Genomic DNA, 72,089 nt, shown 5'->3' on the forward strand with positions numbered 1-72,089 from the left:
GGTGTTTAAGTGCCCAGTGGTCAAGTGGTTAAAGGAGTATAATATATATAAACACACACACACAATTTTTTTTTATTTTTGAAGTGGGGAATCTTGGGTGAGTGCCAGGCCAGCACCCTGAGACCAGCTAGGCCAGTACCCAGTACCCTGAGGTCAGTCAGCCAGCACCCTGAGACAAGCCAGCCAGCACCCTGAGACCAGGCAGGCCAGCACCCTGAGACCAGCTATGCCAGTACTGAGTACCCTGAGGCCAGCCAGCCAGCACCTTGAGACCAGCCATCCCTAAGACCAGTCAGCACCCTGAGACCAGCCAGCCCTAAGACCAGCCAGCCAGCACCCTGAGACCAGCCAGGCCAGCACAGAGACCAGCCAGGCCAGCACCCTGAGACCAGTCAGGTTGCTTATTTTACACCATTATTTATTGTTTTTATTATTACAGAAAATTAGCAAATGAAAAAGCAACATTACAGATTTCTTCATGAAGGTACCCAGTAAGAAATCTCATGCTGATTCTGCAAGTTGCTCAACTCAGGCTGAGTTTTTGCTCCAGTGTCTGCTACAGAAACTACACCAGTCAGTGAATCGGTTGTTGACTTTATTACCAATGTGTCTGAAGATACCGCTGTCAATGTCAGTGATATCATTATTCTTTTGGAATGTTAGGACCAAAATCAGTGGATAGAATTTAATAAAAACTACCCTTGGCTGTTTGTAGAAAATGGTCTTTTAGGGTGCAAATTGTGTCGTGGGGTTAAACACCTTGGAGTGTCTGTTTCACAGGGTGTATCCATTTCCAAAGAATGGAGCACTGGTACAATTACTCCATATGGCAAAACAAAAAAAGATATGTTGACCTCACTGCGTAAAAAAATACATTTACATAGGATTTCAGAAGCACATGTAAAGGCAGGAAATATCCAAGCAGTATCCAGAAAGGAGATACTGCAATCCAATATTGCAGGACAGCAGAAGCATAAGTTTGTGTCCACCACTAAAGTCTTTCGCACTGCCTACTTTTGTGCGAAGAAAAATCTCCCTTTCACAGACTTCCCAGATCTTATCAGCTTGCAAGTTGTAAATGGAATTGACTTAGGAAGTATGCTCCATAGTGAGTACAAAGCAGCACAAATAATAGATTGCATTGTTAGTGAAATGAGGAAAAAGCTTTGCAAAGCAGTTGTTGAGCAGACTTTAAAAATTCATGTTTATATTGATGAGTCTACAACAGTTTCTACCCATTCAATGTTAATAGTTTATATTTGTGCCTCTGTTAACGGAAAAGACCCAGTTACTTTCTTTCTCAATTTGCTTGATTTGCCTAAAGCAGATGCACAGTCTATTGAAGCCACTCCTCTAGCTTGCATTTCTAAATTTGGATTCAGTAATGACTTTCTTGCCAAAAACTGGATTGGGGCTTGCAGTGATGGTGCAAGTGTAATGCTTGGAAGAAAGTCAGGTGATCTGGAACGACTCAGTCATAAATATCCACAGCTTGTGAAATGGCACTGCTTGTGTCATAGGCTTGAATTGTGCATTTCAGATACAATTCATTGTATTCCTGGTCTTCATCATCTCACATAATTTTTTGAGAAGTTGTATGCTGTGTATCATCAGTCACCAAAAAAAAAAAAAAAAACTGTCAGAGCTCTCTGAATGTGCTAAAAAATTAGAAGTACAAATTCTTGAAATTGGAAAAGTTTTTTTCAGTTAGATGGGTTGCTTCAAGCCAGAGAGCTATACGAGCAGTTTGGGAGTCATATCCTGCACTACACAGTTATTTCTTGAAAACAAGCTTAAGCTCAGCTCATAACAGTCAACAGAAATCTCTATTTAGTGGCCTTAACAAGGTCTTGACATCAGAAGATTATTTGTTAAACCTTGCAGGGGTTGCGGATGCTGTTCAGGAAATGGGACTGCTATCTGAAGCTCTACAAAGAGATGACATACTTCCACGAGCCTATCAGCTGACTAATCGTTCAATTCGTGCAGTTGAAAAAATGAAAGACATGCCTGGCAAACATCTGGAAGAAGTCATGAAATTGCTGGAGAAAGGGTATTTCAAAGGTGGGACTATAAATTCTAACTATAAAGAGTTCAAAAGCCCAAATTGAAGATAAATCTCCCTCAATTTTACCAATGTTTGGTGGATAATTTGCGCTCCAGACTCTTTGCTTTAACTGCGAGCAACAGACCTGCAGCTTCATCACAGTCAGGTGAATTTAAAAGTCTTGTTTCTGAAATTGACATCCTGAATTCACAAGGCTGGGCAATCAATGTGGACAGTCGTGGTTTGAAAGGTGAAGTGAAGCTGGGGCAGCTGTGCAAAAGATTCCGTCTCAGCTATAATCCATCCATCTGTGAAGGTTTCAGAGACTACATTGATAATGGTGGTGAAGAGATTCCTGAAAAGCTGAAACCAGTGGTGACAGCAGTTAACAGTCTTCCAGTGACATCCGGTGATTGCGAAAGGGGCTTCAGTACAATGAATTTGGTGATGTCACCCATTAGGAGTGGGCTTGGCATTGAACGCCTGTCTTCTCTTTTGTTTATTAGTCTCATTGGCCGTTAAAGCTCGCATTCCTGTGCATTTATGGGATCCTTTACCATATGTCACAAAATGGCTGACCACATATCGCAGCGCAGATGATACTAAATCTCGTAAAGTTGATAATCTTGCACGGCAAGGGTAACGTTATTCCAGTTTGTGGGATATTTTCTAATGGGCTGTGTAACATAGAATTTTCATAATAATTTGAAACAGGGTGTATTTGTGTTAGAAATTCCCTGCAAGGGAAAGATCATCACCCATTGTGGTGATTATTCTGTTAGTTTGACAAGTTAACTTATTTTGATTTTGTAAACTGCCACTTTACAATAAATGTTGCATTGTATTTTCTGTGAAATATATATGCATATGAGCGTATCATTTTTTATTTCTTTTTTGGTGGGGGAGTGGATCTTGGGTGGAAGTTTCCACACTTTTTTCCCCAGGACTTGACCCCTGCCTCCATCCATCACACGATAAGTACCGTTCCACTTTATTTTTGTTTTGGGTCTTAATTTCTGGATTGCATATGGTCCACCAGGGACTGGCTTTTTGCAAGTAAGTCTGTGCCATTGACTTGAGCCATGCAACAGTGAGAGGGAGGTTTCAGGACATGAGTCAATCTCAACCCTCAACACTTTCTATGGCTTTCATGTCATACATATGTTATGAATGTACTCTTTTGCTACATTTAACTCCTCTGGACCACTGTTGACCCACTGTGCTCTCTTTATTACCTCTACATTCCCTAGTTGTTGGATACACCAAGGGACTAATATCCATTTATGATTACCAGTCTGCCTCCCTTTCTTTCCCAAGATGCTGGTCTAACAACCTCAGGGCCATGCTGGGAGCCGGCTGAGCATTCACTAACCAATCCATTCACATGTTGTTTCACTTATCACATTGTTGTTGCCTACCGCTAAGCTTGCCAATGTGCATTTATATTGTTTTGCTTCAGCTATTACAGTCACTGGATGAGGGCATGAGTGGTGGACATTGAGTTTTCAACACTGAATGATTGTCACGTTTGCATGATTAAGGTTTTATGGCTATTGGATATTCCCTACATATATATATATATATATATTTAGCAGCAAGTAAAAGTTTGCTTTCCCTTTCCTTTTACTTTACAGTAAATATGAGCAAAATGTTTGATGTACAATAAGCATTTCATTTTGGAAGTCTGTGTTCTCCAAGTACTCATCTGCTCAGCTGAACTCTAATTTAAGTTCCTTAACCATTTCTGCTTTGTAGGACGCTATCAGTTCCCTGAAATTTATTAAGATAAATTGCTCCAGGATATTAGTTTGCAAGAAGCTCTGAAACAGATTTAGGGTAGCAACATCAGCAGTGTGATGAATGATTCGCTTCTTGGCCATTAACCCATGTATCGCTGAACTATGGCTGCAAATATATATTTTTGACTTGTCTTCAACCAACTGTTTTTTTTTTCCAGACATCTTATGCCTTGTGATAAGTATTTCTAATAAAGAATGACGCTGGAGGCAATTCATTGTTATAGCCTAGAAATGTAGTAAGGATGTTTTCTTAATAGTGAAAATACATGGTGTCTGTACAGATTTGGCTTGTGTCAAGGTTTAATTGAGCTCAACATGTTCCACAAAGATTCTAGGGAAGCAAGCCAATTTAGGGGAATTTTCTTGAGAGTAACTGTAAAAAAAAATGGGGCCCCTTAGTGGTATCATTATGCCCCGGGTCTTGTCTCTGCAAATTACATTTTCTTTGGTAGAAATATTTTATAATTTCTCTTGTATAAGTACGCACAAAAGAGCAAATGTTTTTATGAGCCACACAAAACCTATGGCTAGATACTGAGCACATGCGGGCAAAAAAGATTAAAGCCCAACTCAAGTCCATCTCCATACTATTTTCTCAACTCTTCCCACCCATTTAAAACATTTTATTAAAAATATAAACCTTTCCCTTTTTTGTTTTGTTGCTTCTTTTTTGGACTTTTCTCTGCCCTTACGTCCGCTGCAGAACTATCTAAGGTGTGCTGTTTGGGCTCTCTGCCGATTATGGAGGGACTCCCCTATGGCCTGTGATCCCCTCTATCCTGGATGTGGGCATCAGAGGGGATCCATTGCCTTGATTACTCATCACTTCCCCTTGAGTCTGAACTCGAATCGCCGGCTGATCCTTGTGGACACTTGACACTTGATCAGTATTGAGAAAGGAGCGCGTATGCTCTGTACGAGCTTCACGCATGCCCTGAAACGTGGTGTGGTTCCTCTACACCCCGCTGACATCACACGCCCAGAAGCGTCGCTCCCTGAGCTGATCATCTCCACTCCTCCAGCCATCCAAAAGGATTAGCTGACTCCACTCTCCAGTTCATTGCGGCTCCCACAGCTTGATTTACTGCTCACCCAGGACACGCTATAGACACTGTAGATGATCCAAGGAGACTTGATTTCCCATGAGCACACCATTTCTTACCTTGTAAGTGTTGGATATTTTATACTACTGCATATTAAACATTGCACTCAGAGGCACTTTTCTGTTTCTTTCTAGTTATGTTGGGGGGTTGGCCATGTAGTAGGGAGTTTAATATCAATGTTTATACTGCTTGTGTTCTCATATATATTATTATGCATTTCTGTGCATCGTGGGAATTTTATATATGGTTACCCCTGAGGGACATGACATTGGTCTTCACTTACTGTTTGTTCTTATGCCAATATGGCTGTGTCTGACATTAGATTGGTCTCCTGGAACATACAAGGTCTCAATGACAAATTCAAAAGCTCCCTATTATTCAAATTTCTAGAATCACACAAACCCCACATTCTCTTCCTGGAGGAGATCCATCTCACGGGAAGTCGTATACTGGCATCACCTACTAGCTAACCTTGTTGTGGAATGGCGCTTTCAGGATGTGGTGCCTGGGCTGTTATCCAGAGTGGGAGTTTGTTTAACTGATCCTGACACAATCCTCAGAGAGTTTTTTTGTATTTTTTAGTGAAATTTATCATCGGCCTTAGTGCCTCATGCCTGAATCTATTAGCTCTGCATTGCAACCACTGTCATTACCCACCATGTCCCCTGAGGAGATAGAGACTCTGGATGCTCCAATATCAATCCCGGAAATAGAACTGGCCATAGCCTTGATCCAGCCTTCGAAAACTCCTGGTACAGACGCTCTCCCAGGAGACTGGTAGAAACGGTATGCTGGAAGATTAGCTCCTTACCTTCAGCAACTTTTTTCTCAGTGATTTGAAGATAACTCCTTACCCCCTCTATATATGGTGCCCTACAATGTACTTATTCCCAAACCCGGCAAGGACCAGAAAAATTGCACCTCCTATAGGCCAATTTCCCTATTAAATTATGACTTCATAAATTTGACCAAGGTCCTTGCAACTAGTTTGATCAAAATCCTGCCCGAGTTGGTGGACATCAATTAAATCTGTTTTATGCCAGGAAAATCCACTGACATCAATCTCCGAAGCTCCCCAACCCACATTCGAAATATCACGTAATGGTAGCCTTAGATATAGAAAAAGCATTCGTTATGGTGACTTGGAGCTAGATGGTAACAGTCCTTCACGCTTTTGGATTTGGCCCCTCCTTCCGTAAATGGATAGGTGTACTATATAAATCCCCAGTAGCCCAAATCAAATTAGGTGGTCTGCTTTCTTAACCCTTCCCAGAAAGTGGGGCACTAGACAGGGTTGTCCCCTCTCCCCGTTTCTATCCACTCTAATTATGGAGCCTCTGGCCACAGCTCTCAGGAGATCAGACTCTGTGAAGGGCATAGTGAAGGTAGGCAGTATAGTTGAAAAACTTTCCTCTATATGCTGATGATCTAATGCTATATCTCAGTGATCCGGGACCTTCACTCCGAGCAGCTTTGAACATTATTTCTATATTCTCCAGTCTGTCTGGGCTAAGGGTGAACTGGGATAAATCCCAAGCTCTGCCTGTTGACTCCCAAACCAAAGTACAGGCAGACCCCTCATTACCCTTGACATGGGCCACCTCTATCCGCTATCTGGGTATTGATATTACCCCTAGGGTCTCCGATTTTGCCAAATTGAACCTCTACGCTCTACTCTCCCAGCTCAAACTAAAACTACGAGCCTAGGATAATTTGCCATTATCCCTCAGAGGCAGGATAAACCTAATCAGAATGAAATTTCTACCAGTATTCTTATATGCACTAAGACACTCCCCAATTTGGATCCCTAAAGTTTTTTTCCAACAATTTCTTACTATCCCTGATCCAGAGTTTTGGGCAGCCAGGGGAGTCAAGAAACTAGAACATATTTGTATCAATGGGTCCCTTTTATCCTTTCATTCTCAAGGAAAAATTTGAGTTTACCAATCACCAATTCTTCAGATACCTTCAACTCCACCATGCCTACACCACAAAATGTGGTTCTCTCCCAGTACTTCTCATACAGTTCAACCTTGAATCTATGTTTTGGAATAAGCAACTGGTTAAACCCATATCTAACATCCATAAAACACTTTTACCTTCAGTCCATTTTGATATGGAGTTATTGTTCGTCAAATGGCAAAGTGTAATTCCAGACCTGGATTCAGAGGATTGGGAAGCCGTTTGGGAATACCATTTCTACAACTGATGTCCGCAAGGAATCGTTTAATCCAATTTAAACTGATTTATCGGGTTTATATGCCACCTAAAAAATTCTCCAAAATCTACTCAAATTCCTCCTCAAACTGCTGGAAATGTGGAAGTGGAGATGCTGATTTTAACAATATAATTTGGTCTTGCTCTGAGGTTCAGGCCCTTTGGGTGGAGGTCACAGGCTTCATCACTACTTTAACTTCGATTCACATCCCCTTAAGTGTATTGGTTTGCTTGCTGGGCTCCCTAGCCCTCCATCGAGCAACCAGAACCTTATTTGGACTTCTGCTGTTTTATGTTAGAAAGGCGCTGCTTCTAAAATGGAAACAACCAGAGCTCTCTAAATATGTGGAAATCGTTAGTCAACTCTGCAGTCCCGCTCTACAAAGCCGCTTATCTAGCTAGGTGCTGCCCAGTCAAATTTGATAAAATCTACCACATTTGGTTAGAGTCGGATACAACTAATGCCACACAATAATGTCCAGATTCCCTTGTTAAACAACATTATCAGGCCAATATATAGACAGTGAGGCTATGCCACTGTTGCCCTTCTGAATCCGTTTTGTAAAACTCATCTTCTCCCACGGTGGAACTTCTGAAGATGGTTGTTTAAGTTTAATTTAACCCATATCCTTGCCCTATCCTACCTGTTGTGGTCACAAGCAGTCTAGGTTTGTTGTTTTTATTTAGCCAAATGTATTTACTAGGGATGGGCCGAAGGGACCCCTGTTCGGTTTGCACCAGAACTTTCGAACACCATGAAAGTTTGGACCCAAATAATAAACCCCATTAAATTCAATGGGACCCGAACATCAAAGAATCAAAAGTGCCCATTTTAAAGGCTTATATGCAAGTAATTGGGCATACAATGGTTATAGGGGTCCGGGTCCTGACCTGGGGGATATGTATCAATAAAAACATCATTTTTAAATGAGCAGTGATTTTTTTATTTTTAAAGAAAAAGCATAAAAATTTAAAATTCTTTCCAAAATAGTTCCAATATAGTGCCTGGGGATCCCCTTAGTCTACCTAGTGGCAGATCTGTACCATGTCTAGAATCTGCTGCAGCAATTAATGCATTTATAAAGCCCAAAAAAATGAAATTTTTGCCTGTGAGCTGCCCTTATTTTGCTCAGCAACAGCTAGGGAACCAGTGTGTATGATGAGGCCACAATGTAGTACACTGGGAACAAGATTAGAGACTTTTTGGATACATTCTGGTATCACTTTGACTTTGGATAGAAGTAACGGCTGCGTAAAAATTGGTCTTTGGGTGTCGGTGGCACCTTCCCACCGTAACCCGTAAATGGTTTCAAAATTGCAGAAATGCACTCAGAAGTAAATGGCATTACATTTGCAGTAACGCACACAGAAGTCAATGGCGTTAAACTTGCAGTAATGCACACAGAAGTATATGGTGTTAAACTTGCAGTAACACACAAAATGATATGGCGTTAAACTGGCAGTAACGCATGCAACCTATATGGCGTTAAACTGGCAGTAACACACATAGAACTATATGGCATTAAACTGCCAGTAATGCACAAAACTATATGGTGCTAAATTTGCAGTAACACACACACAAGTAAAGTGTGTTAAATTAGCAGTAACGCACACAGAAGTAAATGGCGTTAAACTGGCAGTAATGCAATCAAATAGACGGTGTTCAACCGTCACTACTATGACTCTATCTGAACTGTCCCTACTCTAGCTATACTCTAAAGTCAACATTACTGACACGGTATCACTACACTACACTTAAACTATATGAGCGTTTCCTACTCTAGCTGCACACTATGCAAAGCTGAATGATGGTCCTCCTCACTCAAAATAGCACACTATAGCACACTAATTAACTAATAGCACAGAGCCCTGTTCTATCTCTCTCCACGCGGAAATCCCACTGAAAATGGCTGTAATTGAAAGAATACCGTATTTATCGGCGTATAACACACCATTTTTCCCCTTAAAATCAGGGGTAAATCGTGGGAGCGTGTTATACGCTGATCCCCGCCGATCCCCCACTGATTGTGAGCGGAGGAGCGAGCACCGCTGATATCTATACATAGCCGAGTGTACTCGGCTATTCTCATCTATTTCCGCTCAGTCACACACAGTCCCACCCTATGATGGACATAACACAGGGACTGGGCATGACTGTCTGAGCCTAGCCGAGTACACTCGGCTATGTATGTATATGGGCAGCGCTTGGCTCCGCTCATAGTCACACCCAGTCCCTGTGTTATGTCCATCATAGGGCGGGACTGGGCATGAATGAGCAGAACTAGCCAAGGATAGCCGAGAAGAGCCGAGGTACACAGGACCAGCTCTGTGTATCTCAGCCGCGCCATTTTCAAACAGCAGTGACACGAATATGTCACTGCAGTTTAACTGCAGCCTGGGCAAGGCTGCAAATGACACTGAGGAGGCTGCAGATGGATGCTGCAAGGCTGCAAATTACACTGAGAAGGCTACAAGGCTGCAAATGACACTGACAAGGATGCAAGGCTGAAAATTACACTGACAAGGATGCAAGGCTGCAAATGACACTGAGAAGGCTACAAATCTGCAAATGACACTGAGAAGGCTGCAAATTACACTGACAAGCATGCAGATGGACGCTATGCAAGGCTGCAGATGGACACTGATAAGGCTGCATTTATGGGCATTTAAATGTAAGTTTTTTTCCATAAAACGTTTTTTTTTTAATTTCCTCCTAAACTTGGGGTGCGTGTTATACGCCAATAAATACGGTACTTTTATACTGTGGGGTGGGAATGAGCCATGATTGATAGTATCCAATCATGACTCTGACAGCGCACTGTGCCCTGATTGGCTGAAGCTTTCACTGCTTCAGCCAATCAGGGCTTGCAATGCACTGTACAGTATTTACTGATAATGTATAAGTTCGAGCCGGCGTATGCCCAGAGGCTCTATAATGTAACTCTCTTTTTCATCAAAATTCAATAAAAAGTATTTAAAAAAAAAGAAAAACCTTGAGAAGACTGTTATTACTCATCTAAGTTTGTCGCCCGTATCCCTCATCGGCACCCCTTCTGGGTGTGCAGTAATGTAATCATGCTGTGCAGTTTGGGACCAATAGGAAGTGGAAGGTCACTCAGGCAGTGATGTAGAAAACTGAAGAAGGACTCTTCCAGTCTTTTGTGAGACAGCACCTGGGATCTGGTGTGTCATGTGACAGAAGTAAGGGGAAATTATTCACCAGCAGCTACAAGTACCTGTGATTTTAAAAAATAGGTACTTACCAGCCCATGGATTCCAGCGCTGTCTTCAACACAGCCAATTCTTTCCAGGGTCCCTGTTGCTCTGCACTTCAAAATTGGAAAGGAGCAGCTGGTGGACTTTAACGGTACCAGAAGAGGGGAATGAAAATCCAATTTATAAAATATTGTCTTTATTACAAAGGTTTAAATTGTTTAACATACTTTTTCTAAAAGAAAACCATTAACTCAATACATATAAAACATATCAATTATTACACTTATGTAGCTCTATTACTGCTGTGTCAAGAGGTTGACATGTTTCTCAATCATAGCTTCCTCAGGACCTCAATATCTTGACCACAGATAGAAATGGCCTATAAAAAAATAAAGGCATAACTGTTAAGCATATTGTATCAGAATATAAGCATAATGCATATATCAACCTACTTTTGGGGTTCCCATGGAAAAAACAAACAAACATATTGTTCATATGTATAAAGAGACCCACTTACATGTGCCCTGGTATGAGCTAGTAAAGCAACATTCAGATGTGCAGCTGCTGATATTTACCTAGATAATATTCCACATATTCACTGGGGATGTTATTGATATGCAAATTTGGAGACTTCCACATAGAAGTGCAATTAAAGAATAATACCTAAAGATGATTATGCAATAACATAGATATAACACAATATCCATTAGTTTATCCATCTATTATATGTATTCCCATATAGAGCCTTATATATGTAGCACTAACCCCCGAAGGAGCTGCTGGTTTGATTGGGCTTACCGTTACCTTTTTCTCCTCGATTTGTGCCTAGGGGTTTCCCGTGGTAGCCCAGTAACTCTAGAGACTGATGACAGATCTGCACAAAGGGATTTTTATTACAAATAAACTTAGACAATGAACAGTCTCTGAAAATAGGATCAGAGGGTTAGGAAGGAAGTTCAGGTACTCTTATGCCCCATACACACTATCAGTATTTCTGCTGAGTTTTTCCTTCAGATTTACCAAAACCATATAATACAAGGTCAAACCTTAGAAGTTTCAATGTGTATGCAATCAGGCAGGACCTTGCACTACATGGTTTTGGTAAACCTGAAAGAAAAACTCAGCAGAAAAACTGATAGTATGTATGGGGCTTTAGTGTCAAAGTCAATGATGAAGGACTTTGTTACTTTGACTAAATCCAGATTTAGAACAATTGTACCCGAACCAAACTGCAGTTCAGATGTTACCTTAACTTTCAAAAACACAGCGCGTGCTCTTCAGGAGCTGGCACTACATATAAAAAAGACATATAGGAATAAAACACTTACCAGCAAACATATGCCAGTGATCATACAACAGCCTCTATATCCAAACAGCCACACTTCCATAAAAGCTTGTTCCTTACCAGCCAGATATCTACAGCTAATATATCATGAAAACTGTCATATAACACAGAAAGGCAAGTCCAAACAGTTCAATATAGCAGTTCTCTCCTATAAGGACTGACCTATACAGGCACCAATCGGCACATATCAGTGTCCACCATTGCCCTTCTCCACATTCAAACTGCAATTTATTTATTTATTTAATTTTTTTTAGAAATATTTTTTATTGAAAGGCTTGCATGGTACAAAAAAGAAACTGACAGTCGGACAACAATCACAGATAATCCCGTAACAATTTATAGTCTCCAACAGAGCAGTAGGAATATATAAAGCAACCCTCTGAGAATCAGAGGGCTAACAAGCCCCACCTTTTACATTTATATATGCAGTTGTAAAAATGAAAATCAAAAAACAAGTAAGTAACGGTGATGTCTTTACACCGTATATGGACAAAAACAGAGAGATTATACAACAACTTAAACAATTTTCCTGATGTCAGTCCATGGAGACCACTGTGTACAGAAGCGCAAGTATTTTCCTTCCATATAGGCCAGTATCTGCTCGTATTTAAATATCTCATCAACTCTTCTGACTAATTCTCCCAGATTGGGGGGACAAGGGGATTTCCAGTATTTAGCTACCAAGAGCTTAGCCATGGATAATATCTGGACAACTATCATTCTAAAGGGTAGCGGGTATTGGTCTATGTCCAAACTCAGTATTGCCAGTGCAGGTGAACCTGACCTAAGAATGCCAGTAACCTTCGAGATCAAGGAGAATACCCCCCGCCAAAAACTCCTGAGGTGGGGGCATTCCCAAAGCATATGAAGTAGTGTACCAACTCTTCCACAACCTCTCCAACAAGTATTAGAACTACCCTGGACAAATTTTGCTGTGATGAAGGGGGTGTAGTACCATCTAAGTAATATTTTTTGGGAAACTTCCCAATGCGTTACTGATCCGATGTATCTGCCGTTGCTTCTGATGGCCTTTCCCCATTGGTCATCTGTAAACTGCACAGAGAGTTCATTTTCCCACCTATGCAAGGGGGAAGTTTTCTTAAATAGGTTCTTGCTTTGTAGTAAGTTATAAAATAGCGAGATTCCCCCTTTGACTTTCGATACATCGGACCAGAACGCCCAAGCTTGGTGAGGGATTGCTACGGAGGTACCCTGGTGTTGAGATAAGAAAGATCCAATTCTTAGATATGTAAAGTATTCCGACCTGGAAATGCCAAATTTATACACTATTGACTCAAAGGGAATAATCCTTCCATTCTCCAATATTCCTGAGACCGTTAAAATACCTTTTTCTACCCAAGGCCCCAAATCCAGGTCTTGGACACAAGTGCCTATGGATGCAAGTGGAGTAGATATGTCAATAAAGTGGTGCGACAACCCTACATTGTTTAGAAAATATCTCCAGGTATCTACTACGAGTTGTATTATAGGAAAATCTGATTTAAAGGTCCACTTGGCAAAAGACGATGCTAATAAAGTGGAATATGGCGTACCAGGCAGAAGCCAAGAGCCCTCGATCAAAGCCCACTGCTTCTCCACTGGAGGACATATCCAGTATTTCATTTGGTCTAACAAACTCGCCACATAGTAGTCTTTTAGAATAGGAAGAGCCATACCACCTATGTCTTTCTTTCTAAATAAATAAGAATGGGACCATCTGGGCTTTTTATCCCCCCACACAAATTTATATAACTGCGCTTGGGCTGATTTAAAGAATGACATAGGGATAAAAATTGGTAAGGCCCTAAAGTGATATAACAACTTTGGAAGGATTAGCATTTTGTAGGCTGCCAGTCTTCCCATCCAAGACAAGTAAAACTTCGACATCCTATTAAGTTCCTGTTGTATTGAGGAGAGAAGGGGCAAAAAGTTGATTTTGAAAATATTAGAGCTCGGTGATACTAAATAAATTCCTAGATATTGGATGGGGTTGTCAGACCATGGATATGGGAATCAGGAGGCTAAGAGCGACCTGATGTTAACCTTAATATTAATTGCTAATATATTAGATTTGGAGGAATTCACCTTGTAGTATGAAATTTTATTAAATTCTCTAAGGGTATCATGTACTGCTTGTAAAGAGGAGGCAGGGTGTTAAAAAGTTAAAATTACGTTGTCTGCAAATAATGTAATAGAATGGGTATGTTTTTGGGTGTCGAGATGCCAGAAATATGAGGATGGGTGCGGATCGTTTCTGCTAGAGGCTCCATAAGAAGGGCAAAAATCAGGGGTGACAACGGACACCCCTGACGAGTGCCTTTAGTGATGCGAAAGGAATCAGAAAACATACCGTCAGTATAAACCATAGCCGAGGGGTTAGAATATAAAGCTGAAATGGCTGAATTAATAGTCCCCAGAATACCAAATTTGGCAAGCACCTGACTCAAGTATCCCCAATGGACCCTATCGAAAGCCTTCTCTGCATCTAATGTGAGAAGCAGAGAAGGCTCACCAGAGGCCTCTGCCGCATGAATTAGATTTAGAATCCTCCTGGTTGCGTCTGGCGCCTGGCGCCCCGGTATAAAGCCCACCTGATCATTTCTGATCAGTGAAGACATAACTTTTGACAGTCTGTTAGCCAGAATTTTTGCAAAGACCTTCAGGTCTACGTTCAATAAAGAAATAGGCCTGAAGTTCTGTGGTTTGTCTAGCGGTTTGCCAGGTTTTGGTAGCGTCACAATTGTGGCGGATAGCATTTCTAATGGGAAGGAGGAGTCCGCTGTGGCCTTGTTAAAGGTTGCAAGAAGGTACTGACCTAGAATTGGGTAAAATGCCCGGTAGTATTCAACCGAGAAACCGTCAGGACCAGGGGATTTGTTTAACGGCATGGCCAATATTGTTTTAGACAGTTTTCATAAGGAAATAGGGTAATTTAAGGTGTCTAGTTGGACTTGGGAGATCCTGGGGAGGGAAATCCTTTCCAAGAATTCACGAATCGCATCTGGGGATGGTTGTGGGATGGCCGAGTCCTCTTTTAAATTGTAAAGGGCACTATAGTAAACCCTGAAGGCATTGGCGATATCCCTTGGGTTGGATAATTTAGAGCCAGTAATTGGATGGTAAATAAAGGGGATTTTTTGTTGGATCGATCTATCCTTTATTTGTCTAGCTAAAAGTTTCCCTGCACGATTCCCTTGTTGATAGAATCCAGCTTTCCACTTTTTAAGTGATCGATCTTGTTGTGAGATCAGTAGTAATCGAAGTTCGTGACGTAGGCTGTCAAGCTTGGAACTCGTGCTGGGATTGGGTGTTGTTTTATTCACTGAGTCTAACTGTTCTATTTGGGAAATAAGGGTTTGTACCTTCAAATTAGACTGTTTTCTGGCAGTACTACTCATTTTTATAAGGATACTCCGCACAAAAGCTTTGTGAGAGTTCCAAAGGGTGAAGGGGTCCGACACAGACTGGGCATTAATCTCAAAAAAGCTTTTCAATTCAGTTGCGATTTCCTTATTAAATTTCGGATTTGAGAAAAGAAAGGTGTCGTTTTTCCATCTGTTGGCCCTGGTTTCTGTGCGCCACCCCTCCACCACGATGGAAATTGGCGCATGGTCTGACCATGTGATGTTGTGGATAGATGATAGACTGATTTTTTGAAGCAGGAATTTATCAATTAAAAAAACATTGATTCTCGAGTAAGATTTGTGTACGCTCGAGTAGTAAGAATAGTCGCGTTCTGTGGAGTGTTGACACCTCCATACGTCAAACAGATTTTCGGAGGTCATGAAGCGCGCAAGGGTGATCCTGTCTCTGGCTGTAGAAGGACTCAGAGATACATCTAAGGATTGATTGGGTATAGCGTTAAAATCACCGCACAATACCAGGTACCCCTTGCGCATTGCACTGACCCTCTTCCCAACCTTATGTAAAAAATAAAGTTGCTTGGTATTAGGCAAGTAAACATTGACAAACGTGTAGACTGTGTTATTGATTTTCCCTACCAGAATAATATACCTTCCTGCCTGGTCATTTTCAATATGAATACATTTAAAGGAAATCGAATTTCTGAACAAGATAGCCACTCCTCTATGCTTCTTCTGTGCGTTTGAATAGTAAACTGTAGGGAAATGGCTATTTTGTAGTTGAGGATGTTTAGAATCGCGAAAATGCGTTTCTTGTAGGCACAAGATATCACTTTGCAATTTCTGCGTTTCCTTCCAAAGTAGACCGCGTTTATGCGGACTGTTCAGCCCTCTAACATTAAATGAAGTAACTTTAAAACCCATCGTACCAGTCACCAGGATAGAGTTCTGTCCAGTAGATCGGAGTTGAATCCAATATTACAGAAACCAGTCTACTTTAAACCGCTGCAGATATGGACAGGAAAATACAGATGAAGCAACAAACAAAAACAAAACAAAAAATCTAAAATATAACTAACAGGCTAGTCTGGTCTCCAATTGTTATGATGGATATACCTGTATGAGTAGTCTGACCGCCCACTATCAAGACTCTTCGTAGCAGTGGTCAACACTCTGTGCACGTGGGATTGTGCAAAAAAAAAGAGAGCAAAAAACAGGAAACAATACAAAAAAAAAATAGTAAAAACAGACGATTCAAAAGAATCTGTAGGGAAAGTAACCCTTAAACAATGGAGGGCTTAAAGAGAGCAGTGTAAGTTCCACCGTGTCCCGGAGCTCTATGTTCGAGCAATGTAATGATTACCTGGGCAGTCATTCTGAAATGGGCCTCGGCCAGGCGGGGGATCGCGGACGCGGAGATGAATCCGAAGAATGAGCAGTTTCTTCCCCGGCTAAAATTCTCCAATCACGCAGAAGTCGGATGCCTTCCTCCACTGTTTTGATGGCAATTGTTCTCCCCTCCTTGGAGATCAGAAGTTTGGCCGGGTACGCCCATTTGTAGGGAATACGATGGTTCCGCAAGGGTTTCGTGATAGTTGCCATGCTCCGTCTCCTTTGCATCGTGAATGCTGATAAATCTGGGAAAAAGGACAAGCCATGTGCCGACTCAGGTAAGTTTTCAGAATTTCTCATCTGTAAAAGGAACTTTTCTTTGGTTTGAAAAAAGTGAATTTGTACTATAGTGTCTCTCGGCAGATGGTCTGGGATGTGCCTGGGCTTAGGAAGTCTATGGATCCGATCGATAGGAAGATCGTTGATAGAAGCATCAGGCAAAGCATCTTGCAGGATTTTTTGAAAGTGAGCTTGTAGATCTGGTGGCTTGACCGACTCCGGTATCCCTCGGATCTTTATATTATTTCTCCTTGAGCGGTCCTCGAGGTCAGCCAATTTTTCCTTCATTAAAGATACCTCATCATCTCTTTCATTATGCGCATCAATGACCTCATTAATGGTTCCTGCAAACTCACTCATCTTGTGTTCTATATGAGAAACTCTGTCCCTCACCGCTTTGACCTCTTCTTTAAAGTTGTTTGCAAGAGACATTATATCAGCATTCAGCGTGCTGCGGAGAGACACGAGCATGTCTTTTAAAGTAGTGTCTATTACTGGCTGATTGCTAGTGGGGAATTCCAGTATGGAGTCCTGGAGCTCTCTGGTATCATTCAGAGAAGCGGTGCTGAGATCCGCCTCCTCTCTCCCTTGCAAATGTGGCTGCTTAGCTTTCACTGGGCTGGAGGTGGAGGACGCTGAGGGGGAAATAAGCTTGTTCCCTGGAGAGGATCCTGACCGAGGAAGCGTGTGGTCAGTGCTAGGGGAATGTTCCTCTGCATGCCTGCTAAGTTCCCTGTCATGTCTCTTACCAGCGCCATCTTGGGCCTGTGTGTTGCGAGGATGGTGGTAGAAATCCGTCATCCTACTCAGCCGTTTAGCTTCCTTTCTGCAGCGGGACATGTTCCCCACTTCTGCCCGGCCTCGTTGAGGGAAAAACCGCTGTGTTCTGCCGCCCAGGTATGCGGTAATAAGCTCCGGTAGCGTGCGGTGGATGGAGCTCCCTTACAACGCGGCCATACTCCTCGGCTGCCGGCCACGCCCCCCCAAACTGCAATTGAAAGTCAGCTTGGCACCGAACCAGCGTCATTATCACTAATTAGATATCATGTGTGTCCATTCCAGTCCTTTCTGAGTCACAAACACAGTGCCAATAATCATGTGGGAATAAAGGGGTGTGACTCTTCCTATTATGGAGGTCCCACCTCTCTCCTAATCCTTTTCTCTCATGGCCCAATGGCTCCAGCCACAACACCCAGCTGGTATCATGCTGGTATCATGCTTTTTCCATCCATTACGTGTTGTAAACAACAAAATAAAAGTGCACACATGTGCAGTACACTTAGTTCCCTGCAGCCAACATCGTGGGCGTTCTTGTCCCAGCTGACCTTCTAACACAGTCACAATGGACAGTGACTGTGACAGTGACAGTGTGACAGTGACCCACGGGACTGGACAAACATATTCCACCCAGAAACATAGCTCCCATATTTAAACACACATCAAAACATAATAATGGACACCGAAAGGCATCTAGATACAGCTCAATATCACCAGTCATATCTAGACTCATCTATGGCAATGGCATAACACATGTCAGTGGGAATTCCCCCATTTCCTACCACCTCAACTCTGCCACCTTGGCAGGGCAGGGGGCCAATCAATAGCCGCCATGCCCCCCAGATATAGGGGGTCCCTTACTTGTAAAAATACACATCCACCAAGCTTATATCCAAAGGCTCTCTAATATGGCATGATTATCTAAAAAATCTTCATAATCCATGGGAGCAGGTCAGTGACAAAAGCATTATGCTACTATCCGACACCAGTATATATTTGGCTTTGTATATATAAACTCTTCAATATAATTATCATTACACAGTTAGTTGACTAAGGTTGAATAAGCTGACTTAAAAACATACAACATGACAACCAATCTTCTCAAACTGGGAAGATGGACGGACAGGGTTTTTTTTCAGCAGGAACGCGGGGGAATGCAGTTCCGGTACATTCAGCATTGAATGCATGTAATGGCAAGGATTTCTGGGGTATGCTGGAGGGTCTATTGATGCTGGCTGCTGGTAGATCTATTTTTGTGCGGAGGTCTATTGTTGCTATTGGGGGGGGGTCTTATGTTTCTGGGGGGGGGGGCAATTGTTTCTGGGTTGAATCTACTGTTATGGGACAGTTCTACTTGCTGGCTCCTAGAGGGTCTATTGATGCAGTCTGCTGGGACATCTATTGTTGCTGGGGCAGTATTTTTTGTGGGGGGTCATGTATTGTTGTGTGAGGGATCATGCATTGTTGTGTGAGGTCTATCATTGCTGGGGGGGGGGGGGGGGGTCTACTGTTGCTGGGATGGGTCTATTGTTGCTCACTGCAGGGGATCTATTTTACTGTCTTTCTTGGTATCATTAACAGATTCCCTGCAAATGACTTAGTAGCAAGAATGATACTGGGTTCTGTATTCTCTAAAAGGGGCCATACTGGGAGGTTGGTAGGAGGTGGAACCAAGGAATGGTGCTCAGAGGCAGGTAAGGAGCAGAAACAAAGGGTGAAGGTTGGAGTTCCTGCACCTATTCTCTGAGAAAAAAAGCCCTGTGGACGGATATGGGAAAATATAGATAAATGTGTAGAAAAACCACAGAGAGAAACAGGGAATGGAAATATCCCTAATAAAAGAGTTTATAATACGACCTAGAGCTCTCAGCCTAGAAAGGGCTTATAACTCAAAGCCTCATTCAAGTTTGGTGGGATGGTTAATTTTTTTTTTGAAAATCCAGCTTGCCTTGTGCTGAAGCAGCCTTTTATCAAAATTTTGTCTCATGTTCTTTTCCAAAAATTTCAAAATGTCTTGCCAACATAGAATGCCCCACATCTACAAAATGCAATGTATATGATGCCTTTAGTTTGGAAGACTACATAATTGTCAATGTTATGTGTGCTTCCATCCAGCAAGACAAACAATGCTCCTCCCAGAATCCATTTACAGTACTCACATGTACCACATTTGTACATTCCTTTTCTAGGTTCAGTTATTATTGGGTGCTCTTGGAAGTGGCTATGAACAAGTCAATCTCTTGATCCAGGGGCATTTTACCGATATCGGTGGATCGGTGTGTCAGACTGACACACCGCTCTACCGATCGCCGCGATGTACACCCCCACAGGCGTGCTGCTTCTGTTATCCTGAAGGACATCATATGACTCCCAGTCTGGATAACAGAACTACTTCCCAGACATCAATCTGCTATTGACCGGGTGGGAAGTGGTTAAAAAATGTGGTAAAAGTCACATTTTCCAAAAGCATTTATACCTGTTCATGGGTTTGGTGTCATTGTCTTCTATTGGCCAGAATATACATTTATTTTAGCCATTAGAATACATTACTGTATAAATGTGCCTAAACGGATCTAGCAGTATTGTGCGCTTAAGCTTAAGATTTACATTTGCACATTTTTTCTGCCCAGATGCTTCTCCTGAACATGCCGGTAAAGTTTTTTTTTTTTTCCCCAGCCTCTTCTATCTTCTAAAACGTATGTAAATGTCTATGTGTGCATGGGCACAAAGGGGTTGATTTACTAAAAGCAAATAGACTGTGCACTTTACAAGTGTAGTTGCACTCTGCTTAGTAAATGTGGTTTCACTTTGTAAAAAATACCTAATCAGGTGCAAGAAAATGAAAAAAAAAAAATTTTGCTTGCAAATGATTGAATGATGGAAGTCAGCAGAGTTTTGCCACATTTTCCAACCTCTGGGGAAAGTAAGTGCAACTGCATTTGCAAAGTGCACCGACTGTTTGCCTTTAGTAAATCAGCCCCATAGGTGCAACATGCAAATACAAGCTGAAAAAATAAAATCCAAAAGCCTGTGAAAGCAATATTTTTGCCTGCCCAGTGTGCACAAGGCCTTAAAGTTTGCACAATAAACTTGTGATTTTATTCATTTTAATGCTTGTATGCTTGTAATCAGGATGAGTCGAGCCTCTTACCTATGGGTATCGAGTACATTGTGCCCCTACTCATTCACCAAAAAAAGTGTCAAAATGTTAAAATTTAGATTAGATAATTTGGGACAAGTCCTTTACTAAAAAAAAAAATTGTCCTGCAATGTCCATTCATCTTCGATCACAGCGTCCGACAACCCGATAAAAAAAACACAAAAAAATGAAAAAAAAACTCTGCCTCCATGCAATCACAGCTGTTAAATAGCTGAGGGCGGGGCCACCCAGTGATATAAACCAGTTACCGCCAGGTACGGTTCAGGAGGGGGAGGGCGCTCTCTCACCCTCGCTTTTCCTGTGGCCTGCCAGGTTGCCTGCTCAGATAAGGGTCTGGCATTGATTTTGGGGGGACCCCTAAGCCATTTTTTTTTACATTTTGACATAGGGTTCCCCTTAATATATATATACTAGACCTGAAGGGCCTGGTAATGGACTGGGAGGGAACCCATGCTGCCATTTTTTCAATGATTTTTATCTATATTGCCGGGATCCGACAATTCATTACAGCCACAAGTAGTTTTAAATGACATTTTTTCCTTTAGATGAACCTCTGCCCCAGTCTCAAGTCTTTTGCAAACTCTAACAGGTTTTCTTCTAAGATTGCCCTGTATTTGGCTCCATCCATCTTCTCATCAACTCTGACCAGCTTACCTGTTCCTGCTGAAGAAAAGCATCCCCACAACATGCTGCTGCCTTTACCCTGTTTACAGTGGGGATGGTGTGTTCAGGGTGATGTGCAGTGTTAGTTTTCTGCCACACATAGCGTTTTGCTTTAGTCCAAAAAGTTCAATTTTGGTCTCATCTGACCAGAGCATCTTCTTCCACATGTTTGCTGTGTCCTCTACATGGCTTCTCGCAAACTGCAAAAGGGACTTCTTATGGCTTTCTTTCAACAATGGCTTTCTTCTTGCCACTCTTCCATAAAGGCCAGATTGGTGGCGTGCACGATTAATAGTTGTCCTGTGGACAGATTCTCCCACCTGAGCTGTGGATCTAAGCAGCTCCTCCAGAGTTTCCATGGGCCTCTTGGCTGCTTCTCTGATTGATGTTCTCCTTGCCCGGCCTGTCAGTTTAGGTGGACGTCCATGTCTTGGTAGGTTTGCAGTTGTGCCATACACTTTCCATTTTCGGATGATGGATTAAACAGTACTCCATGAGATGTTAAAAGCTTGGGATATACTTGTATAACCTAACTCTGCTTTAAACTTCTCCTCAACTTTATCCCCGAACTGTCTGTGTGTTCCTTGGCCTTCATGATGGTTTTTGTTCACAAAGGTTCTCTAACAAACCCCATAGGGCTCCACAGAACAGATGTATTTAAATTACACACAGGTGGACTTTTTTTACAAATTAGGTGATTTCTGAAGGCAATTGGTTCCACTAGATTTTAGTTAGAGGTATCAGAGTAAAGGGGGCTGAATACAAATGCACACCACTTGTAAGAAATGTATTTGTAAAAAAAAAATGTAAACCATTTATAATTTTCCTTCTACTTTACAATTATGTACCACTTTGTGTTGGTCTAGCACATAAAATCCCAATAAGATACATTTACGTAACATGACAGAATGTGGAAAATTTCAAGGGGTGTGAATACTTTTTCAAGGCACTGTAGACCCTGAACTGTGATCTACTCTTCATGGTTACTTCCAGGCTCACACATCTTCCAAAACAATAAAAAAGAAATCACAAGTTAACTAAGGCTGTTAGTTTAAAATAGTTTAGTTTAAGCAGCTCTGTGATAAATCTGATGCCGTTAAAAGGATGATGTTTTAACACTGCTGTATTTAGAATGACAAACTGCTCCTGCACTAAAGAACAATACAGCTGAATTCACTTCTTCTGAAACATCTGTGCCAGCGTGGAGCCATGCCAAGACACAGGAACGCCGTCACAATGTCTCCTTGTGGAGGGCACAGCGTTTGTTTTCCGTGCTCAATAGGAGCAGATCAGCCAAGGTGAATGCACAATTAAACATAGGAAGAAAGATTATCGGTAAAAAAATACTCTCTTTAAGCACCAAGACTTTGGTTGCTTTAAAAAAAATGGCCTTTCTACTGAGCGATAATACTTTTAGGTGCATCACAGTACAACGAAGAGTACATCAAAAGAGTTGGTGTGAAATTTCTGCTCTCTTTCATACACAGCTTCTGCCTCAGTGATTTAAGAAAGTAGCTTGTAAGTTTTGTAATTGACAAAATAAGTGAACTCTAATAGAAGAGGGGACAGGGATAACATGGAAGGAGGTAGAAACTATGGTTGAGAACACTTGGATAAAAGATGTAAAGCTTTTCTTTAGTCAAACAGCTTCTTTAAACAGTGGGTCTATTTCTACTACTTATGCCTCAATTTTGGAAGTGCAAGCACCTAACCCTCTTCTATATGCTGCAAAGTGAGAGAAAGACATGCTTAGTAAGGGGGCTTTTAAACTAGGCAACGGGGGGAAGGTCCAAAGGTAGAGATTGTCAGCGCGGAACATATTCCAGAGGGTAGTATTGGAGGTAGTATTGGAGAGCACATAAACCCAAGGTAAGTATAGTAACAAGTCCTATTTGCAATCTTGGAACACCCAATAAGAGGACAGTATGCGACCGGTCTAAACTATGTGGCATTTTCACAAATGCCAGGAGCCTAGCGGAAAAGATGGGGGAACTAGAGATACTGTTGTATGAGAAGGAATTTCAAGTTTGGGGGAATTTCTGAGACTAGGAACAACAGCTCTTATGATTGGCTGGCAACCATTCAAGGCTATTCCCTTTATCGCAGAGATGGGGGGAAGGGGTATGCCTGTTTATCAAGAATAATGCACAAGGGAATGTGAGAGATGACATCACTAAGGTAGCTAGGGAGGAGGTGGAATCCTTATGGGTAGTAGAGATTCAAAGGGATGAAACTAAGGGCAAAATAATATTGGGAGTATGCTATAGGCCCCCTAACCTGAGGGAGAAGGGGGAGACAGACATCCTATCACAATTTGGATTAGCAGCAAGGATGGGAAGTGTTCTCATAATGGGGGATATTAATTATCCAGACATAGACTAGACGGAAGGAACCACACATTCGTCTAAGGCTCGCCAGTTCTTAAATGTCTTGCAGAACAATTTAATGGGTCAGATGTTAAACAACGAGAAACAAAATGTAACTAGACCTACTGATTACCAACAATGCAGACCTGATCATGGATGTGACAATGAGGGGCAATTTAGGAAACAGGGATCATAGGTCAATTTGTTTTAGTATAAATCACACAAATTGGAAACATAAGGGAAATACAAAGACAATGAATTTCAAAAGAGCAAACCTACCCAAACTACAAACCTTGCTAGAAGATATACATTTTGATAAAATCTTAGGAACAAAGAACATGGAGGAGTGATGAGTTTGCTTTAAGAGCATATTAAATTAGGGTATTAGCTAATGCATCCCATTGGAAAATTAATTTAAAAGAGCGAAAAAAAGTCCAAATGTAAAATCCAATGTAAAAATGCATATAAAAGCAAAGGAGAAGGCCTTCAAAAATACAAGGCTCAGGGATCATCATCATCATCAGAATTCAGACTTTACAAAGAATGCAACAAGAAATGTAAGGGTGCAATTAGGGCGCCTAAGATAGAACACGAATGACACATAGGGGAGGGAAGCAAAAAAAATACCAAGAAATTATTTAAGTATATAAACAGTAAAAAAGGGAGGACAGACCATATTGGTCCCATAAAGAATGAGGAAGGAAATCTGGTTACAAAGAATGGGGAGATGGCAAAGGTATTCTTCTCCTTAGTCTTCACAAAGGAATCGGGGGCTTCAGTAACCAAAACTGCAGTGTTTATTCTCATGACACATCACAGGAAGCACCCTCATGGATAACAAGACAGAATTAGAAATAGACTTGGACTTAACATTAATAAGTCACCGGGACCAGATGGCTTGCATCCGAGGGTCCTTAGGGAACTCATTCAAGTAATTGCCAGACCATTGTTCCTAATTTTTACTGACAGTCTACTGACTAGAATGGTATCAGCTGATTGGAGAAAAACCAATGTAGCTCCAATATTTAAAAAAGGGCCAAACTACATCCCTTGAAATTACAGACCTGTTAGCCTAACATGAATATTATGCAAGCTCTTGGAGGGGATGATAAAGGACTATATACAAGATTTTAGTAATGGGAACGGTATCATTAGCAGTAATCGGAATGGATTCATGAAGAATCGTTCTTGCCAAACCAATCTATTAACCTTCTATGACAGTGATGGCGAACCTTGGCACCCCAGATGTTTTGGAACTACATTTCCCATGATGCTCAGCTACACTGCAGAGCGCATGAGCATCATGAGAAATGTAGTTCCAAAACATCTGGGGTGCCAAGATTTGCCATCACTGTTCTATGAGGAGGTGAGTTGGCTTCTAGATAAAGGAAGGTCCGTAGACGTGGTGTATCTGGATTTTGAAAAAGCAATTGACACAGTTCCCCATAAAGGTTTACTGTACAAAGTAAGGTCTGTTGGCATGGACCATAGGGTGAGTACATGGATTGAAAACTGGCTACAAGGGCGAGTTCAGAGGGTGGGGATAAATGGGGAGTGCTCGGACTGGGCAGGGTGAAAAGTGGGGTCCCCCAGGGCTCTGCGCTAGGACCAATCTTATTTAATTTGTTCATAAACCACCTGGAGGATGGGGTAAACAGTTCAATCTCTGTATTTGCGGAAGATACTAAGCTAAGCAGGTAAAAACTCCACAAACCTTGCAAGAAGATCTAAATAAATGAATGGGGTGGGCAACTACATGGCAAATGAGATTTAATGTGGAAAAATGTAAAATAATGCATTTGGGTGGCAAAAAATATGAATGCAATCTACTCACTGGGGGAGAAAACCTCTGGGGGGAATCAGGATGGAAAAGGACCTATGGGTCCTAGTAGATGATAGACTCAGAAATGGCATGCAATGCCAAGCTGCTGCTAACAAAGCAAACAGAATATTGGCATGCATTAAAAAGGGGATTAACTCAAGAGATAAAGCAATAATTCTCCCACTTTACAAGGCCCTGGGCCGGCCTCACATGGAGTATACTGTCCAGTTCTGGGTACCAGTCCTCAGGAAGGATGTACTGGAAATGAAGTGAGTACAGAGAAGGGCAACAAAGCTAATAAAGGGACTGGAGGATATTAGTTATGAGGAAAGGTTACAAGCACTGAACTTATTCTCTCTGGAGGAGAAACGCTTGAGAGGGGATATGATTTCATCATACAAATACCATACTGGTGGTGACCCCACAATAGGGATAAAAGTTTTTTGCAAAAGGGAGTTTAACAAGACTCGTGGCCACTCATTAAAATTAAAAGAAAAGAGGTTTATCCTTAAACTACATAGAGGGTTCTTTACTGTAAGAGTGGCAAGGATGTGGAATTCCATTCCACAGGCGGTGGTCTCAGCGGGGGCATTGATAGTTTCAAGAAACTATTAGATGACCACCTGAATGACCATAACATACAGGGATATAAAATGTAATACTGACATATAAGTACACACATAGGTTGGACTTGATGGACTTGTGTTTTTTTTCAACCTCACCTACTATATGTAACTATGTAATAGATGTGCAGCATGTGTATAAAGACCCAATGAGCAGATTTATAATTATCCAAGGATCCATGCAGGGTAAGGCAGTTACGATAACCAATGTATATGCTCTTAACAACTCACAAGTAATGTTTTTTTAAATCATTTTTTCAGATCCTGGATAAATACCTCTCTCCTCACCTTCTGATTGGAGGAGACTTTAACTTGGTGGCACATTCCGTTCTGGATAGAAGGCAAGTTGTGAGTATAGTGAATGCCTTTCCTAAGACCCTGAACAGCCTGCTCAGTTCACATCAGCTCCTAGATACATGGTGAGCTCACAATGTTGGAGCCCAAAAGTACACCTTCTACTCTCACAATAGCTACTCCAGTCTAGACTATACTGCACTCCAGTCCTTCTCGCAAACTCTACCATGGCGGGAATACATGCCTGCCCCTGGTCTGATAACCTCATAGTCTCTCTTAACATCATGATCTCACATATAGGCCTCTCGCCTGCTACAGCGGGAAGGAGACTTAACGACTCTCTTCTCACAGATCCAGAAATGGTAACTATATCTGACCACATAGACGAGTATTTTTGTATCAACAACACAGGTCATATCCTCCCTACCTCACTTTGGGCTGCCCATAAAGCAATGATTAGGGTCCACCTGATTCAGTTAGCTTTGCCCAAGAAAAGACGCAAATTAGCAGATATAACCAAACTTACACAGGTACCATCTACACAGCCAAAATCATTCCCCTGTTTGGTTAAGGCAGATAAACCAGAAGAGACTGGCTCTGGATAAGATTCTCTCTGAGCAGACTGAGAAGTCTTTGAGATGGTCCAGGTCTAGATTCCTATTGCATAGCAACTCAGCTCCTGCCACGTTCACGAAAAAGCTTAACCAGTCTATTCACCCCCCCCCCCCCCCCCATTCTTATAATCTTAGCTGCTGGGAATACTGTCTCCCATCCCACAGAAATACTCCAGATTTTTTCAAAATGTTATCAGGACCTTCTCCCCCGACCTCCCGGCCTTGTTCCTCTGCTAAATTCTGGCTGGATGCTCTACATCTCCCGACATTGTTGGAGGAGCAGATGCCGACCCTAAATGTCCCTTGCATGGAAACGGAAATTCGTTCCATAATGACCTCCCTGAAAACATCTAAAACCCCTGGCCCAGATGGATTTTCAACCTCTTATTATAAAAAATTCACAGCCAACTCATTCCTAGTCTAAAGACCCTTTTTAAATACATCCTCAAAGGTAACACCTTCCCTGATTATATGCTCATGGCAAACATGTTCCTTATACCCAAAGCGAATAAAGACCATTCCCTCCCACAAAATTAGTTATCAACAATGATTTAAAAATGTTTCGTCACCTTTTGGCTAGCCACAAATGTTATCCAAGATGCTGATCTTTTCTCCCGTAACGTTTTAGTGTTAGGTCTTGATATCCATAAAGCTTTTGATAGCATACTCTGGATATATCTTGAACTAATTCTCACAAAATCTGGTTTTCAGGGGGCTTTTGTGCAGATTTTTAAATGTATGGCTAGCATTCAACTCATGGACAGGGTTCATCAATCAGTCTAAGCCCTTGTACACACGGTCGGAGAATCCGTCGGAATGTGTCCTATTGGACCGTGTTGTCGGATAATCCGACTGTGTGTGGTATGCATCGGACTGATTCCGTCGAAATATCGGTTGGACCCAATTTTCCAACATGTTGGAAAAATTTCCCGACCAACTGGTTCGATCGGACATACTCCGATCATGTGTAGAGAATTTTGATCGGACCAAGTGCCACGCATGCTCATATCAAATTCCTACATCAAAGCTATTGGCTACTAGCCTGAATGTAGTCCCATCGTAACGAAATTACGTCATCACGTTCTGAATGATCAGATTTTTCGACAACTTAGTCCGACCGTGTGTATGCAACAGTTTCGGACAAGATCCGACGGACAAAATCCGACGGATTTGGTTGTCAAAATCTCCGACCGTGTGTACAGGTATCTCATAACTTGTGAGATACTAGCAATTCCGCAGGTATTGTTTTGGTACCCTTATATACATATTTTTTAATTTTCGTAGTATTTTATTTTCTTTGATGTATTTCTATTGTTTTCATTCTCTCTACTTTATTTTTGGTTAATGATAAGTACCTCTTGTACTTTACTTTTTGGCTAAGTCTCAACTAAGAACTATAGCCATGGTATTAGATATACACAGGTTGTTCTTGAGGAAAAACCCCCTAAAGAGCTGTTGGCCATATTTTGGAATGCTCCTTACTATTCTAGGGATGTTTGTACTGATACAACCCTTGTTTTGTACAAGCTTTTGTATGCAATGCCCTTGTTATTTGTTTTTATTCTACAATAAAATAAACTGTTATGCCCATACACGCGATCAGACATTCCGACTACAAAATCCGTCTGATTTTTTCAGATGGATTTTAGCCCAAACTTGTCTTGCATACACACGGTCGCACAAAGTTGTCGGAAAATATGATCGTTCAGAACAAGTACGACGGGACTATAAAGAGGGCAGTAGCCAATAGCTTTCAACTCGTAATTTATTCTGAGCATGCGTGGCACTCGGAATTGTCTACACACGATCGGAATTTAAACGATCGGATTTTGTTGTCGGAAAATTTTAGATCCAGCTCTCAAACTTTGTTTGTCAAAATTCCGACTGAAAAAGTCTGATGGAGCCCACACATGATCGGATTTCCCGACAATAAGATCCGATCGCACATTTTCCATCGGAAAGTCCGACCGTGTGTACAGGGCATTAGTATTAAAAAAAGTACTGAAGCCAAAGACAGCCAGGCAACTAGCTTTCTGAGAAGAGATTAGCAGTGCCTGCTTTGAAAAATAACTTCAAAGCCTCATTCTGAACAAATAAGAAATTATCCGTTGTAGCAGGACTGTGCTTGCAATGCAAGGTTTCATTGTTTGTTAATGTCTGGGGTACAATAAAAGGAGATGTATTTTTTTATTTTATTTTTCCTCTGCTTCTCCCTGCAGCTAGACTGGTCCCCACAGTGTCTGCATCTCCGTGCTCCATAGGTCTAGAGCCATCATCTAAAACCAAGGGGTCCAAAGCCCTGCTCTAAAAGTGAGGACACCAAGGGACAGTCCACATCCAGATCCTGAGGGAGCACCACCTTCTGGGGCAGCGGAGGATCAGGTAAGTAAAACAATTTCTCCTTTTCTCTAGACAAAACCAGTTATTAACCTACCCTTGCAGTGCTGGCACAACCCCACTGCAAGGGATATTTTTTTTATTCTCCTGGAGTTGGCCTTTAACTTATTTGCAAGCTGTCTTCCGTATCTCCATCACACACTGATCACCTCATTACATTTCTATCCATACAGTCAAGAACATCCTGCGGAGTAGGCTGGGGAAGTCCATTGAGATGATGCCTATCTCACATTTTAGGGCAATAAAAAAAAAAGCTCTATGAATTTCCCAAGAGAGTCGAAGAATAATATATTTAGAAGATCTTGGTTGATTTCTCAGCTTGAAGCCCTCAGGTCTTCAAAAGATTACCTTCTAAACATATCACAGCTCTTTGTGCTCATATCATGAATTGCTTTTCTGCTTTTTTGTCAACATAATAAACTGCTTGTCTTGTCTTTCCCTTGAATGAGCTTGTTGAATATTTGCATGTGGTAAGCGATAGGGATTTATTTACAGGTTGCAGTGAATTGATATGCTCATGAATGTACGATGCTCTTTTAATAAATGAAAAATCAACTTTATTCACATGATATCAACCCTTTTTTTCGTGGGCAAGAATAAAAAAGATGTGAATGCAAGATGTATTGAATGGAGACGAAGTGAGAGCAAAATAGCTTTCATCTACATTTATACAGCATGGCAGAATATCCTAATTAACTTACATTTCATGCTTGAACTGCAGAAAAAGTACAACTATACTCTATCAGTAAAAAAAAAAAAAAAAGTAAAAATCTACATCAAATCACTTTTCAAATGCAAGTAAACTGTGCCATGTAAAAAGTTATGAAGAATTCATCTGTATAGCACCGGATACCAAATTTTCATGACCAAGGGCCTGCTGGATCCATTTTCAAACTACGGACTGTTACTTGTCACTGATGGGAATACACCCTCCCAGTTCATCTACATGAATAACTAACGCAGACCAGGTCCCCCCACCTTCGCCATACCTTTAGCTGTTGATGACAGATCCCCTTCCCTACCTAAGAGGTCAGTTGGGGGGGGCCCACATTGAGGAGGCCCACTGAACAGATACATACCCTATATTGTCAAAAGTATTGGGGCGCCTGCCCTTACACGCACAAGAACTTTAGTGGCATCCCAATCTTAGTCCGTAGGGTTCATTATTGAGTTGGTCCATCCTTTGCAGCTATAACAACTTAAACTTTTCTGGGAAGGCTGTCTACAAGATTTAGGAGTGTGTCTATGGGAAGGTTTGACCATTCTTCCAGAAACACATTTGTGAGATCAGGCATTGATGTTGGACAAGAAGGCCTGGCTCGCAGTCTCCACTCTAATTCACCCCAAAGGTGTTCTATAGGGTTGAGTTGCAGGCCAGTCAAGTTCCGCCACCCCAAACTCACTTATCCATGTCTTTATGGACCTTGCTTTGTGTGCTGGTGCCCAGTCATGTTGAAACAGGAAGGGGACATCCCCAAACTATTCCCACAAAGTTGGGATAAGTCTGATAAGTTAAATGCCCCCCCCCAAACATTACTCAACCTGGAAGCCTTAAAAAGTTCACCTTCATCAAGATTTGGCCAGCATGCTTTATTTTCTTGATTGTGGTATTTCATGTATATGCAGCTTTGTGGTCACTAGAGGGAGGTGATGATCATAGAAAATAAATATATTAGTCACATTACAAAGATGATTTGTAAAGGTTAACTTGTTTTAAGCTGTAAACAAGCTGGCAAGGATCATGAATGGTGTTACTGACCAAAAATGGTAATTCATAGCAACCGGATTAGAGCATTATGTTTGGCTAGGGGCTTTGAAAACCAAAAAAGGTAAATTTTATTCTAAGCAACAAGGGTGCAAATACAGCCATAGCAGACTATGGGGGTTATTTACGAAAGGAAAATCCACTTTGCACTGCAAGTGCACTTGGAAGTAAAGTCACTGTAGATCCGAGGGAGACATGCAAGGAAAATAAAAAACAGCATTTTAGCTCGCACATGATTGGATGATAAAATCAGCAGAGCTTCCACTCATTTCAGATCTACCCCTTAGATTTAGAGCGACTGCGCTACCAAATGCACATTCAGTGCACTTTCAAGTGCACTTGCAGTGCAAAGTGGATTTGCCTTTCGTAAATAACCCCCTATGTGACTGCTGTGGGGTGAAAATAAAGAGGGTCCAGAGCTGTTTGACTGCACCGTGATTTACGCAGGTAGCATTACACAATGGTTAATACATATTGGATAAAATTAATGTATTTAGGCCCCTTTCACACTGGGGGCGGTGCGGGCGTTGGCGGTAAAGCGGCGCTATTTTTAGCGGCACTTTACCGTTGCTTTAGCGGCGTGGCCGCTAGCGGGCGGTTTTAAAAAGGGTTAAAACCCCCCACAAAGCGTCACAAAGCACCGCTGCAGCTGCGCTTTGCCGACGGTATAGCTGTGCTGCCCCATTGATTTCAATGGGTAGGAGCGGTTTAGGAGCGGTGAATACACCGCGCCTTTCACCGCTCCAAAGATGCGGCTAGCAGGACTTTTTTCACTGTCATGCTAGTGCACCGCTCCAGTGTGAAAGCCCCCAGGCTTTCACACTGGAGTGAAAGGAGATGTTTTTTTTAGGCGCTATTTTTAGCGCTGTAGCGCCTGAAAACCGCCCCAGTGTGAAAGGGGTCTTATAGATAAGGAAACCAAAAATGGTTATGAACAAAATTACAAGTAATTTGTATTTCGTTCTGCTATAAAAACTGCCTTGAAATGGAAATTAAAGAGAAGTGGATTTTTTTTTTTACAGGGTCTCATCACAGATAGCAAATACTCATGCTCCCCTTTCCTTAGCAGCACCTATCCTAAGCACTGACCCTCGTCCACAACTTTACCCTATCCCTTCTAATCTTAAATTCTATCTCAGCAATTTTATTTTTGAAATGTCCTCCTGGAGGTTTGCTCGAAATATTCACCATCCAATGCTGTCCTGTTCTCCGTAAAAATAAGTTTTCAGTCTGATAGGTCGAATGCCCCCAAACGTTACTCAACCTGGAAACCTTAAAAAGTTCACCTTCAGCAAGATTTTCTAAAAATCCCCTTATGCATTTCTATATTTTCTGCATATTACATTCCTCCTGTTTTAAATGGTGCATGTCCTCCTACCAGGTAAGAGGTGTTGGGGGGTTCTTTACAAAAACTGCTGGCTTCTCATCCCCCTCTGTCCTGCTGTTTGTAGGGTGGGTTGAACATTACAATAATGTTGCCCCCAACAGCCACTCTGGGCTGTTCAAACTGAATGCTTGAGCAGCCCCCTCCTCTAGCTGAGCTCAGCTAGAGAGGGAGAGGATGCACTGCACATGCACACCTGCTCAGATTATGATCTCCTTCTTTAGCCAATTAAAAAGCCCAGACCAGGCACTAGGTGGTGAATTATTGTAATGGTTAGCCCTTCCTTCAAACAGCAGACTTTAAGACTATGGGGGGGGGGGGGGGTTCTCTGTAATGGAGGAGCTCTGTGTTGCGGAGACTCTGTTGAGATAAGAGGACTATGTTATGGGGGGAATATATCATTAGGGAACTTTGTTGTGATGGGGGCTCTTAAGTATTGGGGGACCTCTGATGTGAACCAAGATATGGGGTGAGCCAATCAGGCTGTATGGGAATGAAGTCCTGTGCCCACCACTGTGAGTGCTGGCCAAGAAGGGAGCCTGTCTATGCTTCAAGCAATGGTAGAGAGTGAAATGTGTCCTGGGAACCACACACCAAGTCAAAGCCTGCTGTCTTATAGTGAATGGCAGTCTCAGCCTGGATCGCCGCTATGCCACGCCCCCAAAACATTTCACTCCACCCACTGGAGCTTACTCATGGGGATGGAGTCTCCAGGTGGAAGGGGGTGGTTAAATGCATCATCAGCCACCACTCAGAAAAAGAATGAATATCAGGCGTGTGAAGTAATTGTAAAGGGCTGGTCATTGAGGTTGTGCATTTAAGCACTTCAGCCCCAGAAGGATTTACCCCCTTCCCGACCAGAGCACTTTTTGCGATTCGGCACTGCGTCGCTTTAACTGACAATTGCGCGGTCGTGCAACGTTGTACCCAAACACAATTGACGTCTTTTTTTTCCCCACAAATACAGTAGAGCTTTATTTTGGTGCTATTTTATTTTTTGCGCTATCAACAAAAAAAGAGTGACAATTTTGAAAAAAACACATTATTTTTAACTTTTAGCTATAATAAATATCCCCAAAAATTATTAAAAAAAAACATATTTTTTCCTCAGTTTAGGCCGATACATATTCTTGGTAAAAAAAAAAATTTATTGATCAGTTTGCACAAAAGTTATAGTATCTACAAAATAGGGGATAGTCTAATGGCATTTTTATTAATATTTTTTTTTTTACTAGTAATGGCAGTGATCAGTGATTTTTATCATGACTGCGACATTATGGCGGACACATCGGACAATTTTGACACATTTTTGGGACCATTGGCATTAATACAGTGATCAATGCTATAAAATTGTATTGATTACTGTAAAAATGTCACTGGTAGTGAAGGGGTTAACCACTAGGGGCGGGGAGAGGTTAAGTGTGTCCTAGGAGAGTGTTTCTAACTGTCTGGGGGATGGGCTGTGTGTGACACTGATCCCTGATCCCGATGACAGCAGATGATCAGTGTCCTGTCATTAGGTGGATCGGGGAGATACTGTTTACATTGGCATCTCCCCGTTCTTGAGCGCCGTAACACGATCGTGGGTATCCCCTCGGCGATGAAGTTTGGGTCCCGCAGGCATGGTCACGGAGCTCGCGGCAGGCGCGTGTGCACGGCGAGAAAATTCAAAGTAACGTACGGGTACGTTACCTTGCCCAGCTGGGCCATTCTGCCGATGTATATTTGCCGACAGCGGTCTGCAAGTGGTTAAGGAAGTTTATACACAAAGCAACCATAGAAGATCTGGTTGCAAGGACGTTTTAAATGGCCAGCCTCTTGCAAGGTGTATGCAAGGAAACAAGTTTGCAGGAGTCTGACAATAAGGCTAAAATTCAAATATTCTACCCCACCCACCTCCCCTCCCCTCCCATTGAAAAATCAAAAATCTTGAATAATTTGTCTCTTGAAACAGCAATTGATGAAAAATACTAATGAGAAAGTCCTAATGAGAAAAGATATACACTTCAAAAAAAAGAAATTATGTGTAAATTCCATTGTATATTAAGAGATCTTACTCCCAGGTGGAAGAGTGCATGAACCTCATGCACACAAAAGGTTAAGGTAAATAAAATTAATTTAACATATACAGTCCATCAAGTGAACGTCTAACAGTCCTTGAAATGTGTAATATCAATCACAATTCCAAACTTGAGGTGACGTGAAAAAAGGTGAAATTCAACTTCTGATGTGTAGAATACCACCACCACCGTGATAAAGAAGGGGAGAGGAGGCTTACCAAATGACGTGGACTCAGAGGAAGGCTTACGCCTCTCGAGTCATATGGGCCTGTAGGTTAGCAAACCAGATAATCATACATCTAGTATGTAATCTCCCGCAAGTCTTCAGGTCATGAAATCATCCGTAGCGAAACTAGCATAGCGTGATACCGTTTTAACATCCAATTTATTAAAAAATAATAATAAAATTACACTCACATTTGGTTCAATCGTAATAACATAGTCAGAAAGTAGCGATGTCTGTAAGGGTGGACCCCCTTACAGACATCGCTACTTTCTGACTATGTTATTACGATTGAACCAAATGTGAGTGTAATTTTATTATTATTTTTTAATAAATTGGATGTTAAAATGGTATCACGCTATGCTAGTTTTCTACTTCCATGGTCTTTGATACCTGAGCCCCCTATTTTCGTGGGATGAGCACTATAGGAGGATCGCTACGGATGATTTCATGACCTGAAGACTTGTGGGAGATTACATACTAGATGTATGATTATCTGGTTTGCTAACCTAGAGGCCCATATGACTCGAGAGGCGTAAGCCTTCCTCTGAGTCCACGTCATTTGGTAAGCCTCCTCTCCCCTTCTTTATCACGGTGGTGGTGGTATTCTACACATCAGAAGTTGAATTTCACCTTTTTTCACGTCACCTCAAGTTTGGAATTGTGATTGATATTACACATTTCAAGGACTGTTAGACGTTCACTTGATGGACTGTATATGTTAAATTAATTTTATTTACCTTAACCTTTTGTGTGCATGAGGTTCATGCACTCTTCCACCTGGGAGTAAGATCTCTTAACCACTTGCTTACTGGGCACTTAAACCCCCCTCAGTCCCAGGCACTTAAACAATACCGGGCACTTAAACACCTTCCTGCCCAGACCAATTTTCAGCTTTCAGCGCTGATGCACTTTGAATGACAATTGCGCGGGCATACAACACTGTACCCAAATGAAATTTTTATCATTTTTTTCCCACAAATAGAGCTTTCTTTTGGTGGTATTTAGTTACAGCTCGGAGTTTTATTTTTTGCTAAACAAACAAAAAAAGATGCAAAAAAAAAAAAAAAAATCATGTTTTAATAGTTTGTTATAAAATTTTGCAAACGGGTCATTTTTCTCCTTCATTGAAGTGCGCTGATTAGGCGGCACTGATGGCTGCATTGGTGGGCACTGATGGGCTGCATTGGTGGGCACTGATAGGCTGCATTGGTGGGCACTGATAGGCTGCACTGGTGGGCACTGATAGGCATAGTTAAGGCGGCACTAATAGGCACAGATAAGGCGGCACCCATGGGCACAGATAAGGCGGCACTGATGGGCAAAGATGGGCACAGATAAGAAGGCATGGATGGGTGGCACGGATAAGTGGCACGGATGGGTGGCACGGATGGGCACTGATAGGTGCCACTGATAGATGGGACTGATGGGCACTGATAGGTGGCACTGATAGGTGGCTCTGATAGGTGGCACTGCTGGGCACTGATGGGCGGCACTGCTGGGCACTGATGGGCGGCACTGGGGTGCAGCACCTTTGAGGCACATTGTGGGCACATTGTGGGCACTGTGGGTGGCACTGTTGGTGGCACTGCTGGATGGCACTGTGGGTGGCACTGTGGGTGGCACTGTGGGTGGCACTGTGGGCACTATGGGCACTGCTGGGTGGCACTGCTGGGGGGCACTTACTTTTATTCAGGATGGCACTGCGGTGGGCAGGTGGGCACTGGCAGGGGGCAGGTGGTCAGCTGTATCACGGCCGCCGGTGATCGGCTTTTTTTTTCTCTCCTCGCGCTGTCAGCGTGAGGAGGAATAATAGCCGATTACCGGCTCCGTTCTATCACATGATCAGCTGTCATTGGCTGACAGCTGATCACGTGATAAGGGGTCGGGATCGACCCCTTGCACGGATCGGTGATCAGGCGAGTCTCACGGACTCGCCGATCACAGAGCGCGCCGCGCGCGCCCCTCAGGGCGCGCGCAGGCCGCTCGTACCCGGGACGACGTCAATAGACGTAGTCCCGGAAAAGTAAATCCGCGCTAATGCCGTCATTTGGCAATAGCGCGGATCCCAAGTGGTTAATATACAACGGAATTTACACATAATTTCTTTTTTTTGAAGTGTATGTAATTTTCTTTGCTTGAATTAGTGCCTTACTGGTTCATGTGGTTTGTTGCCACCTAAGCGCCACACTTTTTTGTTTTAATTTTTGTATGTTACTGTGTAGTCTTCAGTAGTGTTGGTAGCTGGGTAGAACACATCTTTTCACAGTGCAGTATTTTTTTACACCTTTATTCCTAATGAGAAAAGATAACCTTATAATGCTATTTACTAATATCTACACAAAATTGTAACTAAATGAATTGACTGAATTAAAGGGAAACTCTAGCAGGACTGTTTTTGAGAATAATGTAATAAAAAATAAGAAATAGGGGCAGAAATTAAGAATCATGAACAAAAAGTTAATGAGAATAAAAATATATGAAGTAATGAACAACATTTAAAAAACACAAAGCAAAATAACTTAGTTATATCCAGGAGAACTGAAAAAAGGAGGGATAGTTTAACCACTTGCCGACTGCTGCATGGCAATATACATCGGCACAATAGCAGCGGTGAGCAAATGGGCGTATCTGTACATCCCCCTTAATTGGCGGGGCTAGCGGACGTGCCACGCAGTGTAGCCACCCACCACGTACTGTCTGCCGGTGTCCTGTTGATCGTGTCACTGCGCTGCAGAATGCAGAAGTGCTTAACAAGGCATTTCCCCGTTCTGCCTTGTGACATGACAGAGATCACTGCTCCCTGTCATTGGGAGCAGTGATCGCTGTCATGTGAATGGAAGCCCATCCCCCCCACAGTTAGAATCTTTCCCTAGGACACACTTAACCCCTTCATCACCCCCTAGTGTTTAACCCCTTCCCTGCCAGTGTCATTTACACAGTAATCAGTGCATTTTTATAGCACTGGTTGCTGTATAAATGACAATGGTCCCAAAATAGTGTCAAAAGTGTCCGATGTGTCCGCCATAATGTCGCCACCATTACTAATAAAAAAAGTTAATAGATAAAAATGCCATAAAACTATCCTCTATTTTGTAGACGCTATAAATTTTGTGCAAACCAATCAATATACGCTTATTGAGATTTTTTTTTTTTTTTACCAAAAATATGTAGAATACATATTGGCCTAAACTGAGAAAAAATGTGTTTTTTAAATATTTTTTGGAGATATTTATTATAGCAATAAATAAAAAATATTGCTTTTTTTTCAAAATTGTCATTCTTTTTTTGTTTATAGTGCAAATATAGCGCAAAAAATAAAAAACGCAGAGGTGATCAAATACCACCAATAGATAGCTCTATATGTGGGAAAAAAAGGACATCAATTTTGTTTAGGATCCACGTCACATGACAGCGCAATTGTTATTTAAAGCGACGCAGTGCCGAATTGCAAAAAGTGCACTGGTCAGCAAGGGAGTAAAATCTTCCGGGGCTGAAGCGGTTAATGATGGTAATGAATATTATAGAGGAAGTAATCATCTATCAGTATATTGTCAGTATGGTCAAAAGACCCTTGACTAACTCACAGAAAGAGAGAAAGGGGCACTGGAACATGGAATGGGTGACTCATAATACAAAATAATGGAAACTATTCATAATAGTGTGTGAGATCCCATTCATAGTTTAAATCTCTAGGGATACAAGGGAGCTATAGTATGAAGCTAAGGCAGTTGTATGCATCATCCCAGGCTCAAGTTTCCCATTAATAGGTAACATTAGTTTTATGTTGGGTACACACAGGAAGTTTTTTTATTGTTCAACCCAGCTAGCTAATGAATAAAAATATGCTGATCGCTGTACTAACACATCTGAGCTAATATGTTCTGACGTGGGGACTGCACGCCCCCCCCCCCCCCCCCAACATTGGAACACAGTAATCTGCCCTTGCAGCCATTGGCTGCGAGGGCTGATTGGATGCTGGTTTTCCAGCATGCTCGTTGGGTTCAACAGAAGTCGGTTGTGAGATCGGTTCCTGATGAAGGAGAAGCTATACACACTGGCTGAAAGTTGTCATCTTCCTGCTCAACCAACAGCATTTGGCCAATTTTCGACCCATGTGTACCCAGCTTTAGACTGTGGTGCCTTGTGATTTCTACTTTAAGGCTATATTCATACACAAGAGAGGCAATTGGCAGCTATTTCCTCTCTGGCAGCTGTCTGTTTGGTAGGGAGCTGTGTGGTGAGTGATTCAGTGAATCCCACAGTTCCCTTTTTTCCTCACTGAACTTTATTTAATGCGTACAATAGTATACTTCATTCATGTCACAATTGTTTTCTGTGTGCATTGTAAAAGTCCAGTCACTGCACAAAGTGTGCATGCAGCTTTAAAGGGTGTGGAGATTGAAAAAAAAGTGTAACTCTTCCTCACTCTACCCAATACTTAACCACTTCAATACCGGGCACTTAAACACCTTCCTGCCCAGACCAATTTTAAGCTTTCAGCGCTGTCGCACTTTGAATGACAATTGTGCGGTCATGCTATACTGTACCCAAATGAAATTTTTATCATTTTTTCCCCACAAATAGAGCTTTCTTTTGGTGGTATTTGATCACCTCTGCGGTTTTTATTTTTTGCTAAACAAATAAAAAAATACCGAAAATTTTGAAAAAAAATGTTTTTTTTGTTTCAGTTTCAAAACTTTGTAAATAAGTAAATTTTCTCCTTCACTGATGGGCACTGATGGGGATACACTGATGGGCAATGATAAGGCGGCACTGATGGGCACCGATGAGGTGGCACCAATGAAGTGGCACTGATGAGGTGGCATTGATGGACACTGATATGTGGCACTGATAGGCGGCACTGATGGGCACTGAAAGGCGGCACTGATGGGTGGCACTGATGGGCGACACGGATGGGCACTGATAGGTGGCACAAATTGGCACTGATAGCTGGCATGGATGGGCATGGATGGGTATGGATAGGCGGCACAGGTGGGCATGGGTAGGCGGCACAGGTGGGCATGGGTAGGCGGCACAGGTGGGCATGGGTGGGCACTGATAGGTGGCATGGATGGGCACTGATATGCGGCACGGGTGGGAACTGATAGGCGGCATTGTATTATAATATACTGTACTAATGGATGCCAATCAGTGCCAAACAATAATGCATGCCAATCAGTGATGCCCATTGTGGGCACTGATTGGCATCCATTATGGGCACTGATTGACATCCATTGTGGCACTGACTGGAATCCCTGGTGGTCTAGGGTGGCATACCTTATCCTGGGCATCCCTGGTGGTCTGGTGGCGTCCCTGGTGGTCCAGTGTGGCCATCCTCGGGGGGGCTGTGCTGATAATCGATCAGCACAGGCCCCCCCTGTCAGAGGAGCAGCCGATCGGCTCTCCTCTACTCGCATCTGACAGACGCGAGTGAGGAAAAGCCGATCACCGGCTCTTCCTATTTACACTGTGATCAGCCGTGATTGGACATGGCTGATCACGTGGTAAAGAGTCTCCGTCAGAGACTCTTTACCGAGATCGTAGTTGCAGGGTGTCAGACTGACACCCCGCAACAACGATCGCCGCGATGCGCGCCCCCGGGGGCGTGCAGCGGCTCATAATCCTGAGGACGTCATATGACGGCCGATCAGGATAATGAAACCACTTTGCCGCCTTCAATTTGTAATAGGGCGGGCGGCAAGTGGTTAAGAAAAGTATTGCCTAGATGCAATGGTCTCCAAACTGTGGCTCGAGGGCCAGATGCAACTCTTTGCTTGCCTTTATCTGACCTTTGGGGCACTAGTCCTTTACTGATATGAGGCACTATTCTGCCAACTGACATCAACAATGGGCCACCATTTCTCACACTGACACCAACAATGGAGCACTATTCTTCCCACTGACATCAACAATGGGGCACTATTCCTCCCCTGACATCAATAATGTGTCACTATTGTTCTCACTGACATCAACAATGGGGCACTATTCATCCCACTGACATCAACAATGGGGCACCGTTTCTCTCACTGACATCAATGATGGAACACTATTAATCCCACTGACATCAACAATGTGGCACTATTCTTCCCACTGACATCAATGATGGGGTACTATTCCTCCCACTGACATCAACGATGGGGCACTATTCCACCCATTGACATCAACAATGGGGCACTATTCATCCCACTGACATCAACGATGGAGCACTATTCCTCCCACTGACATAAACAATGGGGAACTATTCTTCCCACTGACATCAACAACGAGGCACTATTCCTCCCACTGACATCAATGATGGGGTACTATTCCTCCCACTGACATAAACAATGGGGCACTATTCCTCCCATTGACATCAACAACGAGGCACTATTCCTCCCACTGACATAAGCCTTGGGGCACTAGTCCTTCACTGATATAAGACACTATTCTGCCAACAATAGGGCACCATTTCTCCCATTGACACCAACAATGGAGTACTATTCCTCCCACTGACATCAACAATGGGGCACCATTTCTCCCATTGACATCAACGATGGAGCACTATTCCTCCCCTGACATTAACAATGTGGGACTATTCTTCTTACTGACATCAAGGATGGGGCACTATTCCTCCCACTGACATCAACGATGGGGCACTATTCCTCCCACTGATATCAACAATGGGGCACTGTTTCTCCCACTGACATCAACGAGGGAGCACTATTAATCCCACTGACATAAACAATGGGGCAATATTCTTCCCACTGACATCAACGATGGGTCACTATTCTTCCCCTGACAACAACAATGTGGCACTATTCTTCCCACTGACATCAATGATGGGGCACTATTCCTCCTCTGACATCAACACTGGGGCACTATTCTTCTCACTGACATCAACAATGGTGCACTATTCCTTCCACTGGCGTCAACAATGGGGCACTATTCCTCCCATTGACATCAACAACGAGGTACTATTCCTCCCACTGACATCAGCAATGGGGTACTATTTCTCCGACGGACACCAACAATGGGGCACTATTCCTCTGATGCCAGTAAAATGGCCAACAGCCACACTTTAAGGAGTCAGAGACTATTTTCATCTCCAAAAGCCCCATCCCAACAGGCAGTATTGCCCACTGCCAAAGACCACCCTACCACACAGAGGGTTAAAATTTAACAGATTTTGCCTCATTCTAAACTGAGCTGCTACCTAATATGAGAAAGAAACTGCTTCTCAGTAATATAGGCCACATTTGTTGCGTTTCTTTTCCTATTGCAGATCTTTTTGTTTGTATAGTCCCATACATATTAGATGTTATAAGTTATTATTTGATATGCAATTAGATTTTATTTCAGAAAGTCTTATGTAAGAAAGAAGGTACAAAAAATGAAGAACTCTACATCTTGTAAGCCCAAGTACAGGCTTATGGTCCTTTATCTTAAAACTGGGTCTGGTTTTGTACTGCTGACCGGTCCACATTGGTTTAAAGGGGTTGTAAAGCTTTGTTTTTTATTTTCTAAATAGGTTCCTTTAACCACTTTCAGACCGGACCATTTTGCTGGTAAATGACCAGAGGTCTTTTTACACTTTGGCACTGCGCTGTTTAACTGGTAATTGCGCGGTCATGCAATGTTGTACCCAAACAAAATTTGCGTCCTTTTCTTCCCACAAATAGAGCTTTCTTTTGATGGTATTTGATTGCCTCTGCGATTTTTATTTTTTGCGATATAAACGTAAAAAGACCGCAAATTTTGAAAAAAAATGATATTTTCTACTTTTTGTTATTAGAAAAATCCAATAAACTCAATTTTAGTCATACATTTAGGCCAAAATGTATTCAGCCACATGTCTTTGGTAAAAAAAAAGTCAATAATTGTATATTTATTGGTTTGCGCAAAAGTTGTCACATCTACAAACTAAGGTACGTTTTCTGGAATTTACGCAGCTTTTAGTTTACGACTGCCTATCTCATTTCTTGAGGTGCTAAAATGACAGGGCAGTACAAAACCCCCCCAAATGACCCCATTTTGGAAAGTAGACCCCCTAAGGAAATTGATAAGAGGCATGTTGAGCCCATTGAATATTTTATTTTTTTGCCTCAAGCGATTGAATAATGACAAAAAAAAAATTTTTTTTTTTTTTTTACACAAAGTTGTCACTAAATGATATATTGCTCACACATGCTATGGGCGTATGTGAAATGACACCCCAAAATAAATTCTGCTGCTTCTCCTGAGTACGGGGATACCACATATGTGGGACTTTTTGGGAGCCTAGCCGCGTACAGGGCCCCGAAAACCAAGCACCGCCTTCAGGCTTTCTAAGGGCGTCAATTTTTGATTTCACGCCTCACTACCTATTACAGTTTTGAAGGCCATAAAATGCCAAGATGGCACAAAACCCCCACAAATGACCCCATTTTAGAAAGTAGACACCCCAAGCTATTTGCTGAGAGGCATGTTGAGTCCATGGAATATTTTATATTTTGCCACAAGTTGCGGGAAAATTACAAACTTTTTTTTTTTTTTTTTTTTTTTCACAAAGTTGTCACTAAATGATATATTGCTCATGCATGCCATGGGCATATGTGAAATGACACCCCAAAATAAATTCTGCTGCTTCTCCTGAGTACGGGGATACCACATATGTGGGACTTTTTGGGAGCCTAGCCGCGTACGGGGCCCCGAAAACCAAGCACCGCCTTCAGGCTTTCTAAGGGCGTAATTTTTTGAGTTCACTTCTCACTACCTATTACAGTTTTGAAGGCCATAAAATGCCAAGATGGCACAAAACCCCCACAAATGACCCCATTTTAGAAAGTAGACACCCCAAGCTATTTGCTGAGAGGCATGTTGAGTCCATGGAATATTTTATATTTTGCCACAAGTTGCGGGAAAATTACAAACTTTTTTTTTTTTTCACAAAGTTGTCACTAAATGATATATTGCTCACGCATGCCATGGGCATATGTGAAATGACACCCCAAAATAAATTCTGCTGCTTCTCCTGAGTACGGGGATACCACATATGTGGGACTTTTTGGGAGCCTAGCCGCGTACGGGGCCCCAAAAACCAAGCACCGCCTTCAGGCTTTCTAAGGGCGTTACAGTTTTGAAGGCCATAAAATGCCAAGATGGCACAAACCCCCCCCCCCCAAATGACCCCATTTTAGAAAGTAGACACCCCTAAATTTAGGGGTACACTAGTGAGACTAGGTAATAAATGGCGGGTGCCCTGAAACTATAAAAAAATAACTAACCAACCAGCGTCACCTGTAACAGTTATATGGTGATCACTGGTGAAAGGGTTAACTAGGGGGCAATCAGGGGGCTTTATGCGGTAGTATATGGGGGTCCCTGGCGCTATAAAAAGCTGCGGCGAACCTAAATACCTACCTGCCTAACTAGCGTCACCTGTGACACTAATACAGCGATCAGAAAAACGATCGCTTATTAGGCTGGGTTCACACTGGAGCGATGCGGGAACGCCACGAATGCGCGGCGGGTTCCCGCATCGCATGCCTCCCGGCGGCAGTTCACACTGCCCTATGCGAACTGCTGGGAGTGTCAGTGAAATGTTAATGACACCCCCAGATCAGTTCGCATATCGCAGTGCGATCTGCAAACTTGGATCGCATGGTGTGAACACCCATGCGATCCGATTCTGCTGCGGACCAAAAAAAGGGTCCCGTGCGAGTTTGCGGCGGGTGCGACACGAATTCAGCCATACTATCTGTATAGCTGAACTCGAATCGCACAGAGATCGGATGTGATTTGCACTGCAGTGCGGTGCGAATCACATCCGTTCTCATAAACCGCTGCAATGTGAACCCAGCCTTAGTGACACTGGCGACGGGGGGTGATCACGGGGTTAAACCTTTATTGGGGGGGTTAGGGGGGTACCTTAGAACTAAAGGGGGCTAACCCTAACTGCCCTAACAGTTATTAGTCACAAATGACACCTGCCGGGTGATCAGGGGGTTAAACCTTTATTAGGTAATAAATGGCGGGTGCCCTGAAACTATAAAAAAATAACTAACCAACCAGCGTCACCTGTAACAGTTATATGGTGATCACTGGTGAAAGGGTTAACTAGGGGGCAATCAGGGGGCTTTATGCGGTAGTATATGGGGGTCCCTAGCGCTATAAAAAGCTGCGGCGAACCTAAATACCTACCTGCCTAACTAGCGTCACCTGTGACACTAATACGGCGATCAGAAAAATGATCGCTTATTAGGCTGGGTTCACACTGGAGCGATGCGGAAACGCCGCGAATCCGCGGCGGGTTCCCGCATCGCATGCCTCCCGGCGGCAGTTCACACTGCCCTATGCGAACTGCTGGGAGTGTCAGTGAAATGTTACTGACACCCCCAGATCAGTTCGCATATCGCAGTGCGATCTGCAAACTCGGATCGCATGGTGTGAACACCCATGCGATCCGATTCTGCTGCGGGCCAAAAAAAGGGTCCCGTGCGAATTTGCGGCGGGTGCGGCGGGTGTGGCGGGTGCGGCGGGTGCGGCGAATGGCTGAACTCGAATCGCACAGAGATCGGATGTGATTTGCACTGCAGTGCGGTGCGAATCACATTCGTTCTCATAAACCGCTGCAATGTGAACCCAGCCTTAGTGACACTGGCGACGGGGGGTGATCACGGGGTTAAACCTTTATTGGGGGGGTTAGGGGGGTACATTAGAACTAAAGGGGGCTAACCCTAACTGCCCTAACAGTTATTACAGTCACAAATGACACCAATGCAAAAAAAAAAAAATGACATTGGTGTCACTGTGACTGGGGGGCAGGGGTAATTGGGGGGGTGATCGGGGGGTAAAGGGGGGGTGTGAGTGTGCCTGGCATGTTCTACTGTGTGTGGGATGTGTTGGTGCAACTCACTGATCCGCTCTCCTCCGTGTCGGAACGAAAAATACCGACACGGAGGAGAGAATACATCACTTCCTCTCCTGTGTTTACATTACAGGAGAGGAAGTGATGTCACCGGGGATTTCCATTCGTCGGGAGCGATCGCGAGGGGGTGGCCATGAATGAATGGCCGTCCCCTCGTCCGGGATCGCTCCCGAACGAAAACCGACCGCCGCAGGCACCGGGCGGGGGCCCGATCGGGCCCCCGACCCGCGGGAGGCAAAGGACGTACATGTATGTGCTTATGCCTGCCCGTGCCATTCTGATGACGTACATCGGCGTGCGGCGGTCGGCAAGTGGTTAAGCTAGAGCATTGTTAGTTTACTTACCTTTTCCTTCGATTTCCCTTCTAAATGTTTTTTTTCTTTGTCTGAATTTCTCACTTCCTGTTTCTCCTCAGTAAACTTCACACCATCATCCGAGCGGTGTTTAGTCAGCCAGAACAGCTTACTGAACAGCTTACTGAGGAGGAACAGGAAGTGAGAAATTCAGACAAAGAAAAAAAAACATTTAGAAAGGAAATCGAAGGAAAAGGTAAGTGAACCAACAATGCATCTTAACCACTTCCCGACCAGCGCACGACGATGTACGTCGACAGAATGGCACGGGCAGGCATATTGGCGTACATGTACGTCCAATATTCGTTGCCGCCGTGCCATCGGGAGCGCACCGCCGGCGGCACGCTCCCGCGCTGGTCGGGACCCCCGTGAGTACGGTCGCGGGACCCGCGGACTCGATCGCCGCGGGCATCCCCGCGATCGTCTCACGGAGCGGCTGAATGGAGGAAATGCTGTATAAACAACATTTTCCCATTCTGCCTAGCAACTAGTGACGCTGATCTCTGCTCCATGTGATTAGAGCAGAGATCAGTGTACACTAAATGAAAGCCCAACCCCCCCACAGTTAGTAACACACCCCTAGGAACACTTAACCCCTACACTGCCACCCACTGGTTAACCCTTTCACTGCCAGTGTCATTTACACAGGAATCACTGCATTTATATAGCAGTGATTACTGTATAAATGACAATGGTCCCAAAAATGTGTCAAAAATGTCCGATGGGTCCCTGACAATGTCGCAGTCACAATAAAAATCGCTGATCGCCGCCATTACTAGTAAAAAAAAAATAATAAAAAATTATTAATAAAAATGCTATAAAACTATCCCTATTTTGTAAACGCTATAACTTTTGCGCAAACCAATCAATAATCGCTTATTGCGATTTTTTTTACCAAAAATATGTAGAAGAATACGTATCGGCCTAAATTGAGGGAAAAAATGTTTTTTTATATATTGTTGGGGGATATTTATTATAACAAAAAGTAAAAAATAATGCGTTTTTTTCAAAATTGTCGCTCTATTTTTGTTTATAGCGCAAAAAATAAAAACCGCAGGGGTGATCAAATACCACCAAAAGAAAGCTCTATTTGTGGGAAAAAAAGGACGTCAATTTTGTTTGGGAGCCACGTCGCACGACCGCGCAATTGTCAGTTAAAGCGATGCAGTGCCGAATCGCAAAAAGTGGTCTGGTCTTTGACCAGCAAATTGGTCCGGTCTGAAAGTGGTTAAAGGAACCTATTTAGAAAATAAAAAAAACAAACCTTTACAACCCCTTTAAGCTGTTAACTAGCCAGAAGGAGATGACCATAGCCAAATGACATTATGTTAAAGGTATAAAGATAAACTAAAGAAGCCCTTGACACATTTCAACAGTGTTATTCGGAAGAGCTTAGGAAGATTGGCAGTTTTAGTAGATGTTCCATTGGCTTATCTGATTGGGAAGAAAATTTTCATCAGCAGAATATGACCTTTTAACTTCTCCTACAAAGACATATGGTTTCAGTCATATTAACTTGGAGTGAGAGTGATGTATTAAAATATGCACTGTAAGAAAAGAGCCAGGGATTGTTATGTGACCTTTTTATGCTGGCAAAAATATCAATAAAATGAGCCCTCTTTTGGACTCCTCTAGATAAATATCAAATGAACACATTTGTAACAAGGCCATTGAAGCTTCTTTTTTATCTATTTCTGAAGGAGGATAATGGAAACAATTTTGAACTGGTGATTACACCTCGCCTTTCATCTTCATCTTTACAATGCTAAAACATCATGATACTCCAATAATAAATAAATAATTGAGCGATTAAAATCAACAATGTCTAGTTTGAATGTTACAAGTGGATTGGTGAATTTTAATATAGATTTACAGCCATTCTTTAAAAACTGAATGTTAAAGGGTAATTTCAACTTATCCCCCAGCTGTCATAGTTGTAAATTGATTCTCGTGGACCTTATGTGACTTGCTAGATCCCCTTCTGAGTAGTTCATACATTGGTCATTTTATGTAAGCTCATACCTCCATAAAAAGTCCTCCCTTCAGAAAGATGCAATTCTGGCCTTGCTCTGGTATGTAGGAAAAGTGCAGTTAGCTTGCCTGCCACTAGATGGCTCTGTGGCCATTATGACGTGGTAAGGGGGAAGTCATAAGGAGGTGTTAGCTCCCCTTTTATAGGAACCCCTCTTGTAGTGATGTAGTGGGTGGAAATAGTCTCCATATAAATACCAGAGCTGTGGGTGGGGTCCAGAGTGCAGGATATGGGAAAAGGACACCCCAGAGCTTCCAAAATGTAATTGTGTACTGAGCTGATCCAAAGAGCCCTGTGCCGTGCTGAATTCCTAGGCAATGATACAGATTGTAGTTGCATTGTCTACCCCTGAGCTTCTTCTGTAGGTCCTGTACAGTGGTGCCCTTGGGGGCCTGGACAGAGTCTTCTTATGTGAGTAGAAGCTAAAACCTGTGAATAGATGTCATCAGGGAGCATGTTTGACTGGGGCAGAGCCATAGAAGGGACATTTGGAAAAGGCTGCTACTAATGGAGACACTTTGTCCCCCTGACCCTCAGCTGCAGGTTCTGTGACTCTGTGATGGATAGCCTAGGGCCAGGGCCGTATTGACATAGGCGCTATTGAAGCCCACACCAGCAGCCTGCACGCACATATTGTAAGTTGCAGCTGCCTCTCTCTCTCTCAGAATTTTGAGGTTGTGGGAGCAGATTTGGGGAGGGAGAGGAGCTCTGTACTAGATGTGGGGAAGAGTACTGAGAGAATTGAGCCCTGTACTGGAATCTGGGAGAGGGGTTACTGGGGAGGAGAGTTGTGTAATGAAGAGGGGTGGGGGAGGGAGAATTTGGGAGCAACACAGTGCCCTCCTCGACCCTGCACTCTGTGCGTAGTGCACTCCTGTAGTGTTTGTATGTAACAAAGCCCTCGTTAGTGCAATTTGGCAACACCTAACAGATGCTGGGATCTCTCGCCAATGCCCCCCTTGGGAGGTTGAGTTCCTGTACCTTTTTTCCTAGAAAAAAAAAGCTTTGGTCCCAGCCACCCAAAAAGAACAGACCACGCACGAAAGCAATGGGCAGACGAGGAAAAATCTCCCCTAACTAGCTAGCAATTTAATTAGTTTTAACAACTAAAAGGTTTGCGTTTTAATTGTATTTCCTTAAAAAAGGCCCACCAAAATCCTCAACACCAGGCCCATGATACTCTTAATCCAGCCCTGCCTAGGGCAGTGGTCCCAATTCTTTGTTGCTCCGTGGCCCGGTCTGCCCTCTCTCTCCTGACTGGCTAGCCAACTTTGATTGAAAGCAGTGGGAGCCAATGGTGCCACTGCTGTGTCTTAGCCAATCAGGAGGGAGAGTCTCGGATGGCTGGGACATCGCTGGACAGACATGGGGCTCAGTTAAGTATTAGGGGCACTGAGAGGGGCTGCTACACACAGAAGGCTTTTTTATCCTAATGCATAGAATACATTAAGATAAAAAAAACCTTCTGACTTTACAATCCCTTTAAGGCATTTGTGTTTAAAAGTAGTGATGAGCCAAAGTGCCCTGGATTGTGTTCAAAAAAGTTCAGATGCCAAAGCAGAACCAATGGGAGCCAAATCTGTCAAGTTCAAAATTCCCAATGTCTGGACTAATAGGCAAGGGGTGTCAAAAATAGCATTGGGGGGTCATGGCCTTGGAGAACATACACCAAGTAAAAAAAATAATAATGTCGCATGGAGCAGGGGTAATTCAGCACTGACATTTAGAAAGGGTAAAAAAGAGTTTTAAATTGCCGGCAAATGACATATCCCTCTTGCCGGTAATTTAGGCTGTAATTTTTTTCCTCTGTAAATGTCACTTTTGCTTTAGCACATTGTAATGTGCGAGCAGAAACTAAAAATCCATACCAGACCCTTAATTCAAGTATGCAGCCTAACTAACCAGCAAAGTTGGGGGACGAGCATGCCCTACCCCACTCCTGACCTATACCAGGCCACATAGGATCAGTAGGGGTGGTCCCCGCTATTAACACACCTTGTCCTCATCCCGATAAAGACAAGGACCTCATATCCACAACCCTTGCCCAGTGGTTGTGGAGGTCTGCAAGCAGGAGGCTTATCAGAGTCTGGAAGCCTCCTTTAATAATAAGGGGCTCCCACAGATACCACCCCTTACTCATTCACAACAAAAAAAATAATAATGCGTTTTTCAAAGTTAAACTTCACCTAAACTGCAGTTTGGTTTGGGTTTATTCATCTAAATTGGACTTCAGCATCAGTCTGACTGGACTGTGAAATGTTCAGCCTCTCCACAACAGGCACTGTCTCTTCTGGCAGGCGTGGAACTATGGTCTGGTCAGGTGCTTAAATTACTCTTTTTCAGAGCCAGGTCAGTGGGAGTAGCCCTCTCGCTGTGCTGTCTGGGAGAGGGTATTTAAGATGCGGACGTCACGTGGTTCGGGGCTCCGGTCCAGTATGAAGTGCTGATTATATGGTCCTTGTCCTCCTGACCAGCCCCCAGGAAGGCTATGGCCTGGAGTGCGGATCCACCTGATTTTAATGTCTCAGGGCTGGCTAGCCCGAGGCAAGGAAACTAAAGGAGGATTCCGAGGTGGTTGGGTGCTGTCTCCGGTTCGGGAGAGACCCAGCGTACTTTGAGCATTCCGGGGGAGGACTCTTTAGAAGAACACCATGTACAGGTTGGTTTTCTTAACAAGAGCCTGGAAGGGCTGAAGTAACCGAGAGAATCCGGTCTTGTGGATATTGCCAAGCAGGCTGAAAGATCCAGGTATCCTACAGTTGTTTTATAAAGCTTAGTTTCCCTACATGTTCTGCAACAACGTCTGTGACAAAGACTTTGTTCCTGAGTAAGCACCTTGTTGGCTGCTAGGCCTTGTGAGAGAGGGACTGTCCAACCTGAGTGTTCATCCAGCTGAGAATGGCTATTCTCTGGATGCAGTCAAAGCAAGCAAGTTCTTTAACGTTTTTGGACTTTGACATAAGAGTACCTAAACCTCCTTTCCAACCCTCTAATCCCAAGTTGAAAGACTGTTCAATTGTCTGAGTTTGCAAATAAAATCCATTCAAGTGGATCTATTGTCAGTCTCAAGTTACTGGGCCATTTACCATGGGACATCCCCTAGACGTGCAACAAAGGAGAACGGAAGGTAATGGTAAGCCCAGAAATAACCAGCAGCTCCTTCAGGGGTTAGTGCTACAAAAGTCTCTTGTAAATCCATTGTCAATCATGATGCCTGCTGCCAAGATGCAAAAAAATAAAACGATACATGCTACTGATCCCAGGCCTGACACTAGCCGAATGAAGCTCCCGAGTTGTCATCTTCTATATAAACGGGGCCGGGGATAGTGGTGACATCACTGCCCAACCATGGGCATGGCCATATTTGGGTAATATTCTTGCTGAGATATAGCCATGTGGCCCGATATAAGCAATGATGTTATGCTCCATTCTCTGCCCATTTGATTATGTGGCCAGGAATTCCCGGCAATGTATGTGAATGACCTGGGTGACTTCAGTGGTTGATAAAGAAGTGGCAGCTGCAAGCAGCCATTGCTTCCCTAGCAACCATTGACAGCCGCAAACAGTCATGTTCATCTATGCCAAGAGCACTAAACATTCATGATATAGACCAAACACGGAGCTCATCCTTATTTAAAAGGAAACTCTGGGTCAATTTAATTTACTTATATTAAAAAGCCCAAGACAAAACATACATACTTTAATTCCAGGTGGTCTTCACACTCGCATGGGAAGTTCAATATACTTCTTGGGCAGCCACTGCTACATAAAGCAAAACCAAGTTTCCACATGCGACCACCACTCTATGCATAATTTTACTTTAATAGATTTTTAATAAGAAATTTTACAAGAAACAAAAAGGTACAATGCATGTTGCAAGTGTGACATCTGTTATAGGAACAGCTAGAGGCATAGCTCCCAACTGTCCCTGATTTGGAAGGACCGTCCCTGATTTGAAGCAATGTCCCTCTGTCCCTCTTTCCTCCTAATTGTGTCCCTCATTTTGGTCTGATCTATATAGATGTATATAAAATTCACTTTTTATCCATCAATATGTGTTTTCCAGCACTGAACCTTTCATCTGATTTCTAAATTGCTGCATTTGTAAATTCCAAAAGCCAATATAAAGAAACAGTAGTGGTAAAAAAAAGCATTTGTGATTTGAACCAATCTTTTATTTTTTGTATAACTCACCTTTAAGGGGGCGTGACAAGGGGTGTGTCTATGCCTGCATACTCTTGCTGATAGGTGTCCCTCATTTCCATCTCAAAAAGTTGGCAGGTATGTAGAGGTAACAATTTGTCTTAGCCCTTGTACACACGGTGGGACATTCCGATGGACAATGTCCGATAGGACCGTGTTGTTGGATAACCCGACAACACGGTCGGAGTATCTGACGGACCAAGTTTTCCAGCTGGGCTATAAAATTTTCCGACAACATGATCCGATCGGACTTTGTCCGATCATGTGTAGAGAATTCCGATCAGACAAAGTGCCACGCATGCTCAGATCAAATTCCTAGACCAAAGCTATTGGCTACTAGCCTGAACGTAGTTCCATCCTAACGAAATAACGTCATCATGTTAAGTACGATCGGATTTTCTGACAACTTTGTCCGACCGTGTATGCAACAGTTTCGGACAAAATCCGTTGGAAAAAATCCGATGGATTTGGTTGTCGGAATGTCTGACCGTGTGTACAAGGGCTAAGAAAATTTTTAAGACAAAAGAGATGATGTAATCAAAGCTAATCATAACACATAATAAAGTTGTCGAGAGTGTCAAAGATTATTTGTCATTGTGAGAGCCGAAGCCTTTTTTATTTGACTATTTAAAAAGCTAAGCTTACATAAAACTAAGGCACTTGATATTTTGAAACTCAGAAAGATGAACCTTGGCCTTAGTTCAAAAGGTGGTAAGGAAAGAGAGGAGGACGAACAAGTGGGAAATGGGAAAAAACAGAGAGGGGGAGGGGAAGAGTTGGGACTTTAAATGAGGCATTGAATATAACAATTCAACTACCTCCATCCCTGGTTCAATATAAAAAGAGAATATTTTATGTTGGGACTAGGGATGAGCCGAACACCCCCCTGTTCGGTTCGCACCAGAACCTGCGAACAGACCTAAACTTCGTGTGAACTTTAGAACCCTATTAAAGTCTATGGGACTCGAACGTTCACAATCTAAAGTGCTCATTTTAAAGGGTAATATGCAGGTTACTGTCCTAAAAAGTGTTTGAGGACCCGGGTCCTGCCCCAGGGGACATGGATCAATGCAAAAAAAAGTTTTAAAAATGGCCGTTTTTTCAGGAGCAGTGATTTTAATAATGATTAAAGTGAAACAATAAAAGTGTAATATTCCTTTAAATTTCGTAGCTGGGGGGTATCTATAGTATGCCTGTGAAGGGGCGCATGTTTCTGGTGCTTAGAACTGTCCCTGCACAAAGGGTCATTTGTGCAGGAAAAAAAGTCTTTTAAAATCACTTGCGGCTATTGTCGGGTCCCGTAATACATAGAAAACTCAATGAGTGTTCTCTGCATTAGCCGACAATTCATTCATTCATTGATAAAAAAAAAAAAGCGTGGGGGTTCCCCTAAATTCAATTACCAGGCCCTTCAGGTCTGACATGGATATTAAGGGGAACCCCGTGTCAAATTTAAAAAAAAAATTGACGTGGGGGTCCCCCTAAATATCCATAACCAGACCCTTCAGGTCTGATATGGATATTAAGGGGCACCCCGCATCAAATTTTAAAAAAAATTGACGTGGGGGTCCCCCTAAAAATCCATATCAGACCCTTTATCCGAGCACGCAACCTGGCAGGCCGCAGGAAAAGAGGGGGGGACGAGAGAGTGGCCCCCCCTCCCTCCTGAACCGTACCAGGCCACATACCCTCAACATTGGGAGGATGCTTTGGGGGTCTGTGACCCCTCAAAGCATCTTGTCCCCATGTTGATGAGGACAAGGGCCTCATCCTCACAACCCTGGCCGTCTGCGGGCGGGGGGCTTATCAGAATCTGGAAGCCCCCTTTAACAAGGGGACCCCCAGATCCCGCCCCCCCCCCCTGTTTGAAATGGTAAGGGGGTACAAAAGTACCCCTACCATTTCACAAAGAAAGTGTCAAAATGGTTAAATAAGACAAACACACTTTTGAAAAATTCCTTTATTAAAAAAAAATAAAAATAAAAAAAAAATTCCAGCGGTGCTAATCCACTCTTGCTATCCAGCGACGGGTCTCCGGGGTCCAGCGATGGATGATCATATCCAGCGACGGGGGATCTCTCAGTCCAGCGCTGTCCATACATCCTTCTTCTGTCTCCACTCCGGAGACACTGCAGAGATCCCAGCGCTGACGTTTCTTATATTAGGAGGGCGGGGCCACCCGTCACCTGACCCCGCCCCTCTGACGCTGGAGAGGGAAGCCAGGGGTTCCCCAGTGACGTGTGGGTGACCCCGCCCCCTCTGATGTAATGCAGGTTTCCGTTACATCAGAGGGGGCGGGGTCACCCACACGTCACTGGGGAACCCCTGGCTTCCCTCTCCAGCGTCAGAGGGGCGGGGTCAGGTGACGGGTGGCCCCGCCCTCCTAATATAAGAAACGTCAGCGCTGGGATCTCTGCAGTGTCTCCGGAGTGGAGACAGAAGAAGGATGTATGGACAGCGCTGGACTGAGAGATCCCCCCGTCGCTGGATATGATCATCCATCGCTGGACCCCGGAGACCCGTCGCTGGATAGCAAGAGTGGATTAGCACCGCTGGAATCTTTTTTTTATTTTTTTTATTTTAATAAAGGAATTTTTCAAAAGTGTGTTTGTCTTATTTAACCATTTTGACACTTTCTTTGTGAAATGGTAGGGGTACTTTTGTACCCCCTTACCATTTCAAACAGGGGGGGGCGGGATCTGGGGGTCCCCTTGTTAAAGGGGGATTCCAGATTCTGATAAGCCCCCCGCCCGCAGACCCTCACAACCAACGGCCAGGGTTGTGAGGATGAGGCCCTTGTCCTCATCAACATGGGGACAAGGTGCTTTGAGGGGTCACAGACCCCCAAAGCATCCTCCCAATGTTGAGGGTATGTGGCCTGGTACGGTTCAGGAGGGAGGGGGGGGCACTCTCTCGTCCCCCCCTCTTTTCCTGCGGCCTGCCAGGTTGCGTGCTCGGATAAAGGGTCTGATATGGATTTTTAGGGGGAACCCCACGTCAATTTTTTTTTAATTTGATGCGGGGTTCCCCTTAATATCCATATCAGACCTGAAGGGTCTGGTTATGGATATTTAGGGGGACCCCCACGTCAATTTTTTTTTTTATTTGACACGGGGTTCCCCTTAATATCCATGTCAGACCTGAAGGGCCTGGTAATTGAATTTAGGGGAACCCCCACGCTTTTTTTTTTATTTTTATTTTTTTATTTTTATTTTATCAATGAATGAATGAATTGTCGGCTAATGCAGAGAACACTCATTGAGTGTTCTCTGTATTACGGGACCCGACAATAGCCGCAAGTGATTTTAAAAGACTTTTTTTCCTGCACAAATGACACTTTGTGCAGGGACAGTTCTAAGCACCAGAAACATGCGCCCCTTCACAGGCATACTATAGATACCCCCCAGCTACGAAATTTAAAGGAATATTACACTTTTATTGTTTCACTTTAATCATTATTAAAATCACTGCTCCTGAAAAAACTGACGTTTTTAAAACTTTTTTTTGCATTGATCCATGTCCCCAAACACTTTTTAGGACAGTAACCTGCATATTACCCTTTAAAATTAGCACTTTAGATTTCTCCCATAGACTTGTATAGGGTGTTCCGGCTTTTCGAATTTGCTGCGAACAGCCCAAATTGTTCACTGTTCGCTGAACAGATGAACAGGCAATGTTCGAGTAGAACATGAGTTCGACTCGAACTCGAAGCTCATCCCTAGTTGGGACTTTAAATGAAGCATAGCTGCACAGTGGGTATGCAAGGACATGTCTGAAATTGATTGGTTTAGTTATAAGATTCAGAAAGTTTGAATTAATAACATCATAAACAGAAAGTATCGATAGGTTATATTTACATATAGGTATATATACAAGCGCATATTGCAACATAATTTACAATAGTAATCAACATCTTGATGAAATCCATAATTGTAAAAAGAGCAAGAATAGTCTTCCATTAATTGAAGCATATGACATTGTAGATAAAATAAGGGGAGGGGAAATTTCAGACAGATGCTTGCAGATGGTAGCATAAAAGCGCTCTACGCGTTTCGTGGAATTCATCCACTCATCAGGAGCAATTCCGGCGGTTAAAATTATCTACAAAGAGATAAATAAACGCATGAGGATCAAACAGGAAAAGCATAAAAGGGCAGAGGAACAGAGGGGGGGAGAAACTCAGCTCCGCCAAACACTCTTACCTACAATGAGAATGTAACTTAATGAGACAAAACCATTAGCAAATAAGGACGCTATGAGGACAAGTCTTCTCCGGAGCTGAGGCAGAAATCTCAAGGACCACAAAGCACCACAGTTAATCGAGGGTGACGAGCTCTAAAGCACTGTAATCCCAGAGTGACCATGTGGAGAAATTCCGAAGGACCTCTGTAGAGGAGTGAATTAATTAGGTATGAGGATGTGTCTATACATAAATGGGTTAATCGAAATTAACAGTGCAGGGGGTGATAGAATCGCTGAATAAAGTGAATAAAGTGAGGGGAGGCATATCGCCCAACCCGATAGATTGAGTACACTGGGGGTGAACAATAGATTAGTGTGTACAGTGAAAACAAATAAACACGGACGAAAATTAAAATGTACCAAACAGCCCATAATTGCCAATAAATATAGCAAATAAGTGTCAAACAGAGTGCAAAGAAGTTGTGAAGGAAACAACTCAAACTGTGTGTATCAACTGGTGGTGCGATATGGCCCCAAAGACCACCTACGTCACGCTGCAAAACCTAAGGAGGAGGCGGTGTCGGCGTTCCAACAGCTACCAGTGTTCGGCGGCCGACAGTCGCATTTACCCCAGATTTATAGCAGATGGATACTCGCCAAGCCAGCCGCCCGGCGCCAAATGACGTCAGGCGCACGGCGTGCGGGGCGTGGCGTTGATGCGATGAGGGACCCGCCCACAACCCTACGACCATAGAGGTGGAGAGAAGAGGAAGGGGCCCTGGGCACATCACAGCTCCGGAAATAGAACTGAACATTAGCAAACAAAACGTAGCAAAAACTATATAATATATGCGATATATAAAAATGAAAACCCAAGGTGCTGACCCGGTCCAAATGCAATCAGGAATAGTGAGGATAGTAATTAAATGCTACCGCAGGATTATGCTTCCATCCCTAGTGTCATTAGAAAAACAGAGAGGGGGAGGGGAAGAGTTGGGACTTTAAATGAGGCATTGAATATAACAATTCAACTACCTCCATCCCTGGTTCAATATAAAAAGAGAATATTTTATGTTGGGACTTTAAATGAAGCATAGCTGCACAGTGGGTATGCAAGGACATGTCTGAAATTGATTGGTTTAGTTATAAGATTCAGAAAGTTTGAATTAATAACATCATAAACAGTAAGTATCGATAGGTTATATTTACATATAGGTATATATGCAAGCGCATATTGCAACATAATTTACAATAGTAATCAACATCTTGATGAAATCCATAATTGTAAAAAGAGCAAGAATAGTCTTCCATTAATTGAAGCATATGACATTGTATCTATGGTCGTAGGGTTGTGGGCGGGTCCCTCATCGCATCAACGCCACGCCCCGCACGCCGTGCGCCTGACGTCATTTGGCGTCGGGCGGCTGGCTTGGCGAGTATCCATCTGCTATAAATCTGGGGTAAATGCGACTGTCGGCCGCCGAACGCTGGTAGCTGTTGGAACGCCGACACCGCCTCCTCCTTAGGTTTTGCAGCGTGACGTAGGTGGTCTTTGGGGCCATATCGCACCACCAGTTGATACACGCAGTTTGAGTTGTTTCCTTCACAACTTCTTTGCACTCTGTTTGACACTTATTTGCTATATTTGTTGGCAATTATGGGCTGTTTGGTACATTTTAATTTTCGTCCTTGTTTATTTGTTTTCACTGTACACACTAATCTATTGTTCACCCCCAGTGTACTCAATCTATCGGGTTGGGCGATATGCCTCCCCTCACTTTATTTTTTATTTTTTTTCACTTTATTCAGCGATTCTATCACCCCCTGCACTGTTAATTTCGATTAACCCATTTATGTATAGACACATCCTCATACCTAATTAATTCACTCCTCTACAGAGGTCCTTCGGAATTTCTCCACATGGTCACTCTGGGATTACAGTGCTTTAGAGCTCGTCACCCTCGATTAACTGTGGTGCCTTGTGGTCCTTGAGATTTTTGCCTCAGCTCCGGAGAAGACTTGTCCTCATAGCGTCCTTATTTGCTAATGGTTTTGTCTCATTAAGTTACATTCTCATTGTAGGTAAGAGTGTTTGGGGGAGCTGAGTTTCTCACCCCCTCTGTTCCTCTGCCCTTTTATGCTTTTCCTGTTTGATCCTCATGCGTTTATTTATCTCTTTGTAGATAATTTTAACCCCCGGAATTGCTCCTGATGAGTGGATGAATTCCACGAAACGCGTAGAGCGCTTTTATGCTACCATCTGCAAGCATCTGTCTGAAATTTCCCCTCCCCTTATTTTATCTACAATGTCATATGCTTCAATTAATGGAAGACTATTCTTGCTCTTTTTACAATTATGGATTTCATCAAGATGTTGATTACTATTGTAAATTATGTTGCAATATGCGCTTGTATATATACCTATATGTAAATATAACCTATCGATACTTACTGTTTATGATGTTATTAATTCAAACTTTCTGAATCTTATAACTAAACCAATCAATTTCAGACATGTCCTTGCATACCCACTGTGCAGCTATGCTTCATTTAAAGTCCCAACATAAAATATTCTCTTTTTATAAGTGGGAAATGGGGGGAGGGAAGAAAGGGAAAACTTTCTGTTCAGCTTATGTAAAAACACATCTATGCAGCATTTTATGGTGATACCTGAGTGAGGGATGATGCAAACCAAGGGGTGTGTAATTTAGAGGAAGTGGTTAAAGTGTTATTCTACCCCTGGCAGCAACCAGTTGCTGAGAAGGACTTGCATAGCAGTGCTGGAGCAGAAGGGGGGAAAGTGGTTACAAATTTCAACTGAAGCTGGGCTTCAAATACATTTTTTAAAAGACCAATTAAATATTAATTGTTAAATAATTATTTTTAACTATGTAAAGTCTTTGTCTTACTAATAGACACCAGGATTCCCATAGTACTATACATTGTCATAAGAGAGCGGGCAGCGGGAACTGCACAGACCAGGCAATGAGAAGGAGGTGGGATTAGTCAATGCTCAGATAATGTATTATCTTTCTTTTGCAAGTTGTCCTTGGTCTTCAGGTTGAAAGTCAGTCAGCATAACTCAACCTGGAAGCCTGAGGGGATACTGTAACAGTCAGTGTGGGCAATATGGACCGACAATCTGAGGGTACTCATCATAGCATGGTACATTCCCGGGATACTCCGGCTGTGCCACCCACTGGCCAATCAAGAGTTCAAAAACCCGGCACCCAGAAGGAGCCCAGAAGAAGATGACAGCAGCCAGCAAGGGATTTAACCTCTGTTTTGCTGAAAGTTGGAGGTGAGTATTTTTTTGAAGTTTAGTTACACTTTAACCGTTTCCTAACCATTGCAACCTAAATTCAAAGACCAAATTCGGTAGTGTCAGTAAATTTCAGTTAACTTCACTTTAGTTAGAATACCTAAGGGCCAATTTACGGCTAGATCTATGCCTGTGCATAGACGCGGATATCTTTGTAGTATTTAGACAGCATGTTCATGCACGTATATTGTTATAAATGAATAAAGTTGCGCTACAAACTCATTTTTAAGTGAATGTTACAAAGAAAAAGGAAATTCCTGAAGAAATTCTTAGAGGGTTAAAGCTGCCTATGCCTAGATCCTCCTCCCTTAAGTAAAGGAGGAGGTAAAAGATTGAAAATTAAAATTAAGCTTTGGCGCTAGAACCCTGTGTGTGTGCAACTTAGTGCGTACACCTGTGTGCTTGGAAATGACCGTGTTAGCAAAATGTTACTTATTTATATCTATATACAGTGTTGGTGCTGCCTTACCATAAAATGCTGTATATATATATTCTCTACTAAATTTACATAAAGAATCCAAATAAACAATAAATTAACGAAAAATTAAAAATTACAATTGTGCAAAATGTACTCTAAAAAAGTGCAAATGAACAGTCCTGTAAAAATATCGTGCAACGACTTGTGCAAGAATACAGAAAATTGTGCAAAAAATCGTGCCAAAAAAACAAAGAATGTCCTTTAACCCTTTCCCGCCGAAACAGAATACATCTGCGTACTCGGCTTCCGGGGGTTATACCGGGTTATACCGGGATGATGCCCGCACCTGCAGGCATCATCCCGGTACCGTTTTTTACAGCAGGCGATTGGCTATCCAGGCATAACAACCGATGCGGCTAAAAGCCGCTCGGCTGTTATGCCGGAGGAGCGGGAGGGGACGTCCCCCCTCCCGCCGCCTCTCGCCGCTGTTACCGGTGCTCCCGCTCGATCGGGAGCACCGATTAAAGATCCGTCGGCTCTGGCTGCTGGGGAGGAACTGGAACGAAGCCGTAATCGGCTTCGTTCCAGTCTCCTCATCGTAAACACGGAAGCGACGTCATGACGTCACTTCCCGTTTACTCGGCTGCCAATGGCGCCGGTTTAAAAAAAATATCCGGTATTCAGAATCGCCGTTTTCGGCGATCTGAATACATTGAAGTGTAAAGGAGGGGTGGGGGGTCTTTTAGACCCCCGATCCCTCCATAAAGAGTACCTGTCACCACCTATTACTGTCACAAGGGATGTTTACATTCCTTGTGACAGCAATAAAAGTGATCAAATTTTTTATTTTTTTTTTAAACAATTTAGTCATTTAAAAATAAATAAAATAAATAAAAAAAAAAAAAAAAAAATTTCAAAGCGCCCGCCGTCCCCGCGAGCTCGCGAAGCAAAGAAAACACATGCGGATGTCGCGCCCGCGTACGTAAACGGTGTTCAAGTCACACATGTGAGGTATCGCCGCGATCGTCAGAGCGAGAGCAATAATTCTAGCAGTAGACCTCCTCTGTAACGCTAACCTGGTAACCGTAAAAAATGTTTAAAGCGTCGCCTATTGAGATTTTTAGGTACCGTACTTTGTCGTCAATCTACAAGTGCGCGCAATTATAAAGTGTGACATGTTTGGTATCTATTTACTCGGCGTAACATTATCTTTCACATTTCGCAAAAAAATTGGGCTAATTTTACTGTTTTGTTTTTTTTTTATTCATGAAAGTGTCCCTTTTCCCAAAAAGTTGCGTTTAAAACACCACTGCGCAAATACCGTGTGACATAAAATATTGCAACAATCGCCGTTTTATTCTCTAGAGCCTCTGCTAAAAAAATATATATAATGTTTGGGGGTTCCAAGTAATTTTCTAGCAAAAAATATGGATTTTAACTTGTAAACACCAAATTCCAAAAATAGGCTTAGTCATGAAAGGGTTAAAAGGGAGCCCAGAAGACGTCGCTTAGAAGGCTTTAATTCATTTTAATTAATTAGATTTTTATTTTTTTGTTATATTTATTTACAGTTATTTTTGATAACTTGCCAACCACCCACAGTATTTACGTTATATGTGTAGTGCCGGTACTCCTGAAGAGTACACGCTATATGTCTGTCAATTTAGTTTCTTCCCAAGATTATAGTTGAGTCTTGGGGTTAATTGTTCTAAATTGTGGTTTTGGCATCAGTTTGGCTGGGCTCTACTAATGTTCTGCCTGGTCATAGGTGCAGTTAACATCTTTGACAGGCATTGGAACGCAGTCTGGTTGGACGCATTGGGTACCAATCTCTCTCTCTGAGCCAATCAGTGGGTGCATTGTCTTGCTGTGTATTCTGGGAGAGGGTACTTTAGGTGCTGAAGTCACGTGGTTCTGGTTCTGGGTTGCGGTCTAGAAGCATGTTCTGACTCCATGGTCCTGGTCCTCCTGACCAGCCCCCAGGGGCCCTCATGGCCTGGGGTGCGGATCCACCCGTTTCCGAGTCTTGGAACTGGCTAGTCCGAGGCACAGTAACTGGAAGGAGGATTCTAAAGTGGTCCGGTGCCATCTCGGGTTTTGGAGAGGCCCAGCAACTCGTCATGCAACCAGGGGAGGACTCTTCGGAAGAGTGCCACGCACGAGGCTGGCTGCTCGGTAAGAGCCTGGATGGTGAGCTGTATGGACACTAATTGAATCCACATTTCTTACGGTATTGCCTGACCTGCTGCAAGATACTGGTACCGCAAGAAGGTTCTTATTTACATCCTTCTGTTATAACTAAGTTCCTGTGAGAGACTTTCTGTGTTCATCTAAAAGTTTGCAACCAAGTCTGTGGCAGAGACTTTGCTAAGTCCCTAAAAGCAGGACTTATCCGATGGTGGAAATATCCAGCTGCGAGTGGCTACTCCCTGGATTACCTAGAGAGAGACATTCATTAAGTGGGCACAGTTTTCAAAGTGCCTGAGCTTCCATACCTATACCCTCTATTCCCAACTGAGAGACTGTGTTAGGCCGCGTACACACGGGCGGACTGTTCGCCCAACCTTGTCCGCTGAACAGTGTTTGGGCGGACAGTCCGCTCGTGTGTGGGCTTTCAGCGGACAGTTTCAGCGGACAGTTGGACGGACAAAGTCTTTCGGAAATTCCGAAAAACTGTCCGCTGAAACTGTGTTTGAGCGAACAGTCCGCCCGTGTGTGGGCTTGTCCGCTGTACTTTCGAAATGAGCGGACTGTTCCCGCTCGGAAAGTCCGCCCATTTCGAGCGTGTGTACAGGTAGGCGGGGCCCGCGAAGGAGACGTCGCGGGCTCCGCCGCCTGGAATGGGCTTAAAGGGGAACCCCAACGCCGAAAAAAATCGGCGTGGGGGTTCCCCCCAAGTCCACACCAGACCCTTGTCCGAGCACGCTACCCGGCCGGCCAGGAAAGGGGGGCGAGCGAGCGCGCCCCCCCTCCTGAGCCGTACCAGGCCGCGTGCCCTCAACATGGGGGGTGCCTTGGGGAAGGGGGGGCCGCGCGGCCCCCCCACCCCAAAGCACCTTGTCCCCATGTTGATGAGGACAAGGGCCTCTTCCCGACAACCCTGGCCGTTGGTTGTCGGGGTCTGCGGGCGGGGGGCTTATCGGAATCCGGGAGCCCCCTTTAAGAAGGGGGCCCCCGGATACCGGCCCCCCACCCTATGTGAATGAGTATGGGGTACAATGTACCCCTACCCATTCACCTGTGAACTAAAGTACAATAAAAAACACAACACAGAGAAAAAATATTTTATTGCACAGCTCCGGGGGTCTTCCGTCTTCGGGGGTCTTCTCGCCGGACTCCTCCGCTATGTGTGTGTAGCTCTTTTGCTAGCGGAGGAGTCCGGCTTTCTTCCTCCCCGCCGCCGGCCTCTTCTCCCGACTTCGGGGGTCTTGTCCCCCTCTTCGGTTCTTCTGCCGGGCCACCGCGCCTGGTCCGGTGGCCCGGTCTTCTGTCGCCGTCTTCCGTTCTTCTGTCGCCGCCTTCGGTTCTTCTGCCGGGCCACCGCGCCTTCTTGTAGCTCTTTTACAGGCGGTGGCCCGGTCTTCTGTCGCCGCCGCCGCCTTCCGTTCTTGTTCTTCTTCTTGTTCTTCTTCTTCTCCTGGAGATGTTGACTCGACGAGCTCTCCGGCCGGAATGCCAGGGACACGCTCCGCTGCCACTTATATAGTGACAATGGGGCGGTGTCACATGGTATATGTCACATGGGTTGGTCACATGGGTTGATGTCACATGGGGACTATGACATCGTAAGGGGGCGGGGTCACCATGTGACCAACCCATGTGACATATACCATGTGACACCGCCCCATTGTCACTATATAAGTGACCGCACAGCGCGGCTCTGGCATTCCGGCCGGAGAGCTCGTCGAGTCAACATCTCCAGGAGAAGAAGAAGAACAAGAAGAAGAACAAGAACGGAAGGCGGCGGCGGCGACAGAAGACCGGGCCACCGCCTGTAAAAGAGCTACAAGAAGGCGCGGTGGCCCGGCAGAAGAACCGAAGGCGGCGACAGAAGAACGGAAGACGGCGACAGAAGACCGGGCCACCGGACCAGGCGCGGTGGCCCGGCAGAAGAACCGAAGAGGGGGACAAGACCCCCGAAGTCGGGAGAAGAGGCCGGCGGCGGGGAGGAAGAAAGCCGGACTCCTCCGCTAGCAAAAGAGCTACACACACATAGCGGAGGAGTCCGGCGAGAAGACCCCCGAAGACGGAAGACCCCCGGAGCTGTGCAATAAAATATTTTTTCTCTGTGTTGTGTTTTTTATTGTACTTTAGTTCACAGGTGAATGGGTAGGGGTACATTGTACCCCATACTCATTCACATAGGGTGGGGGGCCGGTATCCGGGGGCCCCCTTCTTAAAGGGGGCTCCCGGATTCCGATAAGCCCCCCGCCCGCAGACCCCGACAACCAACGGCCAGGGTTGTCGGGAAGAGGCCCTTGTCCTCATCAACATGGGGACAAGGTGCTTTGGGGTGGGGGGGCCGCGCGGCCCCCCCTTCCCCAAGGCACCCCCCATGTTGAGGGCACGCGGCCTGGTACGGCTCAGGAGGGGGGGCGCGCTCGCTCGCCCCCCTTTCCTGGCCGGCCGGGTAGCGTGCTCGGACAAGGGTCTGGTGTGGACTTGGGGGGAACCCCCACGCCGATTTTTTTCGGCGTTGGGGTTCCCCTTTAAGCCCATTCCAGGCGGCGGAGCCCGCGACGTCTCCTTCGCGGGCCCCGCCTACCTGTACACGCGCTCGAAATGGGCGGATTTGCCTCCGCCTTACGTGGGCGAGTCCGTTCATTTCAAAAGTTGAGCGAACTGTTTGCCCAACCTTGTTCGTCAAACAGTCCGCTCGTGTGTGGGCAAGTCCGCTCATGCAAATTTTGAGCGGACTGTTTGATGAAACTGTTTGCCGAACAAGGTTGGGCGAACAGTCCGCCCGTGTGTACGCGGCCTTACTGTTCAACGTTTTAAGCAAATAAAAATTCCAAAAGGAATTCAAGTGTTGGTCTCTGCAGTTATTGGGCCATCAACCTCGGGAACCCCTAGACAAGAACGATGAGCTACAAGGCGGAGGAGGTAAACGATAAGCCCAAGAAAACCAGCCACTCCTTCAGGGGTCAGTGCTACATATGTTTTTATAGATACCCTAGAACATCCGCCCCTGAAGAAATGTTTTTACACAGAAACACGTCAAGCTCTGAGGATCTAGCTATGTGCTTTATTAGGATATATATCTTGATACACCATTCATTTTTTAATCTATTGAATTAGCAACTATTCTGCCAGCTGATATGTGAATTGACCATGCTATATATCATTGCTATGTGTTGACCTTGTATACATTTATGAACAGGATGCTACTACTGTTATGCAAATATGACCCATAACATTTATCCATTGACTCTTTTATATTAATTATACTGCTATGTATTTAAATACTTCAGTAGTAAAACCTGACCATATTCATCTACACGAGTCAACCACTTCATTTAAAATCCCAAATTTCCCTCTTTTTGTTTAATTGAACCCGGGATGGAGGAACATTGCATGTGTCTCATCTAAAGTCCCAAACTGCCCACTTCTACTGCATTTCACGGATGGAGGTGGTTGACTTTTTATTGGAAGTGTTCCCCTGCCATCTACAGTATGTGTAGCTCTGGTCCTTGGTGGCGAGGCAGTGTCAAATCCATGCCTATTCATTTGGAGGCAGTTATCCTATTAGGCCAACAGTTCTGTCGGTAAACGCAGACGTTGCAGTCCTGGGCCTATGTTTTAGTCTTATTTCCGGGAGCTGCTATGTGCTCTGTGTGCTCTGACGCTCCCCCTCCCCCTCTGTCCCCCAGGGGGGCGGGTGTCCACAGCGCATCGGCACCACGCACTGCGGCCCCGCGTGTGGCATCATACAGTGGCACCGCGGCAGGGCTGTGTGTTGTTCCATCTGGCCGACAGTAGGGGTTTTGGTGCTCAGCCATGGGTGGCGTATGCTAAGCACGCGTGGTCCCCTCCCCACACTTGTCGTGTGCGTGATGTTGGTGGCGGCCCCTGCCCCTGGGGAGTACACAAGGGGACTCCCCGGACGCAGTTCCTCTCTCTTTACACACATGTGGCACGCCGCACCTTTTGGAAGCTCTTTCATTCTTATACCTCTACTCAAGGTAAACACATATGCGACCCAATGGTAGTGCTATCCTAGCATGTCTCCCCCCTTTCTTCTTTATTTCTCCCATAATTTGGTTAATGGACTCTCCATGGTACTCACTACAGTAAACATGAAGTGGTTCATACTGCTTGCCATGTGTTTTCTCTCTTGCCTCAGACTGTGGCCTAAGAAATTGCTGCTGGACTGTCTATGCTGCTGGTCCCAGAAGCTTGATTGGGGTCTAGCATGTGCTGGGTAAATTGATCTACGCACCTGGCTTAAGAGATTTACCAGCTGGAGAAGCTGCCATCTCTTAAGATTTGAATGCTGATCTATATTGATGCTCTTCAGGGTCCCAGCTGTGGCGGAGCCAGGGGCCCATATCTGCAACTACAGAGATACTCCTGAGACTTCACCCTTGAGGATCCAGTCTACTAATACTTCACTATAGGGCAACAGGAATCTATGTCTGGGCAGTTTGCTGATCCAAGGGATATTTGGTGCTTTAAAGATATAGAAGCAAGTATGGCTTTTATAGGATACAACTCCCACAGTGCCCCTGATTTGGCAACCCCTTTCATGACCAGTGTAGTTCAGAGGTACCCAACCTGCCTCTTACTGCTATACCACTTGTACTCCAACATCCCCATTTCTTACCCTTCTAAAATGATGAGACCACACCTTAATTTTTTTTCAAAAACTGCCTCCACCTTTTTTTATCCACAACTTTCTGTTCCCCAGCCCAGTCCCGCCTCCTCCTTATATAGTACCACTCCCCCTTGGACGTTACTTACTGCCCCCTCCCCTCTTAGCTCTTCATATTAACCCATGCATTGTCTCCCCTAAACACACTGTCATGCCCGGCCCTGCACTACTTTTTCTTTTCTGTCTTTTCCATTACGGGCCTCACTGTCCCAAAAGTCAAGAAGTGCTATTTACAGGACAGTGAAGTTAGTGTCCTTTTCTTGGAGCTAGCATTGATCTGAGTATCCCATGTCTTAAAGTGGTTGTATGCTCAATTTTTTAACTTTTACCTACAGGAAAGCCTATAATAAGGCTTACCTGTAGGTAAAAAAAATATCTCCTAAACCTGTACGGTTTAGGAGATATTCCCCTCAGTATGCGCCGCTGACTGCAGCAGTGCATGCACACAAGGGGGTCCTCGGCCTGAAAATCTGGCAGTGGCCGACCGGCCGGAATGAAATCTCCCATGCATGCGCGGGAGTGACGATATCGCGGCTCCGGCCACTCACAGCGCCGGAGCCGCGATACCCGGAAAGAAACCCTGAGGGAGCATGTCAGCTCCCTCAGCGTGGATCGGGCCAGATGTCGGGGCCTCGTTCTAAGGTAAGTATTTCATAATGAGCTAGTATGCAGTGCATACTAGCTCATTATGCCTTTTGCTTTGCAGGTTTAAAAAAATAAATAAAAAATTTGCGGGTTTACTACCGCTTTAAAATTCCTTAGCATTAAAAATGTAAAAGCCATCCCTTAGACTAGTTGCTGGGTCAGAATGCATGGAGTCGTATTGTTTGTTTGCTGGCAGCCTCTACATAATCAGGAAAAGAACCCTGATAATCATCATCATTTGTGCTGCCATTATCAGATTGAATATAGTGTTTTTCCTATATTTAATCATCACCAATCAGAGACAATTTCAGGGGCACCACTAAACATGGTTCCCAATTGTTAGTGCTATATCAGTGCTGTCAATAACAGTAGGGCCTCGGAACCTGCAATACTTTGCGTTCCTGGTTCCACAGAAGAATGTATATAATTCTACTTTAATGAAGAGACATAATGCAATAATAAGGGGCATTAATAATATAAATCTACAAATTGAGGATTGCAACACTTTTTTTAGATTGTGGTAATCAACCAGTTGAGAGGACGACGTCTTTGCTAGCAGGATAGGAGCAGACTGATGAATGCCTCAGATTAGCACAACTACAGTTTCTTTCTAGATTTGCTTGGGGCTCTACCTACTGGTTATAACAAAAACTAATTTATAATAATTCATATTTACACAAATACCAGAAAAAATATATATTTTTATTTTTTAGCACTTAAAATAATAAAGCAAATATAATAAAACGGTATAGGCTGATTGCTCTTATTACTCTTGTATGCTGTCTCCGTACATTGTGGAATTTCTTTTAAAAATGATGACATTTGGGCCAACTTGCCAGTTAAAATTAATTTAAGGAATATATGAGTTTTGCTGAAATTTATTACTGTGGAAAGGATGTTGGGCTGCCTTTAATTCACAGCTGATGGGTTGACAGATTGTTTCCTCAAAACACTGACAGTGGATATATAGCATGAAATTTTAGGCATCTGGAGAAAAAGCAAAAGCGAAAACTAATTTATAGCGGTGGCTTTATATATTTAATTTAGTGAAAAGCTACTTGTAAACTTAAAATATAAATACTTTGAGGAAAAGTTAATAATTTTCTGGCTAAAGAGACAACACATTTGCGAGACAGAAATACACAGATCAGCCATAATATTATGACCACCCACCTAATACTGAGTAGGAACACCTTTTGCCAACAAAACAATCCTGACTCAAGGCATGGACACCCGTAGACATCTAACGGCATTCTGTGGTATTTGGTACCAAGCTGTCGGTAGCACATCCTTTAGGTCCTGTCAGTTGGAAGGCGAGACCTCCATGGATTGGACTTGTTTTTCCAGCACAGTCCACAAACCACTATACCGTGATGATGGCTAAACCACAGCAGGTTATTTCTGGGACACCATCATATGATGGTGTCCCATGATCCCACCTGCTGAGCACCCAAAGTGGGGTGTGGGAGGCACACTCTGTGATCACAGTGTCTGGAGGACCCTGCTGATCACAGACTGAGATGAAGAGCCGATCGGTGGCTCTTTACCACGTGATCAGCTGTGTCTAATCACAGCTGATCACAGATGTAAACAGAAGTCAGTCATCGGCACTCCTTTCCTCATGCTGTCGAGGAGAAGATAGTCAATAACTGGCTTCTGTAAAGGAACATCTACACTGATGCCTAGAGGCGATTCATTTCGCATTGTGCGCTATACAAGTATTTCATTCATTCATTCATTCACTGATAATGAGCACACTGATTGTCAGTGTCCTGATTATCAGTACAGTCCCAACAGTGCCCACCAGTGCTGCCAATCAGTGCCCGTAAGTGACTCCTCATCAGTGTCATCTATCAGAGCCACCTATCAGTGCCACCTATCAATGCCACCTATTAGTACCCATCAGTGCAGCCTATCAGTGCAGCATCATTAGTGCACATCAGTGAAGGAGAAAAATTACTTGTTTGCAAAATTTTATAACAAACTATGACATTTTTTTTTTTTTCCGTTCTTTTGTTTATTTAGCAAAAATTACCACCAAAAGAAAGCTATATTTAGGGCTGTTACTGATTAAAATGTTTGTGTTCGATTAATCGTCAATCGTGTTAGTTCCGTAGGGCAGCAGCGGGTGACATCATGCGTAGCTCCTCCCCAATACACGTTGCGTTCAATCAGAATTTCAACGTCACCAGACCCCTCTCTCTTCCCTTCGTTAGCAGATGGAGGCACTTGGGGAAGGGGGGAAGAGTCCTGTGACGTCAATGATTTCACCGGATCTCCGACGGAACTCCCTGAAGACCCGGAAGCCAGCAGAAAGGTGAGTACCGGTCAAAAGAATTTTGATTGATCAAAAAAATGTTGATTGATCAAAAAAATTAACGATTAATCTAGGAATTAATCTTTAATTTGCACAGCCCTACTATATGTGTGTGAAAAAATTATAAAAATGTTCTTTGGGTACAATGTTGCATGACCACGTAATTGTCTGAATCTGAAATTTGGCCTGGGCAAGAAGGGGGATAAAAGTGGCCAGTAGGCAAGTGGTTACTGAGTTTGTTATGAATATCACCAGTGGCAGGACAGTTTTGCACCAGCAAGAATATGGACAACTGCAGCGAACTACTGCCAGTCAAAGCAGTCCTATTATCAATGTAAATTGAAAAGTTGCGCTGACCCTTATTTAGATAATGTAATCCCTGTGTTAATAATAAACACATTCTTAAATATCAACCATGCAACACAAATTAATACATATTTTTTATAAAGTGCAAATGTCTACAAAGTGTAATCCTTCATGCTAAATCAAAGTGCAATAGTGCAAAAAAGAGCGTGCAATCCACTTGTGCTGCAATTCTTGTAAATTAAAGTGACTTATGCTTTGTATGTTCCACTGCCCCAGATTCTACTCTGTGTCACCAGTTTCCCCTCCGGAAGTCGAACTCACCATCCATGAAGGTTGGTGACCCCCTGTGCATATGCCTAGGAAGGCCAATACAGCTTTATGTCACAGACCCGCTATGCAGATTATCCCATCAACCTAGGACCAATGCTCAACTGGTTCATCTCATCCACAAAAAGGAATAGAGCCAAAGAACAGCATATATAGTGTAAATCCATTCATTAAAATTTCCCACAAATAAATGTTTACACTCACAAGTAAGGTGCCTCACTTTGCACTCGGAACAATCCGAACAAGTCCTTCACCTGAACCAGTCAAGGATTGGTCTTAGGTTGATGGGATAATCTGCATAGTGGGTCTGTGATATAAAGCTGTATTGACCTTCCTAGACATATGCATAGGGGGAAGGGGTATGGTCCAGAAGAAAACTCATGGGAACCCCAACAGAATGTCCAAGAACTGATCCAGGCCTTTTTTCATAGCCATCCTCACAAGAAGGTCCTGTTAGGCCCCTTAAGGAGGGGCAATGTCATGGACGTGCTGCGCATAGCGCTGCAACTGATCACAGACTCATTGAGACGTGTTCCAGCTCACAGGCGTCCAGCGGTGAGCAGACTTGCGCCAATGCACATGCGCGTGTGCAGATCGCAGAGATCATGCACACGGGCATGGTGATGCTGCCTTAGTGCCCAGTGACCTTTAAAAGGGGCATCTCTTGAATGGATCATTGCTGTTTGCAGCTTATCCTGTGACCTGATCCTGAACCCACATCTGATACAGTACGTATCTGACTTCCTGACCTCACTGCTGTCTCCAGCCCTGACCTTTGGCTTGCCTTGACCTTGCTCTGTCTGTCCGTTTGCCTGACCTCCTGTTAGGCCCCTTTCACACATGCGGACAGTATGTCCGTATTTCATCCATCCGTTTGCGGATGAAATACGGACATACATGCATCCCTATGGGATAGCGGGTGTCTGCGGATGAACATCCGCAGACACCCGCTATTGTCCGATTCTGCAGACGGAGGAAAATCCTATTTTTCTATCCGTCTGCAGAGCGGATCTGATGAACAGGGACAGACGGTCCGTGCTCATCCGATCCCCATAGAGGAGAGCAGAGAGCTGACAGGGCGGTCCCTGCACAGTGTGCGGAGACCATCCTGTCCACCGCCGGCTCAGTGGGGACAATGGAGCGATCCCCGCTGAGCGAGCGGATCATCACGGGGCGGATCATTACTGATCCGCCCCATGTGAAAGGGGCCTAATCGATCCTACCTGAATTTTGACCGCTCTCTGCCTGCCGCTTCTGTCTGATCTGCTGTTGTGACCTGGCTAGTCTGACCCTGCTCCTGCCTGCTGTCCTGTATTT

The sequence above is a fragment of the Lithobates pipiens genome, unplaced genomic scaffold (genome assembly GCF_037356315.1).
Source record: "Lithobates pipiens isolate NorthernLeopardFrog02 unplaced genomic scaffold, aLitPip1_a1.2 Scaffold_22, whole genome shotgun sequence".
NCBI classification, from domain to species: domain Eukaryota; kingdom Metazoa; phylum Chordata; class Amphibia; order Anura; family Ranidae; genus Lithobates; species Lithobates pipiens.